Source organism: Diospyros lotus, chromosome 9 (genome assembly GCF_014633365.1).
Source record: "Diospyros lotus cultivar Yz01 chromosome 9, ASM1463336v1, whole genome shotgun sequence".
NCBI lineage: Eukaryota > Viridiplantae > Streptophyta > Magnoliopsida > Ericales > Ebenaceae > Diospyros > Diospyros lotus.
The window spans coordinates 16,187,374-16,259,462 of record NC_068346.1 but is presented as its reverse complement, the minus strand read 5'-3'; the positions used below and the strand labels follow the sequence as shown (position 1 = coordinate 16,259,462).

At 36.1% G+C, this 72,089-nt stretch overlaps 2 protein-coding genes and 1 long non-coding RNA gene across 5 annotated transcripts; 1 reads left to right on the top strand and 2 right to left on the bottom strand.

Moving 5' to 3' along the window:
• Positions 1-19,222: 19,222 nt before the first annotated feature.
• LOC127810618 (ARM REPEAT PROTEIN INTERACTING WITH ABF2) lies at positions 19,223-21,639 on the bottom strand. Its single transcript, XM_052350185.1, has one exon. It carries the CDS (start codon positions 21,386-21,388, stop codon positions 19,538-19,540), a length of 1,851 nt encoding a protein of 616 aa, XP_052206145.1. The 5' UTR covers positions 21,389-21,639; the 3' UTR covers positions 19,223-19,537.
• Positions 21,640-42,071: 20,432 nt separating this feature from the next.
• LOC127809275 (protein DETOXIFICATION 31-like) lies at positions 42,072-55,910 on the top strand. The gene is made up of 6 exons (XM_052348039.1): positions 42,072-42,152; positions 42,745-43,055; positions 54,491-54,547; positions 54,658-54,862; positions 55,625-55,711; positions 55,830-55,910. Exons 1-6 carry the CDS (start codon positions 42,072-42,074, stop codon positions 55,908-55,910), a joined length of 822 nt encoding a protein of 273 aa, XP_052203999.1.
• A 409-nt stretch (positions 55,911-56,319) lies between these two features.
• On the bottom strand, positions 56,320-57,268 carry LOC127810279 (uncharacterized). 3 transcript variants are annotated; one of them, XR_008025399.1, is made up of 3 exons: positions 57,123-57,268; positions 56,777-57,042; positions 56,320-56,419 (listed from the first exon to the last, which is right to left on the bottom strand). It is a non-coding gene; the product is annotated as an uncharacterized LOC127810279 (long non-coding RNA). The 3 variants fall into 3 exon arrangements; XR_008025401.1 differs by having other exon boundaries at positions 56,777-57,033; XR_008025400.1 differs by having other exon boundaries at positions 56,777-56,978.
• Between the last annotated feature and the right edge of the window lie 14,821 nt (positions 57,269-72,089).

The window sequence follows — 72,089 nt, the reverse complement described above, 5'->3', positions numbered from 1 at the left end:
CATCCCAATCCTCTGTAAAATATCACACTCTTTAACTCAAAAAACTTTTGATCTGCCTTCCACTGTTACTTTCAGGGGGGACATGGCATAGTCATTTACTCTTATGGTTCACTCTTCGAGTGAGTCCCACAGCCCACCATTTACACACACACACACACAGAAACGCAGAGCAGACGCCCTTATGATAGTGGGAAGGTTCTCTCATGCCCTTTTTTTTTTTTTATAGCGAATGGGGTGATGACGCACTAGAATCCTAGGCGCCTCCAGGAAAAAAACTTTCAAAAATATATATATATATATATGTAGCTATGAAAAGCAGCATACTCGTCATGGAAAACCTGCTCTTCCTAGCTAGTAGAAACTATTGAAGATCAATTTGACCAGAAAAGAGCACTTTAGATGCCCCTCCCCCACCACCCCCAAAAAGAAAAAAGAAAGAAACCTAACTGGTTGAGATTAGATGAAAACCAGATATACAAGTGTGTGAATGTTGTTAAAAGTACAGTTAGGAAGGAAGGAAGGGGGGATTGAGTAATTCAGTGAGTTTAAAAATTGAGTGATAAAAATTTAAATAGTTACCCACCCACCCACCCACCGAATTTTCTCAACCTTTTTCCTATGGGGAAGGGGACGGGACGGGGGGGGAGGCTTATCCCAAAAGCCGCTGAAGAAAGCGATAGTTTAATGGGTGGACAAGGGCTGCTGCCTACCTAATCAAAGGCCCCATTAGTTAGCCCCCAATGAAAGAAGTCATTTTTCTGGGGATCGGAGCCGTTGAAGAAGAGGCCGCCACCAAACACACACTGCAAATTCTCTCTTTCAAATGAAAACAAACACAAAAAAAAAAAGGCTGCAAATTGGGGCTTCTCTCTACTAATTAATTAATTAATTAATGTATACATACACATATCCATAGTGGGGGTGGGGTCTGGCTGGCTATACTCTCTCTCTCTCTCTCTCTCTCTCTCTCTCTCTCTATATATATATATATATATGATGCTTTTGAATAAATTAACATTAAGCTATTTTAAAAATCAAAAGTAGTTCTCAATTATTGGAGGCCACGTGAGGAAAGAAAAGGTGGGGGAATTTTTAATTTGTGCTGTGTCTGATCTGTGATATCATGCCAGTCATCTAATCCCATCCGTACAATGGTCTCCATTCTTATCCTTCACGAATTGAATAGATTGGAATATTGTGGAACAGAGAGACGCCTCAATTATTGGACCATATGCCAATTCATCCACAACACAACAACCTCTTCTTCGTTATAAAACTAAGTGGGATTATATATTATGATTGTTTGTATATATACTCCCATTCCCATAAATAAATATATACATTTCCACTGATAAATATGAGTTGCGATTGATTTCATCCATCACTCACCAAAGTGATGCTTTGTAATTGGTTCAGAACTGACAGACATGTGATTTAGTGAATTATTATTATTATTATTATTATTATTATTATTATTATAGGTGTAATTAGGCATATATAATAATAAATCTATTTATTATTAATATGATTTAATTATTATTTTAGATGTAGTTATTATTGTAGCGGAGAAACCATGGCCTGAAGCTCGTCTCTACTTCCATTTTTATTTTTATTTTTTATGTATATGTAATATGATACTTGCTATTTGTTTCCCTCCTCGTTGGCCTTCACCCCAAATAAATATTCACGATGGTAACATCAAATTAAGTTAATATATAAAACAAGTCTGATTGATTGATTGATTCTTCATCCAATGTTGTTTTATTGGACGGGCTGGTTGGTTGAACAGCAATGGTCCACTCTTTTTAAGTGACCACTGACCCCATCAAATTAGAAGATATCTATATATATATATATATATTATAATAAAATAGTCGTCAAATTTTTTTTCCTTTTTTACTTATCCAAAATAAAATTTTTATAGATCATTAATTAAGTTTAAGTTTGTGAAAAACGTGTAATTCTTGAAACTTGTAGATGATTTTTTTTATAATTGAATAGTTTTTGGAGAATGTGTAAGCATGTTGATATATAAAGAGACAAGATCTAATTCATATTATTAATTTTTAAATATTAATATAAAATTTTTATTAAAATAAATTATAAAAAATAGACATTTTTTTTTTAAATTGGAAGAAATCTTGAAATATAAGGTAATACCGCCAAATATTGACTACCAAGTAAATTTTTTTAAAAAATAAATTTAATTTTCTATTTTATTTCTTATAATTTATCTCTCATTCTCTCTCAATAAAGTCACCACTCAAAACTCTAAAACCCTTAATTAGTTTAGAACCATGTAAAAAAAATACAAATCTTATATATATTTATGTTATTACTTAATTCTGAAAAATAATTAATTTATAGATTATGTTAAATTAATTATTTAGGCAAAATTGAATTATTTTAAATAAGTCATTTAAGTTATTTTGACAACATTAATATTTTGTATAGGGTATTTATATTTATCATATGTTGTCATATTTTTTTTGAAAATTTTATTATGTTTTATATTTTTATTATTTATGTTACTAATTTATTATATGTTGTCATATTATTTATTATTTTGAATAAGCTATTTATATTTATCATATATTAAATTAGTTATTAGTTTGTAAAAAATATATAGTTTTTAAAATCTGTAGATGAAATTTATGGTTATGAGGTTGTCAATTTTAAATAAATTTAATACATATAAACTTTTGTGCATCGCATGGGAGATGAAGTAGTTACAAATAAAATGTTAGTATGTTAAATCATTTTTCATTTCTACATATGTGTCTAATCAGAAGACTTTTCTTATATATAAAACAATGTTCTTATAATTTTTCTAAGTCTCGTGTTGTTATTTGCAATATTTAAGTTTATTTTTATATTTTATATTATTATTGCTCAATTATAATAATGAATTTATAAATGAAAAATCATTTTAGGATGACTTACATATGGATTATCTGAACGATGGGTGACTATTAGAAGAGATGAATAACCATCTCGGGGTGAAGCGATAGTGATGGATAAGTCTCTCGGGGTAGAACGGTAGCAATTGATGACTTTCTCGAATGTAGCGACGACAATGGATAAGTCTCTTGAGGAAATTGAGAGCGATCGATGACCCCTCCAAGCGATGGATAACTTATCTAAAGAGAAGACCGATTATGGGGCACAAATGAGGATCCTCGCGCAAACCCTCCGATGTCTAAATTAGCATTTCGAAAGTATAAAGTAGTCGAATGCAAAGAGGAAATGCGAGTGTGAGAGATCGTTTCTGGAATAGTGACCATTCTATTTATAGCGATGAAAAAGGCTATCGGGTGTCGAGTGACTTGATTTTCTTGTTGAGCAACTCAGAGGTAGTTTTGATCGGGTTTCGTAGGGGTGATGGTGTGCGAATTGCAAGCATGTGCACATGGACGTGCCTATAACACCCTCAAGTGAGGGTTACTTGGGGGTGTGGTGTGCAGGACACCCTCAGGTGAGGGTCACCCGAGGGTGCGAGAACAGGAGTGGGTGCTAGCGTGGCTGCTCGAGGCCATGTTGGACCATGCGGGGCCATGTAAGGCTGCAAGGGGCACCCTCGGGTGAGGGTCACCTGGGGGTGTGAGCACGCTCAAACATGTTGCGGGGTTGTGCGGGGCCGCATGGGTGTGTGGGCTTGGGCACGTGCGAGGGTGCCGTAATGGCTACGTGGCAGGTCGTGGCCATGCGCTTCTGCCTGACCACGTTGTGCTGTCTTATTCTTTCAATTCTTTCGTTTATTTTCGCTAATCCACTTTATCCATTTATTTTTGCAAGGCATATCAATTGATACCTATTCTTTTGTCTATATGTCCCGAACAAAAGAGTATCTAGCCTTGTTAATCTCGTACATGCCTTCTTTTTACTTCTTTCACTTTTAGTTCTTCTCCATTGTAACACCCCACCTTGCCAGACGTGTCATTATAAAGGAATTCTCAGGAATCTTTTTTTTTCCAAGTTCATCACATGCAGTGCATCAAGAACAATCTTCACATGCACACACAAGCCAGCGCCCGTGGTGATTCCAAGAACAATCTTCACATGCACACAAGATCCCGAAAACCCCAATCTTACATGTTTAATTAACAAGATCAATAATCTTAAACTAAACGAGTCATAGTATAACACAGCGGATATAACAACATCAAAATATCGTGGCCTACCACGAGGGTCATACATAGTATTTCCATACAAAAAAAAGTATTACAACGTTACAAAATGATAACAACACTATCACGCTAAACACCTTCGGCCCTTATTGGCCACATCCTCACTGTCGCAGCAGTCCCTGAATGGAACGTTGAATGTTCCAAGGGCATAACCCAAATTAGACGATAAAATATCTAAGTGATGGTATGGTACAGTTTACTGAATGCATGAATGATTACGAGCATGGCATATACAAGACAACGACAACATGCAACACATCTAACTTGAGAAATCTCCCTGGCATTCTCAACCTCCTATAGAAAATCCATTCTACACACCATTGGGATTGACCTTGCCGCGACATACTTAATCCCCGAGTGCCCATCCACGTTACCCAATCACTTGGATTAACTTTGCCCCATTCCCAAACATATCCCATCCTGTCTCCCCACGGACATAACGACGACACGAATTCAACACCATAATGATATGAAAATCACACGCCATGCACCGACTCTTTTATAAGTAAAAACAGTTGATGCAATATACCACATGTTCAATATGCATACGGTGCCACAAGTACTTAAGTAAAACGCCTACACGATACATCCCAAATTTTGGAGGGTATAACCGCTCACTAGAACTGGTCCAAGCACATGCAATCTATGCTCGGGAGGGTAGAACTGCTCACCTGAACCCACTACGCACACACACCAAAACACTTTCAAGACAATGGGTAAGATTGGAATCGAACCGCTCACCTTAATCGAAAAGTCAATTTGTGCCTCGTAATGCGTGCTAAGCCTCGAAATGCGCGTCTAAATAATTTCATGGCTTTGGCATCCTCCTCTAGCTTCAAATTAATCCTCAGAATTTTCTGGGATTTTTTGGAAGATTGTCCATATTTTTCCTTATGTTTCCTCTATTTCTTATATTTTATTTTTTATTTCTTTTTTTCCTTTTCTTTTTCTTTTTTTTCTTTTCTTCTCTTCTCCCTCCCTTCTTCTTCTTCCTCTAGTGCATGACCTGCCCGCTGGACCTCGCGGCCACCACCAACATGCTCTGTTTCAGCCATTAATGCTTGCTGCCATTCCTTCATTTCCATTTTTTCTTCATTTTGCTTCCACTCTCCCTCTATTTATAGCCTCTGCACCACCCCATTGCCTTTAGCAAGCTTGGCCACCGCTCTTTCAGCAAGACTTGGCCACCACTCCAAGCAGTTCAGCCATGAAGCTTCTCGGCAACTTCCACCAACACACACACACACACATGTGTGTATGTACATATATATATATATGTACATCTATATATTAAACTATTAATATAAGGAAATTACATATTAAACCCCTAATTTCCATCTTAATTTCACTTTAAAAAATCTCAAATTAATTTGCATTACAATACCGAAAACACAAAATTAATAACTTAAGACTTACTTAATAAGGATGATTTCGCCCCTGCGTCCTCACTGGGCTATTGTTTAATCCCCAAAACCACATCAGGATTGGTCCTTACAAAAAATCGAAACCCCCTCAAGGTTTCTTTGATTTCTCGGAGGTTTCTTACGACAATTAAGTAATTTAGGCTGAATCAAAACTATACCGAAAATTGCCTCTATTTTGACTTTTTTGAATGTCATAAATCACGATTTGATATACTTGATGACTTCATACCCTTTCTTTTAGACATCTAAGTCTCGAGGCATTCCCTTCAATTGATTCGGTTGTTTATAACTCCAAGAAATTATACTTAAATCCCAAAACTTCTAATAATTTCATTTTCAGCACCAGATAAATTACTTTTGAACCCTTTGAAAATTTTTGGGTATTACATCCATGCACTCAACTTTTCAAATCCCTATGTCATTTGTAGTTTTGGCATTTTCATATTTCCACTTCCCATAAGTGCCAATGATGCAGTGGATGCTTTGCATGACGTGTTGAAGCTTTTACTGTCACAGTATTTGTTTAGTTCTTCATCCTCTAAAAGTGTAGACATGATTCCTTCATGTGCTCCCGGCTCTCGAAGTGGAAGGGGCTTTGAAAGATCTTCAAATCAACTCAAGAGTGATCGTGTCGTTATTGGCTCATATATGTATCTACATTTCATTGAGAGAAACATTAGCATATTGGGGATTTTCTCTAAATTCAGGGGTGTACATGATTATTAGAGTTCCTTTTCCTGGTTGTCGGATTACTTTCAGAATGACGAATATGACATCTTTTCTTGTAGGACAATGGCTATTGCATCATTTGGTGACCACGTGAAGCGGCGTAAGTCGCCTGCCAGGCCACGGCTGTTATGCTTCCTTGATGTATGGCTAATTACGGGATAATAGTCTTATACTTTCTCTTTGTCAGGTTACTTGCGGGGCAACCATTTTATTTTTCCTCTATTGCTGGGCTACATGGTGGATAATAAGCAAGGCAATTGACCTTTCTTGTTATAATGTCGTGGCTCCCTAGTTTCGCGTGTATACACTTGTTGGTATTGTGGGTGTAATGTCTATGTTTGCAATATATTTTGTTCTCATGGTTTGACGTAATGCCTACATTCACAATTAGTTTTGTTCTCATGGTTCAGTGCAATACTTATGTCAGCAATTAGAAAGAACATCCATATTTTGTTTTCACAGTTCAGCGTGACACCTACGTCCGCGATTAAAGAACATTAATATTTTTGTTTTTGGGGTTTGGCATAACACTTATATTCGCGATTAAAGAATATTAATATTTTTGTTTTTGCAGTTCAACAAAATGCCTACGTCCGTGATTAGAAAGAATATCCATTGCCGGGTTATGTGCAGAACAATGGGCTTGTTGTCTTCCTCGTTGCCGGGCAATGAGCCTTTAGCTTTCACCTCATTGCTAGGCTATGTACGAGGCAACAAGCTTTTGTTTTTACCTCGTTATAGGGTTGTTATCAGGACAATGAGTTTTTGGTTTTTTTTTCGTTGCTAGTATGCGCGGGGCAAAGGGTTTGTTGTCTTACTCATTGTCAAACTGTTAATAAGACAACGAGTCTTTGGTTTTTACCTCATTGTTGGGCTATGTGCAAGGCAATGGGCTTTTTGAAGAGATCATTTGATTGATCTTTCCTTTCATCCTGAAAAATTAAGATAGATTATAATGGACATAATAAGAGAGTACAAACATTTCTTTTTTAATGTGGTTCAACCAAATGTGCCTATGTCCACGTACGGTCGCGCTTTGGGCTCATATTATTAACAATTGTCAAGTATGCAATTCATATGAGGGGGACAATATGACTTGGGGTTTCGTCACCCGAAATGATTTGTATAGCCTAGCGTGTCGATTTATTATCCATAGGGGAATTGTGGAGCCCTCGGTCCCACCTCTAGGGTGCCATCGTAACTTATGGTTACAATTACAGCCACCTACCTAATTTGAAGGTTAGCTATGCCCCTACAAGTTAGGGCGCCCTAGGTGGGATCTAGGTTTTGGCAGCTTCGCTCGCTAAGAACTCGAGCTCCAAGAGAAAATAGTAGCGAAGGGCACTCGAAACTCGGTCGGGCTACACACTTGTGCTCTCAAAGCTTTACAGAAGCACGATGAGATCATGTGAACAAATTTACATAAAATCCATTATTTACCAATAAATAGTAAAAATTCCAGTTTCATTGCAGGATTCATTTGTTCTACACACATAAAATACAAACTGAGATAGTTTATTTATAAAACCCATAGCATAAAAAAAATCCTCTCATGACTCGTCAACTGCATCTACCGACGATGCATCCATCATTATCGCTTTCCCCTTTTTAGAAACCGGGCCATCTGTATGGTTAGTAATAAGGGGTGAGTCCAAAGATTCAGTAAAGGCAATATGTAAAATATCAAATCATAAATTCATGACAATTATAGAAAAACATGAAATAAATTATGCATGCAGACCCGTCCATCTCATCCATCTCGAATTTTTGGTGACCCCTTACGATTTTCCCTAAGCCCTAACACGAGCTCCGTTAGTGACAAATCATAACCTCATGCCCAGGCACTCCCATATCATCATATGCAAGTTATGACAAAATAATTTGTATAGAAAATATATTAAACTCTTACAGTATTAGTTTTTAATGCCTTGATAGCCTTTTTGAAATATTTCCCCAAAATGTTGAAATCAGTGACATTACTCCTCCAAATTCCTTTAACAAAAATTAAACATAATAAGATAAAAAAAAATATTACTAGAATTAACTTCCATCTAATTTAAAATGTTTTGCACTTACCTTACTCCTTAAGCTCCTATTTATTTCTTCCAATCTCTTTATCTCATGCTCAATTCCTCCGATCTCTCAATTAAAGTCTCTCTCTCCTTCTTCCAATCTCTCTCTCAAGCTTAATTTCTCCAATCTCTCCCTCATAATTTCTCTAATCTCCCAATCTTCTCTCTTTCATATGCCCAATCTTCCAATCTCTCTATTTATAGGGGATTCGATTCAAGGTGGTATAAATATAATAACCCCCCACCCAAGTTTAACTAATTTACCCACTAATTCCTCTTTAATTATCGCCCATTTAATCATTCTACTTCTTTCCTCCACTTAAGTCTTTTTTTTTGGTTATTTAATCTGCTCACTTAGTCATCTTTTCTCCATTATTTCCTCCACTTAGTTTTCTTTTTTTATTTAATCTTCCCACTTAGTCCTCCTTACTTCATCCAAGCTCTAATGGCAAACAATCTAACTTCTCTAACCATATATCTTTTCTTTATTTTCCTACTTATTTTTTTCTTTATTTCCTCCACCTATTACCTCACGCAACCTAACTTCTCTAGCCCACATGGCCATGTAGCTGCACACTGGGCCCACACCTGCACCACCAACCATACTCGTGCTTGCACTCGCGCTTACTCAACCCCTTGTGCATGGTCGCATGTTGTAATACCCTAAGTCATTATAAATAAATAGTATATTGGTTTAATTAAATTATGTTTATATGATATGTAATTAAATTATTTAATTAAGGTAAGATGATACCAGAAATAAAATAAATATGTGACCCTAAAGAAATTATAGAATGTTAAGATAAATAATTATTTTATTTAGTGGTTAAATGGGATTTTGTATGTATATATATTTAAGTATATATGTATATAGCATGTATGTATATAATTTAGTATATATGTATGTACGTATATAGCTATACATGTATGTATATAATTTAGTATGTATGTATGTATGTATGTATGAATGTATATATGTAATATATGTATGTATATATTATAAAAAAAAAATTCAAAAAATCTGGATTTTGCAGAGCAGCGCGCGGCCAGAGCATGGCTGCGCCTGCAATCGATTCTCAGGGCAAGGGGGGGTTTTAATGCTGCAAGGACGTCGGGTGTGGCTCTAGGGCACGTGGGTGCCTCGATGGGACGTCCCGCGGTGGAGTTTTGGCTATAAATAGCCAAGGCCGAACGAAGTCTCTCATCCAAAAATTTCGAGGCTTAAATCGGTCGATTGGGTGAGTGTTTGAGAGATTTGAGTGCGGGGTCTTGGTCTTCAAGTCGTGGATAACGTTTCTGTCAAGTTTGGCGACCAACGGAGCAGAGAAAGAGGCAAATCGAAGCTTTGCCGGAAATCGCGCGACTCACCGGAGCCGAGGAGTATTCGACCGATTCGAGGTAAGTTTGATCTCATTTTGTGTTAATTTTTGCTCAATTGTGTTCGAAATAGCAAGATCTAGAGGATAGGAGGAGAAAAGCCAAGCTTCGAGGTCGGATCGCCGGTTGGCGGCGAAGAGAGCCGCCGGAGAAGATGACTCGAGGGGGAGGGGGGTCGGGCACGTGGGCGTACGCGCCTGCGGTTGAGGCGAAGGCGCGTGGCCTGCACGCGCCCGCCAGAAAGAAATAAAAATAAAAGAGATAAAATTTTGCAAAAAACTTTATTAAATCTGGAATGTTGTTTATGATTTATTTTGTAAAGAATTTTCTGGAAATGCTAAATTTATTAATTATTTAAGTAGATTCTTCTATTATGAAAATAAAGAAAAATAAGATTTTAATTCAGAAAAATTTCAAGGAAATTTCAGAATGTTAGAAGTATTATTTAAGAAATATTAGTGAAGTGAAATTGAATAAAATGAAAGATTAGATAATTATTATGTAATAATTATATATTTAGCTATTAGGAAATAAGGGAAAAATAGGAATTTAAGTTGGAAAATTCCATGAAAATTTCAGAATGATAGAAATATTATATAAGGGATATTAGTGAAGATAAATTAGATTTTATGAAATACTAGATAATTTTTATGCAATTCTTGAGGAAATAAGATTTAGAAATAAAGAGAAATTATGGAAATTATGAAAAAATAGTAAAATGATATTCTAAAATTAAGTTTAATGTCTAGGAGTCTTTGAGGGCGAGAAGTAGCTGCTCGACACGATTTTCGAGACTGACACGTCTTTCGAGGCAACTTAACTGTAAGTGTACCATTTCAAACTTAGTACGGTTATAAATGTTTACCTTTGAATGCCTACATCATATTGACATGCTATGATATGTACCCCACACATAGACTACATCTATGACATGATTATGAAATGCATAAATACGCGTCGATGTCATTAATCACTCGCATATGAGGCCGTAGGGAGTACGAACTGGCATCGTTGCCTTACCAAGGGTGCACCCATACACCCCGGCTTCGATAGAGGTGGCCGCTAAAATGGTAGGTAGCCTGAGGGTGCAGTTGACACCTACGAGGTAAGATATTGCATACACACATGACATAGTATTATGTACCCTTACTTAGATGATTCATCATCTAACTTGGGTTCGCCCCTGGAACATTCAACGTTCCAGTCGGGACTTGCAGTGATGACATCGAGATTGGAGATATGTAGTGACTCGAGACGAGGGAATGTGCCATGTTATGTTCAAGAATTATGTACAATTGTTTTAATTTCAGAAGCTTATGTAATAAACTTGTAATAAATATTATGTCCAGTTATTCATGTATGTATTGCCATGAGCAGGTTCGATTAAGCTTCCGCTTTGTATTTTCTAGTGTAAACATCTCGTCTAACACTAGATAAGGTCTTAGGGAATTTCGGAGATAATATAATATATATATATACCAAATTTCTTAAGGCATAACACGCTCGAGAAGGCGGGCTGTTACACATGTCGCACCTGGCCCGAGTGCACATGCCTCCAAAATAAATAATTTTTTATGCTTCTACCAAGCTTCAAACCTGTGACCTCTTTCTTCCCTCACACGTAATCATCTGATCTATAAGCCTTTTTATTAATATATATATATGCGCAAATTAATTATATACTAATTCCAGATTTCCTTAACAAAAATTATATTCCAACATTATATTCCCAAAGTTTGAATCCATAACCTATTAGATCCCTTGAGCGCACATAACCACCGAGCTACAAGTCTTCTTATTTACATATATGCAATGATTAATTTTAAACCAACTATCAGATTACAAAATTATACTTAGATCTTGAAAATTTCCAAAAACTTTCAATCACTTCTCTATTCAAAAATACAATAAATTTAATGTCCTCCATTAAATTCCTCAAAGCCACAAATCTTAGTAAATTGTAAATAAATATTTTCAAATACAAAAATAAATCATTATTATTTTCCAAAATATTGGGATGTTACAGGAATCCCTGTCTGTAGTTGTTCCTTCTCTCTTGTTATTTCTGATTATGTCTCTTTTATCTTTCAGGTCTCTCTTCCCTTCTCGTGACTTAATGTCATTTTCCCTTTCTTCCTATGTGTATCTTCGTAGGTGTCATTCTCGAATAAACATCTCAATTTGATTTTTCAATTCTCGACATTAATTAGTGGAATGGCCATGAGTTCTATGGTGTCGACAATACTCATCATAATTATTCCCTAGAGGTTGATCCACCATTTTCAAAAGTTTAATGAAGTCGATCCTTCTATGGTTGCTAATATGGTAGATTGAGATTGGGTGAGCAGGGTGTAGTGATTGACTTAGGGCCTGACATCCTCTAGCCTTCGGGCTCTCTTTCGTTATCAATTATAGTCTTTTTCAACATCCCGCTCTTTTCTTTTTTGCTCTTTGTCCTAAGCTGTTATTGTTAGATATGTATAGTAATGTCACTAATACCCAAGAGGGAGGTGAATTGGGTTGTTTTAAAAAATTGATTGAATTTGAAAATCCTTTTGATGAAAAATGAGATTTTAGCGCAAGTGAGGATTTTTGAAATGCTTGGAACAATAAATAAAAGGAAAAACACAGGCAAAGAAGAGACACAACGATATATAGTGGTTCGGCTTAAACCAAATGTAATCCACTACCTTAGCTCCTCACTGAAGATTTTTCAACTAATTCACTAAAAACCTCCTATCTCTCTGGATAGGCCCTCTAGCATCAAGCGAGGAATTTACAACCTCTTACTTAGACAAGCAAGCCCTCTAGCATCAAACGAGGAGTTTACAACCTCTTACTTAGACAAGTAAGCTCTCTAGCACCAATCTAGGTATTTCAACCCCTTGCTTCAATAAGCAAATCCTTTAGTACAACAAGCTAGAAAAACCAAGAATAATACAAAAGGAGAGGATCTAAGAGTAGACACTCTTAGTTACAAGATCTCTCAATATAAATACAAGACTTAAACAAAATAATACAAATGATAATCAAAGCCTTTAGCGAGAAAAATGAAGAACAAATGAAATAATGAAGCACTTGAAGAATAAACACTTGTAAGCTTGTAATAATCTCTCTTGGTTAATTTGAATCACCTATTTGTCTTGTATTTATAATACCTTGAGAGCCCATTCACGAATCTTATCATTGGTAGTGAAAAAACCATTTTGGGTGAGTGGAAAAACTAGCCGTTGGGGGTTTCTGCAACGCAAACGGTCGACAGATCATTTGAGACTGTCGACAACTCCTTGTGCAACCATTCTTCCGGTCGACAAATGCATAGACATCGGTCGACAGATAGCTTGCACACTATTGAAGCACCACGAAATGGTATCCTACTGATCGACAAATGCATGATCATTGGTCGATAGATGGGCTAAAAATAAAAAGTCGGTTGACAGATGGGAGACAGTTGGTCGACATATTATATATATATGATGATACAATTCATAGCATGTATACATTACAACTTAAATCTCCATATTTTTTTTTATTTATATTTTACCTTCCATTTACTTTAATACATAAATGTAAATAAGAAAGTACCCCTTATTTGGATTCAATAAAAATATCCAAAAAATCAAAATCCATAACAATAAGAAAGTAGATTTTAGTTTTAGTACAAACTTAGCATTTCGCGATTTTACCACCTCCAAAATACATACCTTATATTTCTTGAAAAATTCATTAAAAATAATTTTATCAACAATGAACATTAGCTATCAAAATACCAGGAGATAGTTTTTCAAAATAAAAATATTTTCAAAAATATGTTCTAGTTGGTCTTTTGCCTTAGAACAATTTTAGCTTTATTTTAACCAACGATTTCAAGACTAATTTTGAAAAACACTTTAAGAGATTCTTTTAAATCTTAATACTTATTTTTGCAAATCTCTATATGTAAAAGAATGAAATTAACTTGATTTTCATTTGAACAAAATAATACTTGATATTGAAATTGATATATATTAAAAACCATAACCTTGACTCATGACTTAGGGATTAAGCCCATAGATGTTTTTCATCATCAAAACTAATATACAAAAGTGAAACAACAGTTATCACAGTCCTCATTGTTTCTGTATGGTGTATGTATTTATTCGTTCAGACAAACAAGTATGCTAGGGATTTCAAGGGGTTTAGAGATAGGAATTCTTTGAACGAAGTTAGTTGCGTCCCTTGGAACATAACGAACACTGCCATTTTAATCTACATAGAAAACATTGCCATTTCAATCAGTAGATTACCAATCTCAAGTGTGGCATTCCGAAACCTGTCCACATAATGTCGCAGGGTCTTTTGCTCCCCTACCAAATTCTAAAGAGATATGTTGCCTTTCTTCCTCTTGCTGTTAATAATGAATACTTTAATGAATTCTGCTTTTAGCTGCTAAAATGAGGAAATGGATGCTTCGGGTAAACTATTAAACCAAGCCCGAGCATATCTAACCAGGGTTAATGGGAAGGCCTTACACATTATCTCGCTCTATCCATGGAACATCATTAAAGACTCATAATTCTGCATGTCATAAGGATCGTTCTTGTCTGAGTAAGGGGTTATTTGGGGCATCTTAAACTTCATTGGCAAGGGCTTTTTCATTACATCTGCCACAAATGACAATCTTCCTAGGATTATTCTTCTGAGATCAGTAATAACTTATTTTGTTGCAACACCCGCTCAATTATTTTCTACATATCTATTGTTTCCCAGTCACTAAAGGTTGTAGGGTTGTCATCAGTCTTATCATTTCGCCTTGTTGCTGGTTTAGGAGATTTTCAACCTCCCTCTGCAAGGGTGCTGGCCACTATTTTGGAGTACCTCCCCTTTTGAGGGCTTCGCTTACTTGCCCTTCAAAGATTGACCCTTTTTAATTTCCCTATTGGGGGGAAGTTTGGGCATGAGCCTCTTGTGTAAGAAACCTTGGTGGATTATTTTGAGGAGGGACAGATTGAGAATGAGTTTCAAAACCGTTTCACGGTACCTCCTGACGGGCCCCATGACGAAGCTATTTGTGGTATAAACTTCCTCAAGGGGGCAGGCATTGAGCCACGAGGAACCAAAGCTTGTAACATTCCATCCATTTTTTGAAGGGCTTACATCCCCTCAGCATGCTACTACTGCTGGGCTTCATAGTCAGCTCAGGGAACCATAGATGCAACCTATTCACTTGAGTCGATGTGTCCAAGAAAATAGGGTCCTAGAAGGTCATGTGAGGTGTTAAAGAACGAACCTTGAAGCTTAATCTCCAATGGGTGAGGAGGCCCCGAAAAGAGTGATTGTTGGTGAGTGAATGATGGATAACCCTTATGAGGGGGTTGATGGGTGAGGGGTGGCTGACCCTCATATGAGGATTGATGGATAAGGAGAAGATGACCTCATCAGTGAAAGGCAGCTAGCCTTGATGGGTGAGGGGCAGCTAACCTTTGATAGGTGAGGGGCAGCTGACCCTCATGAGATGACAGTTGGCCCTGATAGGTAAGGCGTCATTGACCCTCACGGGATGGCAGTTGGCCCTGATGGGTAAGGGGTAGTTGATCCTTACGGGATGACCGATGTTGATCTTTCACAATAGAGAAGGTATCTCATTGGGGGTGATTGAGCACCACGAGAAAGGGTCTGACGATTGCTTCGAGATTATGCCATGTCGAGTGAATTGCTTCTTGATTTTTCGTTGGTCTCCCACAGGTAGCGCCAATTATTGTTTCTTAATTACAACAATGAATTTATAGAGAGAAAATCGCCTTAGGATGATTTATGTGTGAATTATCCGAACAATGGGTGATTATTGTGAGTGATGGATGAGTCTCTTGGGGTGAAGCGACAACGATGGATGAGTCTCTTGGGGTAGAGTGACGACGATGGATGAGTTTTTGGGGTAGAGTGACAACGATGGATGAGTCTCCTGAGGGTAACGACAACGATGGATGAGTCTCCCGAGTAGATTGAGAGTGATAGATGACCCATCCGAACGATGGATAACCCCTCTAAAAGGAATATCGATTAGGGGTGCAGGTAAGGATTATCGTGCAAGCTCTTCGATGCTTAAGTTAGTCTCTAAAAAATATAGAATAGTCAAATACAATAAAGAAATGCGAGTGTGAGAGATCGCCTCTCGAATGGGGGGAATAGGGATGACCCCTCTATTTATAATGATGGAAGAAGCTATCAAGTGTCGGGTGACTTGATTTTCTCGACGAGCAACTCAGAGGTAGTTTTGATTATGTCTTGTAGGGGTGATGGCGCGCGGATCGTAAACATGGGCACAAGGGTGCTCCTATGGCACCCTCAAGTGAGGGTTACTTGGGGGTGTGGTGTGTAGGGCACTCTTGGGTGAGGTCACTCGGGGGTGCAGGCATAGGGAACTCTCAGGTGAGTCACCCGCCATGCACGACCATAGTAGACATTTTCGAGTGAGGTCACTTAGGGGTGCCCCATGCCCTCGAGTAAAGGTCACCCAAGGTTCCACAATTGTGTGGGCTTGGGCGCGCGCGGAGGTGTTGTAGCAACTACATGGCAAGTTGTGGCCATGCGCATAGGGGCTTCTGCCTGAGCACGTGGTGCTATCTCATTCTTTCAATTATTTTGTTTATTTTCGCTAATCTAATTCGTCTATTTACTTTTGCAGGACATATCATATACAATTTAAATTAATTCTCATACGTGAATGCTTTAACAAATGCAATTTTGTTTCTATACAATTACTAAAACTTCCTATTATTAAAAACTAATATTTGTAGAATATTTGTGTAATAAGTAATTATCGGATGAGTAACTGTAAATTTTTGTAACATACACATGCTGTTACGAGGCTTTCTATTCTTAAAAAATAAATAAATACTTCATATTTTTATTTATATAATATGCCATTAATTTGACAGGAGGATAACCATAGGGAGGGGGTGTGGTAGTTATATTTAAATATCTCACAGTAAATTATTATGCATAATAATAAATACATAGCGTAGGGCTCTAACCTGCGGACAGAATTTATTTATTTTTTGGTAGCTGCTTCTCATTTGAGCCCGCCCCACCCACCCACCGACCAGATAAAATTTGTTTTAAAGGTGTATAAAAAGTTAATTATTTTTTCAATAGTTTTCTCCGAGTATTTGCGTTTCTTTCGAGAGAGCTTGTTAGTTAAAGGGCCTAAGATAAAGAATACTTTTAGACTAGTGCCCTAACTTAACTCCTTACACCTTATTTTTATTTAATGTCTTTTTACTCGAGAAGCAAACATGGGACGGCCCACCAAGTCCATTGACATATGTTATGTTGGATTAAGATAAAGCCCGTACCCGTATGGCTAAGTTGGGCAGACATACACAAGGCCCGAGCCCGTACAGAATTTCCATCCACTTTACGGATATAAATCTACCAATCATTTGTACGTACGCCCGGGATCCATGGCTTCAGATTTACATGATTTCAAGATATGTAAGCACGGACACACGGTGTGACACAGGGACACAACACGTTAATTAATAAAATGTTTTTCAAATTTTTAAAGCATAATCAAGACTATGTTAGATCTAACAAATATGTATTTCAAATGAATAATTCTGATATAATTAGTAATCAATTCAAAATCCAGTCATATTTGGGATGACTACCATTGTGAGGCTTTCATCACTTGTGCTCTCAATTTTGGTAGAAGAAATAAATTGTAAATGTGAATCTTTGTCTCACTGCGCAAGACAAGAATCGAATTCATAATTCATTAGTACGAACCCGATATATTACTTGATCAATCGCTCGACTTATGTATTGGGAGTCAAAATCCAATCATACTTCTCTAATGAATGTTTAAAGAGTTAAAAAATAGAAATATCATGAAAACTAAACAATTGTACAACCAAACCATGTAAAAGAAAATGAATTACCATGTCAGTAAAATTGAAAATTAAAATAAGATCCATACATTTTACTTTTTAGTTTTCTAGGGGTCCTAATAAAAGACATTGATATGCCAAGAGGGTCTATATATGAGACATGTGTCTCTGTTATGTCCTCTCAACAAATAATAAGAAAGTGTCAAACACATCACATGGGTGCGTTTGATAAGTGTCTGACAACCCAATAACACACGTATACCCCCTAAAAAGTATTCATGTTGATATATATACCTACCATAAAAAATGATCAGGAAAACAAACCTTCACGAGTACCAGTCTACCAGAAGTATGCAGAAAGAGACTAATCATAGGCAGAAAAAATATCTTCTCCCAGAATAAGAGACTGGTTTGCACAGGAGCCTCCTTCAAAATTCCCACCAATCACCATGCCTAAGAAAGCGTCTTCAATACACAGGACTTTCCACTTTGCGAGAGTCAAGGCCATGACTATGAAGGTGTCCAAAACATACTTATACGCATCCTTCCCCAACAACAGCCCCCTTTTCTTTTTGAAAATAGACTGTTTTTGAAACTTGAATCTATGCTGATCACAAAGTAATAACCTTACTATTGTTACCAAAGCCAGCCTCACCTCAGTCCAAGATAATTTAGCAATAATAATCGATGCATGTATATCAGGAACTACCTAGATGCAGTTGAATCCTACAAAACCTCTCATGATATCATTTGAAGCCTGTCAAACTATACCCATTTCAACCATCTAAAACAATAAGAGAACAGGTAATACATGGAATGTTTAAGCCTCTACGATACCATGAACATGACAAGGATTTATAATGGAGGACAGAAGCAACGCTAAATATAACCATAACGACAAGATCAATCACAAGCATGAATCCTACTAAGTGGGCAAACCTAAATGCAATCATAAACTAGACTATAACAAATTCTTATTCTTGGCACCAGAAAGAGAGATGGATAGTAAACATAATATCGATTTCTCAACAAAGTTCCTGTGCTATTCTTTTTCATATTTTGCTATGTTTAGTTATTTCTTTGTTCCAAATTTCAGGTTTCTTCATCATTACTTTTTCCTTCTACATAATAAAAACAGCAGTTACAACACCCCCCCCCCCCCCCCCCCCCCCAGCATCACATTTCTTAAAAAGAAAGTAACAAACTTCCATGAGAACTAACGCACTCTAAAAATACTATTATGACATCTTGTATGGGGCCTTGTTCCTTTATCAGCAACATATACTATTGTTTCTGAACTATATACTAATGCCAAAATGCCAAACAGATGGAAACCATATACCTAATGCAGTTCTATTTTCAAGTAAACAAAAAGTAAAGCATTTTAAATTTTTCAGTAATTGCATATACTCAACTGGATTCATACCTGTGCTGATCAAAGAAGCCGAAATTGCCACAAGCCTCTACATTGTCTTGTACATTACCACATATTGTCGTTCATCCAATGCTAACATGAGAAAGAATGACATATACAACAAAGGAAAAACTCTCCCAAAACGAGCAACTGTGCCATAATGAAAGCAATTCAAGTAATCAACTTGGAAAATTAGAGTTAGGGAGACATACCCCAGAGAACAGGGTAATGGCTATTTATCATTTTGTTCATAAAAATGAGCTGATCATCACAATTTGAGCAGCTAAACTTGTATGAGAGCATGCATTTCTAAATAAGGTCATCTACAAGTCCTTTGGGACAAATCTCTAATTAGACAAGCTGCTCCTTTCCTCACTGAACAACTATGTGTATTTCTATTACCTGATCTGTGTAGCTGTACTGGTTATCCATGTAACAATAGCTTGTCGGCATGTTCCAATGGTATTTATGAGGCATACGATTGTCTATGAGGATTCACACCAGCATGATAGAGATTGAGGTGGTAAATTGCCTTCATTACCATTTCTTTCAGCTCTGGATGTTGGGTGGCCACTGTTCGGTCTGCCCCCTCAAGTGCACTCAACACCCGTGCTTTCTCCAAAGCCTCACTATTTCCAGCATGAATGGCAAGGTAGCACAGGAGAATCAGTCCATGCAACTGTGTGCGTTCACCACCCCTCAACAGTCTCATCAGAGGAGGAACACCATTGAACTCGATTATCGTCCTTGAATGCTCTGTACAAAGAAAATTGTCAGGACAAGCAAAATTCCCCAGGGAAATGGCAGCTTCTGTTGCCACATCTTGGTTCTTATTGCTAAGCTGCTTAACCAGAGGACCAATAACTTGAGTCTCTCTTGCTGGAAAGGTACGAGCCAATGAACCGATAGACTTTATGGCTGGAATTTGCAGGAATGAACTGTCCAACTCTTTAATCACCCTCAGAAGTTGGTCAACAACAGCTTTTGCAGCTGGAGCATTGGTCCTAAAGGCTGCTCGTCGAAGATCAGCATTTGATTCAGCAGCTGCCGTTATCTCCATTATCGCCATCAAGCAATTGTATTGCAATTCACCGCGCTCCTTCTCAATAATCTTTGCCAGACAAAGGAGCCCTTTTGTTTCGGTTATCCTCCTACTATTCGATAGGCTGCCCCGAGCAAGCATCCACAGAGCCTGAGCACAACTAGTTTTCAAATTATGCTTCACCTCAAGACTCTCATTCTCTCTCTCTTTTCTATGCTGGCCTCCTCTACTACTAGTATCCGAGTACATTGACAACGATGAGCTAAAATGTCGTCTATGATTGGAATTCTTCTCTTTTTCCTTGTTAAATTGAACAATTGAATGAATGCTCTGCTTACCAGATTGAGGCCTTGCAACTGGATCATCCTCAAAAGTATCAAAAGACAACAATGTTACAAGCGGCCTAATTGCGTTCTCTCTGGCGAAATCCTCTTTCACAAGAGAGTCGTGCTCGGCCATTCTCGCCACCAAGTTGGCCACCATAATTTGAACTCTCATTTGTGAATCCCCAAGAACCTGAACAATAACCGGAACTCCGAGCTCGTCGGCGATTAAGCGAACTCGTTCCTGATTGTTCGCCAGGTTGAAAAGCGCCGTAGCGGCGGCGATTTGGGCGTCCGGCGACGAGCTCTCCTTCAGAAGCTTCAGCAACGGAGGAATGCCGCCTTCCTCGGCGATGATCTTCTTGTTCCGGTCGTTGTCTTGCGCGAGCGGAGCCAGCTCATTCGCGGCCTCGATTCGGTCCGCCAATTGCCCTAAATGAAGCGAAGAGATGAAAGACCACACCCAGGACAGAATCGGATCGTTGCTGGCGATTGGAGGCAAAGAGAGAACAATTCCGCCTCCTCCTGCGCCGCCGCCTGTGGTGGAGCCGTCGTAGTCGAAGACGCTCAAGAGCCACTTCAAGTCACCCACTGAAGCGTCGAGTAGGGCTAGGATTTTGCGGAAGTCGGCTTGAGTAACGATGGTAACGACGCGGTGGAAGATGCTCCGCCGCTTACACTTGCGGACTAGGGTTAGGGCACGGTCGAGATTCTTCGACACATCGGCCACGATTCGCCGGACCGGCCGGTCGTAGAGCGAGCTGCCGGTAGTAGTGGCGAACCGGACGAGGGACCGGAGCATGAGGGAGATGCGGTCGACTTGCTTGCCGACCTCGGCGCAGTCGGCCTCGAACGTGCCGGCCTCGTCGATGGCCTCTCGAATCCTCTCCGACAACAGAATCGGAAACGATAAAACCTCTTCGATTCGGTTCTCTTCCTCGCCGGTCGCCATTATCAAGCAAAAAGAAAACTGAGCGCCAAAGGCAAAGAATTCTTGGATGGATGAATCAGGTGGCGAAGATGAAGAAGAATGAAGGATCGATCAAGGTTAAGTACTCTACTTGGGGGGGGGGCGGGGAAAGAGGGGCAGCGTTTGAAGAGTCAAAGTCGGGTCGGGGTCGTCGTCTTGGGTGCATTGCAGACGTCCGTGTGATGAAATACCATGGTGGGGAAGCAGTTTGAGGCTTGAGCGTACTACTTTATACTGTGGATCGCATGTTTTTATTTTATGTTAGGTCTGGGGTTGGTTGCCTAGGAAATTGCGCTTTTGAGATTTGACAGTACGGACGGAATCCACTTTCATAATTAGAGGCCAAACGCTTCCTTCCTTCCTTCCTTCCTTCCGTTACTTCACTTCCAGTATTAGTAACAGTTTGGTTTAGTTTAGTTTAGTTTAGTAAGGGCTTCTATGTGAAACTTATGTTAAAAATGACACGTAAAATAAACCTAACCTAACCTAGCCTTAGCCTAACCATCATCATGAATTATATGATATTTCTTCTGAAATAAAAGACCCAAACAACAACAACAACTGAGACCACATTCATTGGCTATATAAAATCTCTCTTCCTATTACGTCAAAATCATCCCTCATTTCAAAATCAATGTTTCCGTCTTAAATTCATCCAATCATTTCTGAAACTATATGATACTAATGTTCTATGCCTAGGTGCTAATTTGTTAGCTTCGTTACAAACCAAGTATTTTAAATATTTCTTTTACACTAAGTTGTAAAATATTTCACTAACAAAATCTAATTTTATTTAAAAAATATTATTTGGGATGACACCCCTACATTAATTGATCACACAATAAATACAAAATATCAATACAGGAGTGTTTAAATAATATTTTTTTATTATAAAATTATAAATTCAAATCATTTGTTTGATAACTAAATAGGAAATCCTGTTATATAAGTTTATTTTTTTCATTTAAAGCTGCTTTATCCTGCTCTTTTTTTTAAAAAAAAAAAAAGAAGAAAGAATACTTTTTAGTTGCATTTTGGTAGCAAAATTGTTACTAACAAAGCACTGACTTATTAAAACTCAAAACCAAGTCTGGGAGCATTAAAAATGGTTAAAGAGTGTCGGGTTGCATTAGAACAGGTCGCAACAATGAACCTAACCCTGACAATAGAGTCCCAAGTAGGTTTGCACATCCTTCTATTAAATAATAATAAAAATTACTTTAGATTATTTTTAAATTACATAGTATAGTAATGTTATTGCAGTTATTTTTTTTTTTTTTTAATTTTGAGACAACAGATGATAAGGCTTGTGAGGTGGGAGGGGGCCGGAAAATGAAAATTCTGGAAGCATCCATATGCTCCTACCTCTGCCTGGATGGCCATTTGGGACTCGTTTGGCGACACACACACACACACACACATCTCATCTATAAAGAGTCTTAAATTATATTATATAGATGGCATGGCACGCTGATGCATCCATCCATCCATCCATCCAAATAGAAGAGAAGAAAAGAGAGCAGAAGAGAGTCAGAGACAGTTCACAATTAAACAAAGAGGCGACGGCATTCCGTGGATGGATTGATTTTGCTTCACAGAAGTGAACCCATTCATTCGTTAAAATAAAAATCATTCCTTCCCAATTATCCGCTGCTTCTCATGGATCATCCTCCAACAACCAACCAACCAACCAACCAACATCCAATCCAAGTGCAAAAGAAATTGTTGATTACAATGTCTGAAAGAACGTCGCCGTTTGAGCAGCTTTATATATACACGAATCGCGATGAATGCTGCCAGACCCAGACGAGAAAACAAATCCAACATTGGACATTATCACCTTACCACTGAGCATCTTTTTACAAAGTGTTTCAGATTTCTTTTCAGAAGGCTCCAGAGATTTTGGACCATTCTAACTCCTCCTCCTAAATTTCAATAACAGATGTTCTACGGTTATTATAATTTTAAGAAATAAATAAATAAACATACCCATACACAACACAATGGGAGGGAATGGGGGGGGGGGGGGGGGGGGGAGGCCTCATTTGGCACCCTCTAAAAAGCTTCTCTGGCTCTGGCTGAGTTAATTATATATACATTCTATTCTGATCTCTCTTCTCTAGCATTATTATTTATTACAAAAGCAGCCTCCTTTTCACAAAGCTTCTCATGTAATGTAATGTCTTTGCATTGTTTTTCCTAAGGTTGAAGGTGTTTGGAGCTAGCTAGAAGCATCACTAATCACAAGTTTAATTAAGCAGGGGTAGACCTTGACCTTGGGTTGGGTATATATCAATATTCAATACCATCATCTATCTCTTTGAACTTGTATAAAATATTTTGTATGATGTATCATCCTAAAACTCCAACACTACTCTAATCACCACAATCAATCAATTTCTCATCACTTTCCATCTTCCATCGTTTCCACAGATAAAAAGGACAAACCACCCCCAATTCAACAACATTTATTCTAAACAAAATAAAACAAAACAAAATTGACATTTTATAGATACTGAGAGGTGAATTTATCGAAATTTATAAATTTTATTGTATCGGGATGTCATTTTTTTACTTACTTAAATAAATATTAAAAATTAAATGTTACTTATTAATTATGACATATTAAAATTCAACTAAAATGTATTAAACCTAATTAAGTTTTTTTTTTTCCATTTTGTCAGCAATACTAAAAAGAAAAAGATTTAAAAAGTCTCCTAGGATTATTTTGAATCCTGAGAAATCGTGTAATCAGGGGTGGAGCTAGGATACATAAGTTGGAGGGGGGAAGGGGGCAAACAATGATGATAAAAAATATAAAACTTAAAGTTATACAACAATTATTCATATTGATAAAAAAATATTATACTTACATTTAGGTCTTCACAAGATACTCTCGTCGAGTCTTCATATTCTGAAATCGCTACATGATTTTTTCATTATTAATTGTATCAAATATTTCTTTTTCAATATAAGTAACCAAACAATCATTCATCCATTGTCAATTCTTTAGTTTTTTCATTTAATTTTATTGGAATGGAGAAGAAAGAGTTTAGTCGGAGACAATTAAAGTGAATATAACATTTAATTTAGTTGGGTGGGTGGTTTTTCTAGATTTGGTGAGGGTGAGAGTCGGGGGAGGGGGGATATATATTTAAAGTAAATATAATATATATTCTCAATTTTTTTTTGAGATTGAGGGGCAGTCACCCTCTTACCCATACTGTAAATCCGCCCTTGCATGTGATTCTTGTAAAATAAAGGTGGCATTTGGTGCCTCATAAACTTTTTTTTTCTTTTTCTTAGGAATGTGTTTTGCGGGAATGCCCTTCTCATGAATTATATTCATAGAAAAGTAAGATTCTTAAGTTTCATATGCATAGGAAATTATGAATTAAAATATTAAAAAAATTAATAATGTTATTTTAAAAATGTTATCTAGAGTATAAGTTAATAAGATCAATTATAGTAGTGTATTTGAGAGTCATTGAATATTTTAGATAGAAATTATAACCCAAACTGTAATTAATGATAATTGGGAGGGGGTTAAATTATAAATATTTTAAAGTCTTCATTAGGATATCCGCCCAACTCTATAAATAAAGGGCAAAGGGGTAGATTTTCTCATTCTATTGTACTGAGTAGACATTCATTTAGAGAGAGAGGCTAGTGAGCAAGACAAATTTGTAATCTTGGAGAATGAATGTTAGATGTACTCGAGAATAAGATAAATTACTTAAGCTGTTGTACTTATCATTCTTGGTAATAAAGAAGGCTCCTCTTGGTGAGTGTTTAAAGGCTGGATGTAGGTTTGCCAAAGTCATTCCAAAATAGGATAATTTGATCGTTCTTCTTGTTGGTTTGCATTTCTGTCCTATTTCTTAAATTTCGTTTTTATTGTTTCTGTTTCATATAATTTTCTGTTGTGATTGACAAATAAATCCGAGAGGGATTGTAGAGGCGTGATAGGATTGTTCTTGCCTAAATATTCTCATCTAAGTGTGTCTTGATTGATTCTCTTGTGGGATCTAGTGACTGCCAGTGTCTCTAGGTATAACAGTTACACTCAAACACGAAGTAACCTTATGACTTTAAATGAAAATTTATATTCCTAAAAGATGTTTATTAAGTCCTAATAATCCAAAATAAGGTACATATAATATATATATTTTATTTTTGTAATATATAATATATCACACATAATATGAAAATATATATTTACTATTATAAATATATTATATAGTGAGGATGTGGGGAGAATCACCAAGTATAGGAATTGTCCAAACTTTTGTAAGGGTGGGGCTTTTATCTCCAAATATAACATCCAATGATTAAGTTAGTACTTAAGAATGAGTTAGGGTGAATGTTAGAGAACTACGAAGATAAATGCCAAAGAGACCTTACTTGTTGGGGTTTTATCCTTTATATAGGTCGAACTCTTAATGGTTAAACATGATTCTCGAAAATATCCTCTTCCAAGATTTTTGAACTTTGGAGTACAATATCTTAGGCATAGACTACTTCCTCATGTAATAAAAGAGTAGAGGAACGGCTAGGCCATATGTCACATTTTGGTAGACAAGACATGTGGCATGCTATGACACGTGGCGTGCAGTGACTTGTTCTTTCTTAGAAAGGGTATTAAGAGTGAATTTATAAATAAACATAGTATTAAGTCCTCCTCGTCACTTGCCCGCCATTTCTCATGCTAGACTCACCAAAGATAAGTGGTGGGGTACTATAGGTATGAGTTCTCCCCATCTCTTCTCTTTTCTCTAACTCAAGTCACTTCTTATGGGAGATATTGAGATAAACGCCTAAGATTACGCCACATCATTAGTCTTGGAAACAACATGCAAGATGGGATGTGATGTGAACCCGCGATGGGACAAGACCAAAGGAACCCACAAAAGATTGAAACGAACCCCAAAAAAGTCAAAATCGGGTAGAAGACAAAGAATTCCCGACCCGTTGATTCACGAACCAAGAACCTAGACTATATTAAAATCTAGACTCGTTGATTATACGGAAGCAAGAACCAAGAATTGTTGAACGCCACAAAGACTGCCCAGATCTTTGATAAGTTCGGGTTTTGAACGCCACAAAGGAATCACTCCATTGATAAGTTCGAAGTTTTGTTCATTGAAGAACAAGATAAAAGAGATAAATCTCTCAAATTCAAAAAATCATAATAATTTCTGTCTAATGTTTACAATGGAAAAGTCTTTAAATAGACGAATAATTAAATCCTAATTCTACAAGAAAATTAATAAAAATCCTAAATTACATAGAAAATAAATAAATAACTAGATCTAGTTAATCAATCAATCATTCCTTTTATATTCCCAGATCTTTTCAATCAATCAATCAGGTAATCAATCAATCATCCATTCCTTTTTATGCTCTCAAATCTTGTCAATCAATTAACTAATCAATCAATCAATCATGCGCCCAAATCTTGCAATCAACCAATCAATCAATAACCATTCCTTTTTATGCGCAAATCTTGTCAATCATCCAATTCCGATATGGTTGATGAGGTTGACTTGTCCGATTGCATCATTGTTAGTCGGCCCTCCATGATTCTCATCAGGATGTTGGTTGGTTTTTCTCCTTGGTTTAAAAATCGTTGTTCCCCATTCCTTCCTTCATTTCCTTCAATTGTAGATCTATTGTTAGAGATAAAAAGATAGATAGATAGACAAATATATATATATATATAGAGAGAGAGAGAGAGAAAGAAAGAAAGAGCTTGATTTTGATGCGTTCTCCTTAATAGGTAGTGTTTGGTCCCCTATGCTTGGTAATTTGCCATCCATTCAACTAGTCTCTCATCCCCCTTGATATATGTATGTCTTCTTCTAGTGACTCCCAAAATTGAGAGTTTAGTATAGATATAAGCTTAGAAGAAATCTGAGCACTTGAGAGTACAAGCTTAGGAAGTAGCTCTATTTCACGACTATGGAAATTGTGCCTTTATCATGCAGCCCTAGCTTTCAATTACTAGCCTGGTGATGTCTAAGTCAGCTTAGAACCGCACACCACAAGAACCAACAAAATAACAAAAGAGAACACAAGAACTATTGGAGAGGAAAACTTAGAACTCTTATATTGAGAAAAATGAGAATCAATGGAATGAATTATAACTAAGGGAGGCATGCCTATTTATAACCTTCAAACTTATGTACAAAAGATAATAATGACCTACAAGCCTATGATTACAAATTCAACTTGTTTTATCCTTATCTATAAGCAATAGAATAACCAATAAGATAACTCTGAATCGTTTGGAATTTGTGCTCCATCCTTTCACATAGTGCCCACTAATCACATCTTTTCACATGGCCTTATCTTAAGGGATCCTATGGGATCGTGCCATGCCATTTGCCAGTCACCTACAGGTGTCCAAAAATATTCGAAAATCGGTGAACCAGACCGAACCGTGCCTTTTGGATTGGTTCAATGGTTAGGTTCTGGTTCTAAAAAATTAAAAACTGGTATATTTTGTTTGGTTACTGATTTTTTTTTTCAAACTATGGTTCGAACCGAACCGGAACCGATATTATACTTATATATATTATAATTTTTTGGGTATATATATACACACATACGCATAAATAATATTACTTCCTAGGAAACTAGCGAGATTCATGAACTCTTTTATTTCTAGACTTTTATGCGCTATTGCTATACTAAATGGTCGATATAATCTTATTTGATGAGGTAGTCTATGAATTATTTTGTTCTACTTTTACTTCAAGACTTGGAGCATTAATGAAGTTATGGGTTTATTTTAATTAACAAATTTGTTTGTAATTTCATATTTTGCGACAATATTTAGAAACTAAATGTTAATTGGATAGAACCGAAACCGGTCCGATGTGACGGATTAGTCATGATTTGGTTTTATATATGTAATGGTTCGGTTGTGGTTCTTATTTTTTCAAAACCGTTAAAAATGGTTCGGTTACTAGATTCTTATAGAACCGGACCAATCCGAACCGTTGACACCCCTACAGTCACCTCCACTTGCCCTATAACCTACATCCACACAACATGTTCAATCATGCCCTTATTGGTCTTAGTTAGTTGGATCATTTGTAGAAGTCCCTATCATCGCCACATATTGCTTGAATAGTGCCTACGTGGTGGAGCCTCTGTTACTTAACAAAAATGGTAGGGTCTCATTACATTGGTCTTCATTATGGTAGAGCAGAACACCCTACCTGTAATGATCCGTTTATTTATGGATTAATGTAAATTTGTGTGTAAGGAATTAAGTGGGAAAAAAATTAAAATTTATGTATTTTTTATCAGGGGAGTTTTACCAATTATTTGAAAATATTGGGGTTTAAGTGTAATTTTGAAAACTGGTGGTTGAATCAACTTAAATATAAAATGTGTGCAATATTAATTGAGGGACGAGGTAGACCAGACGACATGCATGTGGGAAGAGGCTAGGGGCAGTTGCGGGGTCGAGGCTAGATAGGTGTTGTTGAGGGGAAGAAATGCTCATTCCTTCAGCAAAAAATAACCCCAAAACGATGTTGTTTTGGGGCGAGAGCCGTGCACACGCCAGGCACGTGGCCATGACCGGCCTTGTAACGCCACGCAGGGCCCTGCCGCGCATTATGTGGTTGCTAGCCACTTCCACCTATTACACTTGCCATGCCACTTGTCCCAAAGCCCATTTTCCCTCAGAACTTGATAATCCCTTGTCACCGCATTGCTTCTACAGTGTTTCTTCTCCAAGTGCAATGACCTATATATATGGGGTGGATGTTTGAGTGAAATGAGAAGATTTTGGAAAGAAATTAGGAGAAATTTTGATGGCATGGGCTGGAGTTGTGACGTTAGCGACCCTGGTATGTTGTAGAGATTAAAATATCTAAGGCAAGTTTTTTTCTCATTTTGCAAGTTATTTTCCTTTCTTGTAAATTATTTCATGGTTCTCATTTATACCTACTGAGTCTCAAATAGGGTTTTGTATCTCCCTATCTTCATTTGGGAATGATGCTTTATTGAAGACATGCAAGGGTTTGATGTTGTCTTGTATGGGTTCTGTTCTCTCATGTATGTTGTCTCGGGTAATCATATGTTAGTTATATATGATAAGTCATTATAATATGCATAATGTGATGATGCATAGAGCATGTACACGAAAATAGTTTTAAAATGTGTAAAGACTTCATAATGTGCGCATCAGACGAGTTCTGCAGGATATATTCATAGAAAAAGCTTTAGCTCAGAGACGGACTTCGGTCCCATGGTTATGATATGGACTTCGGTCCCATGGCAACGATTTTTAAGAGATTGCATAAAAGTACGAATGCATTCTTCATCATGTTATCACGAAGAGTAGTGAAAAGAGGTGTGGCGAGAGTGCTTTAAATGTCATTCATGATTCTATTTGTCTTTCGATACCCATGATTCTTATGCTCACCTTCTTTCAATTATATTTGCTAGGCCTTGTGATTCATATTTGCTTTCATCATTCCAGGTAAGGGTAAAGCGAAACAAGTAAGCGAGTTAAGTGAAGTTGGAGCCGTGGAGTAGAAGTGTGTACAGAACTGTCTCAACTGGAAGGTCCTTAGGTAGTGTTTTGAGTTGTGTGATATTAAGTTATCTTTTGTTTATGTTCTAGGTTATACCCATGAGGGGATATGGTGGGTATGTTAACCCTAATATGTGTGTCTATGAATAATGATGTATGAGTATGGCTTCTGTTGTTGATAGCAAGGAATATACCTGACGCTTCTTATTGGCTTTTATATATATGCCACATTTTCTGACAGACCCTTCTCAGATTCCTTGAATGCGGGGTCTTCGGTGATAAGGACGTTATAATTATCAGAGCTTGTCTTAATGAGAAATTGAGAGAAATTAGGAATGTTGCAATTGGTGGTATCAGAGAAAGGTTTGGGATGAGTCTTTGTACACATAGGAATGTCGAGTAGAGTTAAGGGTACTTCTAGCAAATAGATGTGAGAATTCAAATCTAAATATATTAGTTATGCAGGAAAATAAGTGCTCGTCGAGGAAGGTCACCGACCTAGAGTCAAGGTCGTGGCCAATATGTACCCACACCTGCACCTGTGCTCGAGACTTCGGGAGAGTCCATTGGAGGGTTGCGACAAGAGATTGATGAGGTGAAGGAAGCTTTAGCAAGGATATGGAGGACGGTTGATATGCTTGTTGTCAACCAATTGAGGCATGATCAGGAGCAGGATCAGGTAGAACGGGAGGCTGATAATAATAATGGTCAAGTCTTCAACCTAGTGGTTCAAGGGATGGAAGGCAATGTAGAAGGCCAATTGTTAAAGAATTTTATGACGTTTCGACCTCCTGAATACTATGGAGGCGTAGATGTTTTAGTCATGAAAAATTAGGTGTTGTCCGTGGAAAAGCATCTTTGAACTATGAGTTGTAGTGATACACAGAAAGTGCAATTTGCCACATTTCTTTTGAGAGGGGATACTAAAAGATGGTGGGAAATAACTTGTCAGAGGTATACTAGTAGGGAACCATTATGGGTAAAATTTCAAGAAGCGTTCAATGAGCAATTCTTTCTTGAGTGGGTTCGAGAGCAGAAGACATATGAGTTTATTAAGCTAGTGCAAAGAAGTAAGTCAGTGGCTCAGTATGAAACTGAGTTCATTTCTTTAGCTATATTTGCTCCAGAGTTGGTGTCAATTGGAGAAAAAAAGTGACAAAATTCTAGAGAGGTCCACGAGCTGGCATCTGACATGCACTAGCTGGAGAAAGAATTTTGAATTATTCAACTGTGGTACAGAGAGCTTACGCCATTAAGCGAGACAAGACTGAATTAGGAAATGGACAAGGGGTGCAAAGAGAAATGGGTAATAAGAAGAGAAAATGGGAAGCACGTCCGATAAGTGGGATGATAAGAATTCCGCCATGTGGTAATTGTGGTAAGAGACATAAGGAACCCTATCGTTTTGGTAGTGGAGTTTGCTATTTATGCAGACAAGCGGGGCATGTGCGAAGGGAATGTCCTCGTACTCAAGATGGGGCAATGACTAACGTAGAGGTGAAGTGCTTTCGATGTGATTAGAAGGGGCACCAAGCAAATAGTTGTTTGCAACTAGCCCAGTCTCAGTATGAAGGGAAGAGATTCAAAGGACAAGGACCCCAACTTAACTAGAGGCCAACAACACCTAGGGAACAAGGAGTAGTCCCATAGCTGACGATGCTGCAACACCCTGCTATTACAGACAAACCCCATGTGCAGGGAAAGGTGTTCGCCTTAACGACAACAAATGCAGAGGAAGGGAACGAGATCATTTAAGGTATTATTTCCTTATACAGTGTCGATGTGCATGTACTTTTTGATACCGATTCTACTCATTCTTTTATTGCACCGCATGTTATGTGTTATGTTCCCCTCCTTAGAACTATATTGCTATATTACCTGGTTGTGTCTACACCTGGGGATGCGGTGTTAATGGGTAGTGAGGTACTCCAGAATTGTGAAATTAAGGTGCATGACAAGGAATGTCCTGGCGACTTAGTGGTGCTAGGTATCAGGGACTTTCATCTTATCCTACGTATGGATTGGTTATCCCAACACTATGCTAAGAATGATTATCGGAGAAAGGTGATTCATTTTGAGTTACCCCAACAACCAGTTATTGTGTATAGGGGTATTAAGTCGATGAGTTCAATCCCAATGGTCTCGATAATAAAGACAGAGAGGTTGGTACAGCACGGTTGTGAGGCTTACCTTGCCTTTGCGACTACTGATGGGAATAATAAGGCAAAATTATCAGAGCTTTCGGTAGTTTGTGAGTTTCCTGACATGTTCTCAAATGAATTACCAAGATTATCACCTCAAAGAGGGGTTGAATTTTCTATTAACTTAGTGCCAGGCACCCAACTCATTTTGAAAACTACTTATACAATGGCCTCGAATGAATTGAAAGAGTTAAAAACTCAGTTGCAAGAGTTGATTGATAAAGGGTTCATTCGTCCTAGTACGTCGCCATGGGGTGCTCTAGTATTGTTTGTATGAAAAAAGGATGGATCGATGAGATTATGTATCGATTATTATCAATTGAATCAAGTGACAGTAAAGAATAAATACCCACTATCGCGTGTGGATGATTTACTAGATCAACTTCGAGGGGCATTGATATTTTCAAAAATTGATTTAAAGTCTGGTTATCATCAAGTGCGCGTTAAAGAGGAAGATATGTAGAAAACAGCTTTTCGAAATTGCTATGGGCATTATGAGTTCGTAGGAATGCCATTTGGATTAACTAATGCTCCGACAGTTTTCATGGATTTAATAAATTGGGTCTTTAAGGAGTATTTAGACTACTTTGTAATTGTCTTCATCAATGATATTTTGATTTACTCACCAAATCTAGAGGAGCATGAGGTCTATCTCAGACTAGTTTTGCAAAGATTTAGGGAAAGACAATTATATGCCAAACTCAGTAAGTGTGACTTTTGGTAGCGACGAGTGGGATTTTTGGGTCATGTAGTCTCTGGTGAGGTTATTTCAGTTAACCTTGAGAAAGTAAAGGCAGTGGTTGATTGGCCAAGGCCTACGATAGTGAATGGGATTCGTAGTTTTCTTAATTTGGCTGGCTATTACCAAAGATTTATAGTGGGTTTTGCTCGTTTATCTGCTCCTATGACTAAATTGACGCGGAAGGGGGTGAAGTTCGAGTGGGACGAGACGTGTGAAACCAGCTTCCAAGAATTGAAACAAAGACTAACTACCATCTTGGTATCAGCTATTCCTAAGAGTGGGGAGAAATATACCATATATAGTAATACTTTTCATACAAGAATGAGATGTGTGTTGATGCAAGAAGATCACGTAAATGTCTATCCCTTGCGGCAATTGAAAAAACATGAAATGAAACCCAACACATGATTTGTAATTGGTTGTTGTGGTGTTTGCACTGAAAATTTGGAGACATTACCTATGTGGTGAGAACGTAAAGGTTTACACGGACCATGAAAGATTAAATTACCTTTTCTCCTAGAAGAATTGAATATGAGGTAGCGTTGATGGGTAGAGTTATTTAAGGACTATGATTGTGACATTCTATATCACCCAGAGAAATCCAATGTGGTGGCTAATGCTTTGAGTCGATGGGGAGCATCCATTGCAACTATGATGGTGCAGGAATGGTTAATGTTGGAGCAATTGAATGGCTTCTCTATCTCTCTGTCTAAGGAAAATCCAATTGTGTTTTGTGATTATATGAAGGCGCAATCGAAACTAATTGAACGAATTTGAGTCCAACAGTCTAGTGATGAGAAGCTAGCGAAAGTTTTAGCCAACATGGAGAAATTTGAGGCTGTAGGATACAGCCAAAGAGGCGACAGATTATTACTTTTTCAAGGGTGGATTTGTGTGCTAGAGAACAAAGAATTGAGACAAGAAATTCTGAGTGAAACTCATAAAGTTTGTTATACCATCCATCCAGACATGACAAAAATGTATTAGGATCTACGACGACATTTTTGGTGGGATGGAATAAAAAGAAACGTGGCCAAGTTTGTCTCACAATGCCTAGTGTGCCAGCAAGTGAAAGCAGAGCATCAGAAGCCCGCCGATTTGTTGCACTCATTGTTGATCCCAAAATGGAAGTGGGATCACATTGTTATGAATTTTATCACAGGGTTGCTTAGAACTTCAAAGGGGCGTGATGCAATATAGGCAATAGTAGATCGACTAACAAAGTCAGCCCACTTCTTGTCGATCAAGAAGACATTTCCTTAAATCATTTAGCTAAGTTGTATATTGAGGAAGTAGTAAGATTACATGGAATTGCAACCAGTATTATATCGACTGTGACCCCAGATTTACTTCTTAGTTCTGGGGAGCCTTACATGAAGTTTTAGGAACTCAATTAAAATTTAGTACTACATTCCATCTACGGACAGACAGGCAGATAGAATGGATTATTTGGACCTTAGAGGATATATTAAGAGCTTGTGTGCTAGATTTCTACGGTAGCTAGGATGATCATTTGCCATTGGTGGAATTTGCCTATAATAATAACTTACATTCTAGTATTGGGATGCCACCATATGAGGCACTCTACGGTAGGCCATGTAGATCACCCATTTGTTGGGAAGAAGCAGGAGACATGACTTTACTCGGTCTAGAAATAATTGAGTAGATCTCTGAGAAGATCTGACTCATCAGGGCCCAAATGAAGGCGACCCAAGATAGGCAGAAAAGTTATGCTGATAGACGACGACGTGACCTCGAGTTTGCTATTAGGGATCATGCATGGATGAAGGTAATGCCTGTGAAGGGTGTGTGGAGATTCGGGATCTCAAGAAAACTCAGTCCTTGATATGTAAGGCCATTCGAGATATTGGAACGGGTAGGATCCTTAACCTACCAGCTAGCCTTACCTTCGCTATTAGCCAATGTTCATAATGTATTTTATGTGTCCATGGTTCAAAAGTACGTGCTAGACCCTCAGCATATTATTAATTACCAAACTCTTGGGGTCAAGGAATATGCGTCATATGATGAGTCACCAGTAGCTATTTTGGAACAAAAAGAAAGAGTGTTGAGGCATCGATCTATTCCTTATGTAAAGGTCCAATGGTAATATCATGGTCCAGAAGAAGCCACACGGGAGTTAAAAGAAGAAATGAAGCATTCATTTCCTCAGTTGTTTGAATAACTAGGTACGAATTTGGATGAACAAATTCTTTTAAGGGGGGAGGATTTGTAATGACCCTTTTATTTATGGATTAATGTAAATTTGTGTATAAAGAATTAAGTGGGAAAAAATTAAAATCTATGTATTTTTTATTAGGGGAGTTTTAGTAATTATTCAAAAATATTAAGGTTTAAGTGTAATTTCGAAAACTGGTGGTTGAATCAACTTAAATATAAAATGTGTGCAATATTAATTGAGGGATGAGGTAGATCAGATGGCACGCTCGTGGGAAGAGGCTAGGGGTGGTTGTGAGTTTGAGGCTGGGTAAGCGCGGTTGAGAGGAAAACATGCTAATTTTTTAGCAAAAAAAAAAAAACCCCAAAACGATGTTGTTTTGGGGCGGGGGCCATGCGCGGCCTTGCCCCGCCACGCAGGGCCCTGCATGGACCTGTCGCACGCCATGCGGCTTCCAATCGCTACCACTTGTTGCACTCGCCATGCCACTTGTCCCAAACCCCTTTTACCCCCAGAACCTGATAATCTCTTGCTCCTATAGTGTTTCGTCTCCAAGTGTAATGGCCTATATATATGGGGTGGATGTTTGAGTGAAATGGGAGGATTTTGGGAAGAAATTATGCGAAATTTTGGTGGCGGGGGCTGGAGTTGTGACGTCAGCGACCCTAGTACGTTGCAAGGGTTCAGGGAAAATATCTAAGGTGAGTTATTTTCTTATTTTGCAAGTTATTTCTCTTTTCTAGTAAATTATTTTATGGTTCTCATTTATACCTACTAAGTCTCAAATAGGGTTTTGTATCACTCTATCTTCCTTTAGGAATAATGATTTATTGAGGACATGCAAGGGTTTGATGTTGTCATGCATGGGTTTTGTTCTCTCATTTATATTACCTTGGGTAATCGTATATCAGTTATATATGATAAGTCAATATAATATGCATAGTGTGATGATGCATGGAGCATGTACACGAAAATAGTTTTAAAATGTGTAAAGGCTTCATGATGCGCGCAGCGAATGGGTTTCGTAGGATATATCCGTAGAGAAAGTTTTGGCTCAAAGACGGACTTCAGTCTCATGGTTATGATATGGACTTCGGTCCCATGGCAATGATTTTTAAAAGATTGCATAAAAGCACGAATGCATTTTTCATCATGTTATCATGAAGAGTGGTGAAAAGAGGTATGACGTGAGTACCTTAAATGTCATTCATGATTCTATTTGCCTCTTGATACCCATGATTCTTATGTTCACCTTCTTTCAGTTATACTTGCTAGGCCTTGTGACTCGTATTTGCTTGCATCATTCCAAGTAAAGGTAAGGCTAAAGAGGTGGGCGAGTCAAGTGAAGTTGGAGCCGTGGAGTATAACTGTGTACAGATCTGTCTCAACCGAAAGGTCCTTGGGTGGTGTTTTGAGTTGTGTAATATTAAGTTACATTTTGTTTATGTTCTAGATTGTACCCCTTAGGGGATATGGTGGGTATGTTGACCCTAATATGTGTATGTCTATGAGTAATGATGTATGAGTATGGATTTCGTTGTCAATAGTAAGGAATATGCATGACACTTCTAATTGGGTTTTGTGTATATGCCACTTTTTTTGACGGACCCTTCTCAGATTCCTCGAATGCAGGGTCTTCGATGATGAGGATGCTATAATTATCAAAGCTTGTCATAATGAGAAATTGAGAGAAATTAAGGCGTTACACTACCCCACCTAATGGTAGCTGATACTCACGAATCAACTTTGTAAAATGCCATAGACCTTCCTCAACTTCCTAGCTAACCTTCGTCTAAGGCAGTCCCTTTCATCTTCTTATAAACTTTATTTTTCATGGCACTCAACTTCATTGCAACACTTGATTTGCAGAATTACTTTTACCCCTCGATCTAAGGATGTGGTTACTGTTAGAGGGGCTCGTTGTGAGATTGACCTCTCGATGTCTCCTTTGTCATCACGATAGGGTTTCAACAAATTCATGTGGAACATCGAATGGATCCTCAAAGAATGATGCATGACTAATCAATAAGAAACCTTGCCTATCTTTACCGACATAAGGTATGATCATTCGTATTTTCAGATTAGTCTTTTATTCAACTTCCTAAATGATTTAAATTGTAAAGAAAGTACCTTGACCATCACTAGGTGGATGAGCTAAAATGTCACCTCTCGTCGTTTTTGAGCCACAAACTTCATCTTCGTAGCAACTTTGAAAGGTAAGATAACGTCTCATCCATCTTTTTTCTACCAAGAAGTCGCCATGTTGTGTAGGCCTAGACTTCCCCTCTTATATCTCACCTCCATCGTGGCTAAAGTTAAGTGTTGTTGACTTGTAGCAATCTCAAAAGGACTCTTTGTCGTAGATTTAATTCTCTCTCCATATCCAACAGGGTTACCCTATTCTGCAAGATGTTAATATCCTATATAAGAAAGCAAGAAATTCTTTTTTTCCAATACCCATAGTTAGTTCCATCAAAGAAAGGGGGTCGGGATGTGCTTTGGCCTTTAGCTTGTTGTGAGCCAAAAAAATGTGCCATTTAAGGATTTTCCTTAGGTGATTCAACCTGAAAATTAAGGAAATCTACTCTAATATCAATTGTTGGATTAGCACAAGTATGTCACCACACATCCAAGACATAGGTGATTTGGGTGTTTTAAAAATTAGATCAAGTTTTACAATTTTTTTGATAGAAAATTGGTTTTTTGCGTAAGGAAGCAATGAGTATGAATCAATATTTGTAGAGTATGAAAAAATCAAAGTAAAGAATGAAATAGACATGAGATTTATAGTGGTTCGACTTATCCTCGCTTAGTCCATTACCTTAACTTCTCATTAAGGGGGCGTTTGGTACAGAAGAAATTCTAAAATTCTTGGGAATGTTAGATTGAGAATCTGTATTTCCATGTTTAGTACAATTTTTTTATAAAAAGAATCCTAGAAAATAAGATTTCCAAGAATAATTTTTAAACAACTTTCCCACAAAAAGATTTCCAAGGGGGTTGGGAATCCAAGTTTCCTATGAAATTGGGAATGTTTTTAACAAAGAAAAAGACTAGAACACCCTCTTACCCTTTATAACCCCATACAAACATATTATATATATAATATATTTATATATATTATATATATAAATATATTATATAAATATATACATATATATGTATATATATGTATATACATATACATATATTATATATACATATATTTATATTTATATAAATATATTATATATACATATATATGTATATATATTTACATATTATATATTAAACATAAAAATATATATTATAATATATTTATATTATTTATTATAAAATATTATATATATATATATTAAAGTAGATATTCATACAAACATATATATTATGTATATATATATTATATATATATACATGCATATATATACATAATGTGTAAAAAATGATATTTTTTTGACTTTCTAAAAATGTTGTGGGTCCCAATATTTTATATAGTAAAAGGAATTTATCATTTTTAAATAAAAATTAAATAAGAGTAATTTTGAAAAAAGAATATGAATTCTCGAGAATGTTACATTTAAACCAAACATAGGAATATAAGATTTTCGAAAAAAAATACTCAACATTCCTGAGAATGTTTAAACCTAACCAAACATAGAATTGCATAAATCCTGAAAATCAAATATTTTTAAGAGCATTTCCAAGAATCATGAATTCCAAGAATTTAAAACCTTCTCCCGTACTAAACGCCCCCTAAGGATTTCAAAATACACTAAAACCTCTTACTTGAAATCAAGTAGACCCTCTAGCAACCGGATAGGTAAATACAACCTCTTACTTGCACCCAAGTAAGCCTTCTAGGAAAACTGTTAGGAAATACACAAAGATTACAATTGAGAATATATGAGAGTTGAATCTCTCAGTTACAATGTCTCTTTAAAATATACAATAAGACTTTAATAAAGTATAACAAATGAATTACAACCTTGGTTGAGAGAAAGATTGAAAATTTGAGCACTTGAATAAATGATGAGATCACTTGAAGCTTATATATGCTTGGTAACCTTCTTTAGTGCATCATTGGGCTGGTATTTATAGGTTTCTCTTGTGTTTTGAATTAATTATCCATTTCAAGAGCTATTAGAAGCATTTATTACCTGCAAAAACTAGTTATTTGTGAAGAAACTGTCAACAGCTTTTCAAACTGGTCGACTGTTTCCATTGAGAATTTGAAACCTCTTACAGCTTAAGGCAAACTTTTGATATCTTTAGAAAAATGGTTAACTTCTTTAAAAAATTAAGTCAACAAATTTTGCAACTTGTCGATAGTATCATGCAAACAGTCAACTATTTTATCAAACAAGTCGATAGTTTTGAAAAACTTTCAACATGTCACAGTGAAGGTCGACATTTTTTGAACTTACACAAAAATTATAGAGTGCGAAATCATGTTGTAGGGGCACATCGGGAATAAGGACATTTAACACCATTATGGATTCCCTAGGCATAGTTTTGACAATGATCGACATCTAGATGAGGTTATGTTCTGCCACCTCCCCATTAAACCCAATTAGGGTGGTTTGGACTGGCTGAAGGTCACCTAACCTTTAGTTCATCTACAAGTAAAGGATTTCAAATGAACTCCTTATACTGACTAATATGCACTAAACCATGCAACTGACTACCTTGGTAGAAATGACAAGGGGGTTATCATGATTCGACTTGTCGAGTAAATCATTGTCACTAAATAGAATCACCTCGTCATAACAAGGCCTCTTAGACGCCAACTTAGTCATTTGGTCGCTAGGGTGAGCACTAACTACTAAGGTATGGATGATAAGATGTTGTTTTAGCTCTTTAGGAAGTTGTTTCCCTTCCTATCTTGGGAGAGTTAGGAAACGATTTTGTTAGTCAGGTTGCCTTTATCTATTGTGTGATTGAGATTAACTTCATCCCTTGGCATGCTCAGGCCTTCATAGGGACAGTCGTTTTTCTAAGTAATGTAGTTACTAAGGAAGCCTTTGTTTATGAGATCTTGAATAAAATCTTTTAACTACAAGCACTCGTCCCTATCATGGCCACGATCACGATTGAACCAACAATACTTATCTTAATTCATTGTACTTAGCAATGCTTGCATTTTCCCTAGCTAGGGGAGAATATCCCTATGTTAGATATGCATCAGTATGGCAGAATAAGGATAGTTGAGAGAGGTGTATTGAAATGAACTCCTCCAAGTGTTGAGTAGCTTGCATTTTTCATCAAGCTGGTACTAAGGAACCAATTTCACTTTCTTTTCTTTCTTTTTAAGCTACTTACCCTTTCTTTTCAATGCTCAAGAACCAGGCATCTATGCTCCATTTAAGATTTTTGAGTAAAACTGAGAAGGTTTCTTAGATAAAGAGTAAGAGAAAGGTGTCATGACCCAAGTAGTAATTCAAGGGCAATATAGTAATAGTATTATAATAATAGTTAGGAGATATTTTAGAAGCACATGGGGTGAATGTGCTAGGCTGCTATTGAGCTTGTAATGCCTATATAAGGCTACTGCTATTGGTTTGTTAGGGGATGCTGAAAAATTGATATTGAATCTCTATTTTCCTCTCTACATTTCTCTCCAATTCTCCCTCTCGTTTCTCTCTATTACTCTCTCCCTTTCTACTGATTTCTCCCCCATTTCCCCCTCCTACAATTCTGATTTCATTCCCCAATTCCTCTTCTAACCCATCACGAACCCTAGGTTCGTGACAAATGGTATCAGAGCATGTTCCTCGGCTGTGAGTTCTGAAATTCGGTGGTTGTCCTTGTCCGATCTGGTTATGAAGTAATCAAGCCAATTCGAAGCAGAGCAATGCGATCCTCTGCGGTGATTCTGGAAAAATCGTTGTAGTTCGGTTTGGAATTTTGAAGGCAAACTCAGAGGTGAGCTGATCAATTCTCAGTTGTGATTTCGAAAATTTTAGCAGCTAATTAAGGCGGAACAGAGAGGCTGGATCTCACCTACTGGTTGCGATTAAGGCGATCCAGAGCTGAAGCACATCCAGAGCCAACTAATCCAAAAGGCGAGTTCCTTCGATCAAATAGAGACTCGGAATTGAAGGCGCAACGGAAGCGTGGTAGGAATTTTGGTGATCGTTGATCATCAACGATAGCTGTGTCTTGGCGAATTCTATCAGGTGAGCTTCGCTGTAATTCCGAGAATATTACAACAAAGCCAATGGTCCTCCGACCATTGGACGGTGAGCGGGTGAGCCGAAGCGTTGCGAACAAACAACTCTCGCGATTGGTGAGTGAGTCCATCAAATGCATTCTCGAAAGCTCGTGGCCTGCAGTTGCGCATCATCTGACGAATTCAAGTAGTAGTGTCGGAGACGAGTCAGGTTGCTGAAGGCGAGGACAAGACTCACTTTAGAGGCGACTTGAAGGACTGGAAATGGAGATCGACGGTTCTCTTTGTTAACCAAGGCCAATTCTGAGTGATCGTTTTCCGCTGGAACTCGGGCGGCCTTCGGCAATTGACGCAAATTAGGAAGTTGATGACGAGAAGCAACTACCTATGTCGCTGTTGAACATCAGTGAGTTGCTGGTCATATGCGGTTCTAGCAAATCAGAGTGGAGGCGATTCCAACCCAAACTAACGGTGATTGGGTGAAGCGAGCACGAGTAAGCAAGTCTAATCCAAATGGTGAGAAGCGATTCTGGGTGAGGTGAGTGTGAATTCAATCAGGTGCATTGCTGATGCTGCCGATTTGATCAGTTGGGGATTCCCACCCAGACGGTGAATTGTAGTGGATGTTTCGTGAGGTGAATCTGGAGGCCGAATCAATTCAATTAAGTTCCGGAAGTATTTGCATAGCAGAAACATTGAGATTTGAACTCGGGAGTGGGTGTAGCTATTTAACCAGAAGTGAGTTTTGGTGATTTTGGAATCAGAGGTGATCGCAAGTGGTCTGGGAACCTTGGGCAATGATTGGGTTGAGAAGAACTACCATTAATTTTGTTAGACGCAGATGGCTAGGGGGATAGACAGCGGTCGTAGTGTTCAGGATTGGAGTTCGAGAGGCAGCGGACTTCGTCGGCAAGCTGTCCAGGTGAATTCTGATTCCTTTAGGCTATTTCCAACCAATCTGATTAATTTCCCAGCAATAGAGCAATCCCTGGTTCGGGCATGTGAATTTGGGAGGTGAAGCAAGGTGGAAGGAGTTCCAGTTTCTTGGCCTATGGCTGATTTCGCCCATAAAAGTTACGCCAAGGCAAACGGGACATATGTGAGGCCATGGGAGACTCAATTGCAGCAAAAGAATGCTTCCTTTTCAGCTGGAATGAAGCCTCAAGGGCAACCAAATGGGGTTGCATTTTCAGTTGGTAGCAACAAAGAACATAAGAAGGGGATCAGCCAATTGAACAATGGAACTAGCAGTGGGTTTGATGAAGAGTGCAAGGAATTCGGTCGAATGTTTCGCGAGAAGTTGCAAGAATTTGCAATGATACTATTTAAGAAATATCATTACAATTTTCCAGCGAAATACTTCGATGATTATCACGGAAGTTTTAACAAGGAGGAAGAAAAAATAATACCCCAAGAGGCATCTGTTGAAAGGCTGCAAGGAAATAATAGGGGCGGAAGGGTTTGGGACTGCTCCAAATCAGAAGTTTGTGGAAAATGGGACAACATTGGATCAGACAAATCAGATTAAAGGACCATCCATCAATGTGGAGGATGTTGCTGGAAGTTTTGCAGTAGAATATGGCAGTGGGATGGATGGAAATGAAATTACAGCAATAAAGAATACATGCTTACCTTACTTATTGGTATGGGATGGGGATGAACTATCAAAGGAAGTCAAGGACACAGTTAATTCTTCCTTTAGACTCAAGTTTCAACTGTTAACCATGTCAAGTTGGGTGTGGCTGATCATGTTCTTCAATGGAAGGCCGAAATTGATTGGACAGCTATACGGAGAGGTGGTTGTATGGGGCTTGGATCCGATAAAGTTTCTCCTATGGAAGTGGGGCAACTTAGGCTTGGAGTTGATCTTGGACACTTCAGAACGAGGAAGAAGAAGCGGCCTAGAAAGGGAATGATAAAAGAAAGAACAATCAAGCTAAAGAGAGTTGGTATTGGTTGAGGAGCAATGACTAAATTGTTGTAAGTTCTTGGGGACAAAAACTCTCTCAAGAAGGGGGGAATTGTCATGACCCAAGTAGTAATTCAAGGGCAATATAGTAATAGTATTATAATAATAGTTAGGAGATATTTTAGAAGCACATGGGGTGCATGTGCTAGGCTGCTATTGAGCTTGTAATGCCTATATAAGGCTACTGCTATTGGTTTGTTAGGGGATGCTGAAAAATTGATATTGAATCTCTATTTTCCTCTCTACATTTCTCTCCAATTCTCCCTCTCGTTTCTCTCTATTACTCTCTCCCTTTCTACTGATTTCTCCCCCATTTCCCCCTCCTACAATTCTGATTTCATTCCCCAATTCCTCTTCTAACCCATCACGAACCCTAGGTTCGTGACAAAAGGGCACAACTTTAGGCCATGCTAAAAGGTCGCCATAGTCACCCCTTGATCTAAGTCTTGGATACTAGAGACCTCTTCACTAAAATAAGCAAGGTACTCTTTAAGCAAGTCACTTGGATTTTGCTTGACATTTACCAAGGTCATAAAGGTCTTGAAATGTCACCAACATGATGCAAAATGGGTTAGGAATTGGGTCTTGAGCTACTCAAAACTCATGATAAAGTCACAGGACAAACTTGGGTATGAAATTAGAGCATTGTCTTCTAGTGTAGCAAAGAATGACACCATATGCCATTTGAAGTCGTTTAGACGAGCATGTGGGATGAGAATAAATCCATGTGAACATCAAGATTTGTTAAGCCATTGTATGGCTTGATGAATGGTATCATGAATTTCTTTGAAGGGATCCTAGCCATAATTAAGTAACTAAGGGGTTAGTTTGATCTTCGCTTTGAAGAGGCCTCCTACCTTTTCTTCTGGAATTGGTTTCTCATTCTTAGAAGTTATATTCTCTACTATTACTCAACTTGATCGTTATGGGGCGATTGTGAACCGAGGAGGCAGAGGCCTTGGGCCTGGTCTTTATTCCTCAGGCCTCGAGGACTGTTCTTTTGTTACTCTCAATGCATGGATCACTTCTATTCATGTTGCTATTCTACTCTTGCTCTTGCACTTGCTGCTAAGAGTTATCGATCGAAGGGTTATGGTGTTGTTGCTATTACTGCTTTTATTAGTCCTTAATGAATCCATTAAGCATTTGCGTCTACAACTAAACCTGTAACTTGAGATTAGAAATGCATTCAATAGTAACCTACTTTAGAGGAGGAGGAGGAAGAGGAGCTCTGTTGACATTTGAGGAAGTTTAGTGCTACCTACTTTGGTGGATCCAAGGTGAGGGTGCATGATAAGGAGGTATAGTAAGGGAGTGCTTGGGGGTCTAATTACGTAGATTACTAAATGATAGGAACCCTTGATGGACTCCACTTGATGATGTTGGGGAGGTCACCAGGTACACCAAGCATCTAGAGTCCTACAAAGGTGAGGCTATACCCTGGCCTCCCATCCCAGGGTATAGCCTCCAACGATCAAGTTAGTATTCGAGATGGAGTTAGGGTGAATACTAGATAACCATGAAGATAGATGTTAAAGAGACTTCACATGTTAAGACCTTACCCTTTCTATAAGTCGAACTCCCAACAATTGAGCAAGCATAATTCTAGACAAGATCCTTCCCCAAGATTCTCAAAGTCTAGAGTAGGACATCTCGAGCGTGAATGGCTTCCTCAGGCAATAGAATGAGCTAGTAAGGCACATCACATTTTAGCAAACAAAAGACATGATATGCTATGACACGTGGGGTAGCAAAATGATTTACACTTCCTTGAAAAGGGTATTGGGGGTGAATTTATAAATAAGCATAGTGTCGAATCCTCTCACCATCATATATAGAATAAAAATATATATAAATTTATACAATTATAAGATGATAATTTAAATTTATATTATTGTTTACTTATAAATGAAATAAAAAGGATAATTGGTTTATTACTTACATATAGCCCAAGAAATGTCTTATGAGTATATTACTTACAAAAAATATATGGTTAAGACAAGATCATTGGTTTGTTAGTTCTCCTATTATTTATATGATAGTTTTCTTAATGTTAAAACTATGTTGTGTCCTTTACATCTGAGTCATTCTCTTATATAACAAAATATCATAATTAAATTGCATAATATTTGAAATCCAAAAACTAATTTTAACTTTCAATTCGCTTCCACTTCTCTTTATGGTACAAAAGCCATGATCTTGTTCATATTGATTGCATCTTGTTATCATACTTTATATGTTTCTATATTAGCAAAAGCTTCATCATAGTAGTAGGTCTTCTAAAACATAAAGAAGGCATTGTTTTTACCATAACATTTTAATTAAAATATGTGATAATTGTGATCCAAAATTCAAATTTGAATGAGATTGGGACACATCTACAATTGAAGATTTATTTTTTTCGTGACTCATCTTCTGATTAGAATATAGTTTACATAAATACCCTTTTATATACATCTATAGATGAGTAGTATATCTATAAAAAACAACACAATACTTTAGAATTATTGCAGTAATATCATCATAATGATATTTTGTTCTTTTTCCCTGTGATTTTTTCCAACTTGGGTTTTTCACATAAAATTTTTATGTTTGTTTGTGTGTTTGATGGTTTGATCGTGTTTTGTTTTCAATCCTAAATTCTTTCAAATTAGTACTAAAGGCGTTGGATTAAACTATCAGTATATTTTAATATCAGCCATTAGATCTGCAACCCTTCACCTTCTTTTTCACCCAGGGTTTCTAGTCGCCATCAACCGCTTATCCTCCGCCGCAATTGACGATAGTCAGTCTCTTCGCCAATCGTCGTCAACCACAGGCGACCATTCGATTGCTTGTTCTTGTGCCTCCTCTAGTTGATGCATCTTCTTCAATCATCCATTTCATCTTCGCCTCCACTAATGATTGACTATTTCTAGTTGTCATCATTTGTTTCTAATTGTAGTGATCGTTTGTCTTCTCCGAGTGCTTGATCGTCTTCCCCAACCGATGACCCCATTCGTTTGGCTTCATCCTTCTCTAATCTCTTTTTTTGTCTTTACTCAAATTTGTTGCTTATTCAAATTTTTCCATTATTGCTGACAACTTTGTCCGTCGTTGGCCCCTGAGATTTCACCATCGCCGTCGATGACAGCCTCTAAGCTTTCGCCATTGTCGTTGCTTATCCCTATCTCATATTTGATCATCAATGTGTTGCCATATCTATTAGCTTTTGTGTTTTTTCAATATATCGATGACTAGACTGCACTATCATCGACGATCCTTGTTGCCTTTCACCATTGCCATCGCTGACAATCCCTGTGTCGTTTGAAGTTGAAGTCAATGACGACTTTTGAGTTTTCTACCATGACCATGAACCGATCAAAGTTTTGCTGGCATAGATTTTCCCAGATCTGGAAGATCTATGGCAAATCTATCTAAATATAACCCTTCATCTGTCCAACCCAGATCGATCTCTTTTAGATTTGTAGTCCAAATCTGCTATCCTAGTCTATTTTCTGTTGGGCCTTTCTTTATTTATCTTTTAACACTATTTGGGATTATTTGATATTGGCAAAGACAACCTTGAAATATGATATCACATTGTTGGACTGTAATATTAGATTTTTATTGTGCTATGTGAAGATACGAGTAATTTTAACACAAATGGATTTAGATTATGCACTCTTGAGATTTGATAAAATGTTATACTTTGTGGTTTGTCTCTAAAAGAATCTAATCCTACAAGTCAACAGATCTCTGATATTCAGGTGGAGCTTGAAATTGATTCTATACTTTAATATAGTAAGGTGTCTCATGTATGCTATGGTATGTACACGCCCAGATTTGGCTCATTCAATGAGTGCGGTTAGTAGATACATGGTTAACCCTGGTAAAGAACATTAGAAGAAAATCTAATGGATTTTGGCGATATTTGCGTGGGAATGCTAATGCATGTTCACAATTTGGAAAGACTAGAGATGGTGTCATATGTTTTATTGATTCTAATCTTGCAGGAGATCTTGACAAAAGAAGATTAGTTACTAGTATGTTTTCACCATCAATGGTTGTGTTATTAGTTAAAATGCTACCTTAAAGTCCACTATTGCTTTGTCTAATACTAAAGTTGAATATATGACAATTATTGAGGCTGTTGAAAAGTTATTTGGCTAAAAATGTTGTTTCGTGAAATAAGTGATAATTTCCAAGACAGTTCAGTTTATTGTGATAGTTAAAGTGTCATTTTTCTTACTAAAAATCAAATGTTTCATGAGAGAACAAAGCGTATTGATGTGAGATATCATTTTATTCAATATATTATTATTTGTGGTGAAATTACTATGAAAAAAAATAAGCACTTATGATAATCCTGCAGATATGTTAACCAAGTCACTATCTACTACCAAGTTTGAGCACAATGTGGATTTGGTTGGTATTCATCAGGAATATTAGTTCTCCATAATTTTGTTGAAAGAAAGAATTATGAATAATTTTATATTTGAATTTCGTGTCAAGGTAGAGTTTGTGATAATTGTGACTCGAAATTCAAATTTGATTGTGATTGGATACAATTTCGATTGAAGATTTATCTTCTTTGTGGCTTATCTTCTGATCAGAATATAAACTTATATAAATCCCATTTTATAAACATTTATAGATGAGTGGTAGATCTATAAATATGTACCTAATACACTAAAATTATTATAGCAATATCATCATAATAATATTTTGTTCTTTCTGTCCATAGTTTTTCCCAATTCTGGTTTTCCACGTAAAACTTTTATGTTCGTTTATGTGTTTGATAATTTGATCGTGGTTCATTTTCAATTCTAAATTCTTTCAAATTGGTATCAAAGCTATTGGATTAAACCATCAACATCTTTTAATCTCAGCCATCATATCTGCAACCCTTCACCTTCTTTATCACCTAAGGTTTCTAGTTGTCGTCGCCATTAGCTGCTTGTGTTCCGTCACCCTCGACCACCGTTAATCTCTTCGCCATTCGCCGTTGACCATAGGCGATCGTCCGATCGCCTATTCCTATGCCTCATCTGGTTAACGCATCTTTTTCGATCACTATCTTTATTTTCACATTTGCTAGCAACTAATCGTTTCCAATTGTCGTTGTTTGTTTCCAGTTGTGGCAACTATTTGTCTTCTCTGGAAGCTTGTTCGTCTTCCTCGATCAATGACTCTAACCATGCACCCTCAACCTTCTTTGATCACATTTTTCATCTTCACTCAAATCTGTCGCCTATTCACCTTTCGCTGTTATCGTTGATGATTTTGTCCGTCGTTGGCTCCTGAGATTTCACGGCCTTTGTATTTTTTCATCACCATCAACAACTAGAATCCACTATCATTATTGGTCCTTGTCACCTTTTGCCATTGTCATCGACAACAATCCTTGTCTCATTTGTCGTTGTCATCAACAACAGCTTCTAAGCTTTCTGTCACGGCTATCGACCAATCTGAGCTTTATCAACCTAGATCTGCCTAGATCATGCAGATCTAGTCCAGATGGCCAATCAAACCAAATTTGACTAGATCTTATCCATTTAGACCAAATCCAACATGTAAGTCTATCCAACACAGATTTAACAAATACAAATATGTCTTGTCTAGATTTGTGGTCCAAATCTGCTATCCTGATCTGTTTTCTATTAGTCTTTTTTTATCAATCTTTTGACACTATTTAGGGTTATTTGATATTAGCAACAACAATCTTGAAATATGATATTCCATTGTTGGACATAAATATTAGATTTTCATTATGGCAAGTGAAGATGTGAGCAATTTTGGCACAAATAGATTTAGATGATACATTATTGGAATTTGATAAAATGCCATGCTTCATGCTTTGTCTTCAAAAGAATCTAAACCTACAGTTCAACAGAGCTTTGGCATTCAGGTGGACTTTGAAATTGATTCTATACTCTAGTGTAATGGGGTGTCTCATATATGCTAAGGTATGCTATTGTATGGTTAACACTAGTAAAGAACATTAAAGGCCAATCCAATTGATTTTGCGATATTTACGTGGTGCTGCTGATGCATGATTTGTTTATAGTTTGGAAAGACTGGAGATGGAGTCATATGTTTTGTTGATTTTAATTTTGTAAGAGATCTTAACAAAAGAAAATTACTTGCTGGGTATGTTTTCACCATTTGATGTGCCCAAAATACAAAAGAAATACTAGCACCCCTTATTTGATAAGAAAGTTCGCCACAAATAAGAAAATACTAGTTTCGATTCGCCACACTCTAAGATAGAAGAAGGAAGAGTGATAAGAATCAAGTAAATTCGCCACAAAACAAATGAATTGCTTAGATAAGAATTAGGATAAAAATGATCTCTGCACTTTCTTCATAAAAATACTAGTCTTAAAGACAAACCTAATAATTAAAGACATATAACATCATTGCCTCTTTTAACAAAAGATGACTAATGATGATAAAAGACAAACCAAAAGCATAAAGTAAAATATTATCATGCCACTTTTGACAAAGAAAATCACGAATGCCTCTTTTTGACAAAATATGGCTAATGATAATAAAAGACAAACAAAAAGTATAAAGAAAAACAACCACTTTTGACAAATGAAGTCATGATGATAAAATACAATGATACAAACAAGACAAAACACTCTCAAACATAAAGGACAAATGAAGGGTGATATCATTCATGCCATCAATTATGAGACTTGGGCTTGTTGGAAAGACTTGAGCCTGGCAGATGGGCTGATTACTTGGGCTTGATCATGGAGTGCATAGATTGTATTCTGGTCCTGAGCTTTCGAGTAAACAAGCAATATGATTAATTTGGGCTTTAACTTCTTCACTTTGAATTCTAACTCTTCCAAATGGGTTGGAGTCTTCCCAATAAATAACTCAAGTTTCTTTTTAAATTCTTTAGCCCTTGAACAAGTAATTGGCCCAAGACTTACATGCTCTTGGACAACCCTTGCCTTTACTTCTTTACCGTTCACATCACCATTAGTGGTTGCGCTATCAATTGGAAGCCTACCTTTCATTCCACTATTACTTTGTTTTGATACTAAAGCTAAATATATGGCAACTATTGAGTATGTTAAGAGTTATTTCGCTAAAAGAGTTGTTTGGTGAAATCAGTGAGAATCTTTAAGATAGTTCAATTTATTGTGATAGTTAAAGTGTCATTTTTCTTACTAAAGATAAGATGTTTTACAAGAGAACAAAACACATTGATGTAAGATATTATCTTATTTGAGATATTATTGCTTGTGGTGAAGTTACTATGAGAATTATGCCTTTCAGCTTCTGATTTTGTAACAATCACACACCTCTTGGTCAATTCAGCATAACACGTGAATTCACCCGCGATTGAGGAGCATGCAATAACTAAAAATTTCATTAGCATCCATCATATTCTTCTTCCTCCTTCCTTGTGCCCCGACCTCTCGTATTCCCTCCTGCCGACTATCCTCTCGCCTTTTTTACCGCCAACTGACCCTGTTTGAGGTTAAATCAACGATGACAGCTACTCAATCTAGTTTATGTTTGTGAATTGACGGCAACACTAAGCAGATTTGAGATTAAATCGATTCGTGTTGCATGGAAATGTCGGCATCGAGCACAAAAATGTCGACTCATGTTTGTGAATTGATGGCTACTTAGCCTAGTTTATGTTTGTGAATCGACGGTGGCACCAAGCAAACGAAGTTATGAATTAACAGCACTGAGTACCACTGAGGGTCTTTACCTTCGTCCCTATTTTCACCTTCCTCTTCTACGAGGCTAGGGTCACCAGCTCCAACCTTCGCCGCATCCTTTACTACCAACCCCACATTCTCTCTTGTAGAGTTGAGACCCAATTCCATCGTGCAATAATCCTTCTGTCACGTCACACATGGTGCCCTCTCATTGGCTCAGTCAATGAATGGGTCCATGTCAGACCACGTGTACGCGTGTGCAACATATTATTAGATGAGGTATGTGATTATTCCAAAATTAAAAATTTAGGGGCACAATAAGTTCATTTTAACGTTGGAGGGCCAAATGGCTAAAAAACCAAAGTTGGGGGACATTTTTATGTCTTTTGTCAAAAAAAAAATTTTATAAAAGTAGAATACAAAGTTTGAAATGTCATTTTATATGGCTACTTCCAAGGATTCAGAATAAGAGAGAATAAGAATCTAAACTTTATATAGAGATTAATCAACTATGATCAAACGTAGATTTCACAATAAATTTAATAAAAAAAATATTATGGGAAACCTTAATAATTACGATAAACAAAGCACAGTCCCCACATTTGGGCCGGAGCAAAAGTCTAACCACGTGTTGGAATTACAATCTAAAGCCACAGGCCCACAACAGACACGCTTGTGGTTTATCTTTCCTTTGGATTTCTCTACGACAAGGAATCCATGGGAAGAAAAGTCTCAACGACGTGTTAGCATTTTATTTGTTTTTTTGATCCACAATTGACAGCCACAGACATGATTTATGTCCCTTCATTCATATTCTACGCTTTTTCTCTTTCTAAGTAAAAAAATTATTACTTAAATCACTTTTTTCAGTAAATCACATCACAAATAGGTGGGTAGTAGTATGGGTCCCCACTTTCTTTACCATTGTGATGTCTCAATTATGTTATTTCTCTAGAATCCTTTTAAGTAAACAATTACTCCGATACACGAGAGAATTTAATTTAAAAATAAAAAAATAAATTTATTATTTTAAATAATTCTAACAAAATTAATTTTATAATTTTTTTAATAACTGATTTTATCAAAATTTAAATTTAATTAATTATTCAATATTCAATATGCTAATTGAGAACACTCTTAATTCAATGTATTATAATTCAATGTACTAAAGAATAATTAACACATTAAGTAGGTTATTTGACAAAATACTCGTAAATTTATTTATTTATTTATTTATTTATTTATTATATTTATTTATAAATAAATATTATAAAATTTATAATATATTTCACTGTTTGTTATTTTCTATATATTATATTATAAATATAAATTAAAAATCTTAAATACTAGTAAAAATAAGTTTTTTAATAATAACAAAACTTTAAAAATATGAATTTTAATTTCTTCCATAGTTTAAAAAATGTGATACCTTAAATATTAATTAGCATTAAAAGACCCAACCATTTGACAATCTTAAATAATTTTTTATAAATTTGTTAAGATATTACATTTTCAAGATTATAATATAATTATTAAAGTAAAATTAATAATTAATTAATTACTACCTTCCATTTAATACAAGTTTTTGAGAGAAAAAAAATTCACCATTGATTTACACTTGACAAAATATTTTGCCTGACTATTCTATTTTAATATTCTATATATATATATATATATATATATATAGAATAAAGATATAGATATAAGATTTTAAATAAATGGACAATTTTCTATAACTTAATTAATAGTTTAAATTATTTATTAATATTTTTTAGAAAACTCATGCAAATTTAATATAAATTTTAGAGGCAAAAAATAGCTTGACAAATTTTTTAAGGGAAAAAAATTTACAAACTATTATACTTTAATATAATATATTATATATTAATATATCATATAAAGATAAGAATTTACCATTTTGAGGTCTTAAATATGTTATTTCTCTAGAATCCTTTTAAGTAAACAATTATTGCTTTGAATGTAAGTTGTATTGGTTTGAATGAATTTTATTGCAACCACACAGAACTATTTATAAGAAAACTATACAGAAGAGGTATGTATTTAGCCTATAGAAAAGATAAAGCATATTATCAAGAGATAGAACTTAAATTTCTAACTCAAATTGATCGGTCTTAACTTAACTTCTCTCTCCATAATCTGATTGATCCGATCCTAGCTCGATTGACCATAACCTGTAACACATTTTAATTATTTAGTCCAATGTTTCAGGTAAAGTGTAATATCTTAAAAGTTCAGAGAATGATAGTATATATTGAAGATAAGTAAGGAAGGAAATAACACCAGCTAGATACATTTTGAACTGAATGTAGGTAAAGAACTCCCGAGTTAAACGTGTTTGAGTTAGGAAAGCTTAAGGAATGGTGATCTTCTGGGAAATTCGCGTAGGTCCATTAGGGTAAATTGTTCCGATCATTCCGATCGCTCGATGCGGGATGTTACATGTGGTATCAGAAACGACCGTTGGTGAAGGCAGTCCGATGAGGGCGGGGAATGGCATCGGGGCGCGAGGGCCTAAACAAGGAGCGGCTTCTGGCAAGCTTCTAGGATGGCAGCCTCTAAAAGGAAGAAGATCTGGGACCAATTATAAAATCGCATGACAAGGACGTCATATGCTCAAAATTGGGAGAATGTAATACCCCAAAAGCCCAGAGAATGGTAGTATATTTTCAGGATAAGTAAGAAAGAAAACAATACCAGCTAGATACCTTTTGGATTGAATATAGGTAAAGAACTATCGGCTTAAGCATGTTTGAGCTGGTGAAGATTAAGGATGGGTGACCTCTTGGGAAGTTCGCGTAAGTCCATCAAGGTAAGTTGTTCATGTCCTTCCTATCACTTGATGCGGGATATTACAAAAATGTAATATCCCAAGAGTCTAGAGAAGGGTAGTATATATCGAGAATAAGTAAGAAAGAAAACAATACTAGCTAGATACCTTTTGGGTTGAATGTAGGCAAAGAACTTTCAGGTTAAGCGTGCTTGAATTAGGGAAGTTCAAGAATGGGTGACCCTCTAGATAGTTCGCATAGGCCCATCAGGGTAAGTTGTTTCGGTCCTTTTTATCACTCGATGTGGCATGTTACATGTGGTATTAGAACCGACCCTTGGTGAAGGCGTTCCGATGAGGGCAGGGAGTGGTACTAGGACGCGAGGGCCTGAACAAAGAGCGACTCTTGATAGACATCTAAGATAGAAACCTCCAAAGGGAAGAAGATCTGGAATAAGTTGTAAGGTTGCATGACGAGAATGTCATGTGCTCAAGGGGAGGGGGGAGAATGTAATACTCCAAGAGCCTAAAGAATGGTAGTATATATCGAGGATATGTAAGGAAAAAAATAACACCAGCTAGATACATTTTAGGCTGAATATAGGCAAAGAACACGCGGGTTAAGAGTATTTGAGCTGGCAAAGTTCAAGAATGAGTGACTCCTAGGAAGTTCGCGTATGTTCATTAAGATAAATTATTCTGATCTTTTTTATCACTCAATGAGAAATGTTACACAAAGTTTGCCAGTTAAATATAATTTTAGCCTGTCTTAATGACAATATATGAAACTATCAAAGCAAATGATTGCATACCCTTACTGGTTCTATTTGCAGCATCAACATATTAGTTTGGGCCATGATGGTGGCTATTGGGTGCAATGCAGCCATAAGGTATAGCTTACTACTACAACTCCAGTTTCCTACTTCCAGATCATCCTGTAAAGTTGGCAGCCAGCTCTAGAGAAGCTTACTGCTACTGAGTTTTTTGTGGTGCCGTGCAGTGTAAGGGTGTCCAATGAGCTGGGCGCCGGCCACCCAAGAACAGCCAAGTTCTCGGTGGTGGTGGTGGTGGTGGTGTTATCTTCAATGGTGATCGGCATTGTAATCTCTCTCATTCTCATCATCTTTAGAAAACAGTACCTGGCATTGTTCGCAGACAGTGCGGAGGTGAAGGAGCTTGTATATGAGCTCGCTCCAACATTGGCAGTTTGCATTGTTATTAACAATGTCCAACCTGTTCTCTAAGGTCCCTCTTCTTCTTCTTCTCCAATCTCGTGCTCTTCACTGTTTCAGCTTTCAATTAATCAACGCCCACTCTTAGTTGTTCCAAATTATGGGTTGTTGCAGGGGTGGCCATTAGAGCAGGGTGGCAAGCAATTGTTGCCTATGTGAATATTGCGTGCTACTACTTGCTTGGCATTCCTTTGGGCATCTTCTTGGGTTACTATTTTGACATGGGAGTAAAGGTAATCAAGCAATATGCATACATACACAACAGTATCTCAAGTGCTACTTAGGAAAGATGTATGGCTTATAAATAATGGGTCACTCCATTTTCTCACAAAGACTCTTCTTAGGATTAAAATGTGTAGACTACGCCCATGCAGCTTTAGCCAAAGCATATAATACCCTTGTGTGCAATACAACCAAAATTTAATTGCATCATGTGGCACCGTGTGTGGGAAATCTATACCGGATCTCTTGTACACTTATAGTTCACCCTCAACTAATGCCCATGTTACGAAAAGACAATTTCACATTAATGTAAGTTTGGAAATAGCAGGGGGTCATTTCAAGATAAAATTGTACAAGATACACCCATACACCTTAGACCAAAGTAGACAATACTGTAATGCAGAATGGAGCCAAAACCTAATTGCAAAACGGTTAATAGTCCTTTATGAGCATATGGACTTCAATAACTTATTCTAATAGATCATCTAGTAAAATGCGTTTTTATTTGCTCAGGGAATTTGGTATGGCATGATGTCGGGTACATTGGCACAAACTTGTGTCCTATATTGGATCATTCCTCGAACTAACTGGAACAAAGAGGTATCTACTTGATTGTTTCAGTCCTATCACATCATCAATGTGAAGTTTTATCAAAGAATATACAACAGTTACCCACTTGAATATCTTATTGCAGCCTCATGTTGGAATAATTTTGCAGGCTTCTATTGCCGGAAACAGAATAAAACAATGGGGTGGAGAACCAGAAGCCACTGAGAACGATGTACCGAGATCAATTTGAACCTAGGTAAGAATTATTATGTCAAATATTATTAACATAAGTCAATAATTTTGGCAAAATTAATTGCACAATTCGTAAATAGAGCTTTGTAACTATAAGTGTACCACAAGGATCCTCAACCAAAATTGCAAGTTGGATGTAATTGTTGGCTTCGTAGAACCAATTAATATATCTAAGAGCTTCCTAATACTCTACTAAGGTGGGATTTGGTCATACCAATCATAGCATTCATGGTTTTATTTATTTATTTTTTTTACTATTCCCTGACTAGAATTCATGGCAGTGTTAATATTTTCGGCAAAAAATTTTGAGATATTATGCAAAAAAAATTCGTCTTTTGAATGCATAATTCAATTCATCTCCCACATCAAGATCATAAGGAAATTAATCAAATGTAACTGCATGCTTGCCTTGGAGAGGGGTATATGCGCGATCAAGAAGGCTCATTGCCGAGCCTGGCGGGCTCCATTCCACGCAGGAGGGTCCTCTGTCGGCCGAAACGATTGAGTCTGCACCACAATTTGTGCTTAATAGGTTTAATCATAGGTTGCAACATATTCAGATCATGAATATATAACAATTGATAAAATTAAAATTTTTTAATTTTAAATTTATATAATACCCCAAGTATCTTTTTACTCACAATTTTAATACATGATGAAATATAATTAAATTAAAATATCACATCAGTACTATAATATATGCACGATAATAATATAATATGATAATTAGGGGCCACAATTCGCACAGTCCATGCCCCAAATATTACGCATTCCGTTCTTTTTGAAGTACAGACTAGATAGAGATAAGCTAACAGAGGAATTTCATCGAATATCTGACATGCATGCAATGCAAAGCAATCAAACCTGACATAAAGGTGAAAGAAGACGTTGACAGACTGCGGCAACTAAACAGTGCCCTACCATCACACGATCCAATTCCTCAGTAGCCCTCCCTTTCATTCCCTCTCGAAATACAGGAAAGTCCTTTACAAAATTGCAATGGCTTCACATTCAGCTCCCTTCAACGCTTAAAGAGGAGTGAAAAACTTCAACAAACTCCAGCCAACTGCACGAAGTAATCCATGCGTTTAAACTCCTGTAATTGGATCTTGCTTGCATATCTGAATCATCTAAAGAGAACTGAGAATGAAAACAGTAAAAATGAAAAGCATAGATATACAGGGATATATTATACATTGTGTATACAGACCTCATTATTTTGAAGACGTTGGATTTGTAGAAGATAGAGCCAGGGAATAACGGAGGCTCTATTGCGTAGGATTTGACCGGCGGCGGAAGCAATCCAGTCCGGCAAGACGGCATTGCGGGCATGGGAAAGAAGAATTTTGGAGGAGAGGCGTGGGGTTCTCTGAAATTGTCCCCGAGCTCACTGTAGCGGACAACATAGCGGCCTGGCCCAAGAACTGGCCAGGCTTCGGCCCAACATTTTCAGGCCCGACTTGTACACTTGATTATTTATTCTTTTTACATATATCTGGAGTTTTCATTAGGATATATATATTTTCCTCTATTTTGTTTTGTAAGAAAAAAAATAAAGATAAAACTGAACATATTATACTATTAGAAGTTAATTTTTAATTGATTATTTATACCTTTATCATCTTCACACAATTGAAAGCATGTTTTTATGGGCAAGTGTTATTTTTTTTTTTTTTTAAGGTTCATCCAATTAGTTCTGAAAGAGAGTTGTCTTTCTTTTTGATTCATCTTTTGAATAAATTTAGATGTGACCATAATTTATATACATTCGGAGTGAACTTCACACTCGAAGTGAATTTTCAGGAAACAGCTCCTTTTTATATCGTGTGGACGGAACCCACAAAATGATGACGGAGCACACTTAGACCCTATTTTCACAATAATTCAAACATCTAATATTGTTGTTATTCTTTTAGTGTTTTATGTCTCTGCCATGCGCATAGGGGTTGGCAAGGGTTATTTTCATACTAGCATGTACGGTTATAGAAAATTGAGGGAAATGATGGATTGAGTGGGTTGGCTACTAATATCAACAAAATATAAACAGTGTTCTTTTATGTGCTGTTTTCTGGTCATTATAGCGTGAGGGCTTGCTAGCAGCTGAAAGTTTTGTCCCACAAAAGATTTTGTCACCAATAATTGTTCGTACGATATTATGGTGTGGCCCAAAATAATTTTTAGAAATATTTAAGATTTTAAAAACTACCAAGTGTATTGGAAAATGACTTATTAAGGTTGAACAAAAGTCAGACAGTTATGGGGCTTTTTGGCTCAGAATAAATACAGTAGGACACAGCAGCGTCATAGTCAAATGCCAGAACCTTAAAAGAGGAACCTGTGGCTACTAAATAGAGATGGAGATGGAAATGGAAACCTCATATTCCTTTCCTTCTAGGATTTTTCAAAACTCAAAAGCTTTTACTGCATTGTCTTTATTATTTTTAAGTTATTTTTAATTTTTTAAAATAAAAGAAAACTCGTTCTCTTTATTATTTTTAAAAATATATTTTTAAAAATAAAAAAAAATTATAAAAAAACTCAAAACAACAAAAAATTATTTTGGGTGTATTCATCCAAAACAAACTCAAAACTCAAAACACATTTATTTATTTGTATTTTATTATTATAATAGGAAAAAAATATTATAAAATTCATTAACTTCAAAATGTATATATTTTTTAATAATATATTAATATTGAATATTTTTAATTTACTGAATAATCAAATTTATTGAATAAAATATTATTAAAAAATTATTTTCAAAAGATTAAAGAGAACGCGTTTTCTAATTTTCTATTTTGAGAAATAGTTTTTCAAAATAATAAAAAGAACGTATTTTCAATTTTTTAAAAATAGACTATCAAAATAAAAAACTGAAGATGAATTCAAAACACAAAATTAAAAATTAAAAAACAAAGAGAACACAACCTTCATTATCATCATCTCAGATGCAGTCATGGTATTTATATATTATTTATGTACACTTTGAGTTATATAATGCACATAAATAATATAAATATTTTTTGTCTTATCTCATCTCACCGTTTTGGGTAAAGATATTTTAGACATTAATACATCATTATATAATCTAAAATATACATAATAATATATTAATAGTATTTTTCAATAAAAAATGATATAAACATGTCATTTGTTACCGACAAGACTCGAAAGTATAAAGAGATGGATTGAATGAATGAGCGGGCAAGGTGGGATGAAAATTATTATTAATGGGCAATTTCAATTTGTTATGGCCGGACAATTCACAGTCACTATGTTTTTATGCATGCGGATAGGATGAGTGATTAAAGACTTCAAATCTCAACGAGTGATTAAAGACATGAGTGATTAATTCGATGCCACTTAACCTCATGAGATTAACACCCTGTTATCCAACACTATAACTTGCTAGATATTCAAAAAAAAAAAAAAAAACTCCTTATAAAAATAAAGTCATGTTCTGTACCAATGCGAGTTAGCAAGGGGAGATTTGTGTGTGGAGGTGGGTGGGGCCAAGAGCCGACTCAACTTATTTAGGGGCTTTAGGCAAAAAAATTTGTTAAGACATTTTTAATAGTATTATTTTTTTTTTGTAAAAAAATAAATAATATACATTTTTACAAGAAAATTCTATTATTTCATTAAACTAAAAAAAAAATAAAGTTTAATTAACTACAAAATACGATAAACTCTTAACGATAATAATATTTTAATTAAAACAGAGATGTGTTGTTGCAAAGTATTGAAGTGAGAGAATGAGAAAGGTAAAGGTAAAGTGAGAGTTTGAAAGAGAAATAGAGGGAAGTAAAAAGTAAGTTTAATGGGTGGGTTTAATGAGATTATGAGAATTGAGAACTGTGAATATATTACAAAATTGGGCAGAACACAAAATTGGGCAAAGAGCATGGGGAAGGGGATATAAATTAGTGTTTTGTACTTCATTTTTTAATAAAGTATTTATTATTAAAAAATATATACAAATTATAAATTTTTGAATTTAGAGCCCTCCAAAATTGAGGGCTTAGCAGCCACCTATTTGGTCTTATAGCTGGGCTGGCTTTGGTGGGCTATGTCTGTCTTCTTATATTTATCTACGTCAGACAAATATTATGTTATATAACCTGAACAACATAATATTTTTCTATAAAGATAACCCAAGTACTCGACACGAGCTAACATGGAGGGGGTTGTGTGTGGAGCGGAGTGGGGCTCATGCCACCTTCTCACATTTGTTTGCATTAGGTAAATATTATGTTACACTCTCATATTTATTTGCATCAAATAAATATTATGTTACACGACGCGAATAATATAATATTTTTTTATAAAGACAACCCAAGTAACCAATTGGGATACACAATTTAAATTTGTGAGTTGAAATCTCAGCCTGAGATATGTCTGGCATGTAAATACAAACTAAACAACTATTAACCTTTCAATGCACATGAAATATAATCACACATCCAGCTAAATCCAAATTCAATACAACTATACAAAGGCTCGTTTGGTTTGTCCTGGTAGCGCCAGCGGCCGCACATGAATCTGTGTCTGTTCACAGTGAGTGGTCACCCCTTCACTTCTTTCCAGGGACTACCAGCCAAACAACATGTAGCAACATTACTTTACAAATATTTTACCTTTGCATGGGGATTCTTTCTTTCTTTCTTTCTTGCCAAACATTATTTAATTGCAGTTTATTTTCCGAAAAACATGAAACATTTCAAGTCACCCAACTCGTCAAATCCTGATTTGACCACGGTGTTTGTGCAGCTGAGCTGATTGGACCTAGAGCCGACAATTTTGAACACGACCCGATTACATAACACGACACGATACGACACGGAGTTAAGCAGATTAGGGTTGGGGTTAATCGGGTTCGGATCATAAATGGGTCAACCCATTTATGACACGATTATTTTCATGTCTTAGGCGTGTCAACCCGTCTAACACGTTTAGACACGAAATGACACGTTTAATTAAACGTGTTAATGGGTTGACCCGAACATGTTAACACGATTATATACGAAATGACACGTTTAATTAAAAGGGTTAGTGGGTTGATCTGAATACGTTAATACGATTATACATAAAATAACATGTTTAAAACTAAATAACACGTTTAACAGGTGACACAACACGACCCATTTAAATTAAACGGGTTAAACAGGTTAACAGGTGACACGACACGATACGACACGTTTAGTTAAACGGGTTAAACGGGTCGTGTCGTGTTACACGTTTAATAAACATGTCGTGTTCGGGTTTAAAGAATTTGACACCATTATTAAACGGGTCATGTTCGGATTAGCCTGACACGTGTTATACGTGTGTCTCGACACGACACGATTACGACTCGCCAATACGAATTGCCATCCCTAACTGGACCCATGATGTCAATGCAGACGTGTAACTTTTCTCATGTAACGTTCAATGATTCAAATTTAAAATTAATACATTTAATTAAATTTTAATTTTAATGTTTAATAATTAATATTAATTAAAAGATAACAAGAAGTAACCATCACCTCACCTCACTAAATAATTTATTTATGAATTTAATATAATAGGTGCACCTGTGGACTGGGATGTATGAAAATATATAAGATATCACGTTTAGAGATATTGTGGAACAATTAATAATGAAAGGGAAAGGGAAAGGGAGAGGGAGAGGGAACCATACAATAGATGCATGCATATTGCTTTTGGTTTTTGTCTCTTGCTCTGGGGGTGGTGTTGTCACATGCATTTACATCAGTTCACGGCCATCAACCTTCATAGTTTATTAATTAATTTATATAAAATATAACACAAGTGGGGTGAAATTATGCACCAACCAATTGCAGCATCAGCAATCAACCCATATTTTTTTATTTTAAAATTAATTTCTCGTGTCCTGCCACCATATTTCAATTTTGTTGTCGTTTTAAACATTATTATTATATTTTCAAGTTCTCCCTTCAAATTTTTATATATAATCGGTCTGTCTCAATTCAGGACATTACTTTAGCTAATTAGCAATTAACATAAAATTTATCAGATTAAATTATATAAATTTTAGATAAATATATATGAATTAATTAAACAAAAATCGCCGATAAGTTAGAATTATGTAATCAACTAACATACTGTGATAAAAACTTAATTTATTAAAACACTTGAGAATCTCTTCATCATGTGAAGCACAGTTTTAGTTAGTTAGTTAGTTACAAGAGGGAGTTAGTTTGTTCACTAAAAAACAAAGGGGGAGGGGGTTAGAAATGAATAAAGTCCGTCTCTAAAATCAAGAAGATTCGTTTCTAATATTTTAGAGACGGAAGTAAAGATGGATTTTGGTCCATCTTTAATTGGCTCGTCACCAAAAAATTAATGACAAATATTTTTGTTTCGTTAGTATTAGAGACAGAAAAAATTTCGTCTTTAATTTTAGAGACGGATTTTTCTCCATCTCAAAAAAAAAAAATTATCTCTAATTTGGATGTGTAATTGGTCTAAAAAAATAATCAAATTTTACATTTATAGAGAATTTTTTTCGTCTCTAATGTTAGATTTAAAAAAAAAAATTAGAAGTCACCAACCACCACTCAAGACAGATTCTGACGATCGAAACTAATCATAGAAATCACCTTGGTCTGGTGTGTTATTTTGTCTTTGATGATGTTTTGATGATAAAAAACTTTATACATTTAACATTTAAAAATAAATTATATTTTATCTTTAAAGGAAAAACAATCAACCATATTAGTGAATTTGTCGGTTGTTTTATACCTTTGAAATTTGGGCTGTAGAATCAAGGCAAAAATGTTAATCGAGTTGTTAAAATTGTCGATAGTTTTTAATCTTTCAACAAAAACAGTGTACCATTCTTTTAAACTATTGACAGGGTAAATTTCAACTCTCAATTATTTTTGTGTGAGTTCAAAATAAGGCAATTGTTCCTGTATAATGTTGACTTGTTGACAAAATAGTCAATCGTTTTTCTAAAGAAGTTGACCATTTGCCCAAACTCGTGAGTATTTCAAATTTCTCGAAAAAAATTGTTGACACGTTTGGTAAACTATCGACCGCTTCTTCACTAACATATTTAAACAACTAGTTTTTGCAGGCATTAAAAGCTCCCAATGGCTCTTGCAATGATTTTAATTCAATGCATAGAAGCCTATAAATACCAACCTAAAGATGCACTAGAGAGGTTGATAAAGTGATATTATTCTTCTCACTAATGCTTATACTTTCAATATTTCTCTCAACCAAGGTGGTTTATCTTTTGTAATATCTTGTTAAAATACTTTGTTGCATATTTTAGAGAGATCTTTATAACTAAAAATGTTAACTTTCAGATTATTCTCTGTGTAAATTGTGTTGTATTTCTTAGCAATTATACTAAAGGGTGTACTTAGGTATAAATAAGAGGTCATAAATTGCTAACGATTTTGCTAGAGACCCTAGTTGGTTAAGTAGGAGGTTATGGGGAGCTAGAGTAATGGAGTAGGTTGGGTTCAAGTAAACCACTCTAAATCTTTTATGCTTTTTTCTTACCTTGATTTATATTCTCTTGCTTCTAATTTATTGTTTTAATATTTTTATTTAAAACCTCTTCAAATTTTTAAAATTTATAAACACCAAATTTATAGCGCCTCTTGGGTGTGAGATGCCATTAGATTACACAAAGCTATCACGGTGACCAACATACACAAAAACCAAAACGATCCAATGGTCGAATCTTAATAAATTTGAAAATTAATTTTTTGAAAAAATGATGCTCATTTCTAGAATGGCATCGCCAACCACTGTCCATGGTAAATTTTGATAATCGAAATCGAACATCAGAATGGCCTTTGTCTGTGTTGAAATAGTCATATGGTAGTTGTTGTACCCCCAAGATCGGAAAGAAAAGTAACAATAGTAATAAAAGAGGAAGATATAATAATGGTAAAAAAAAAGATACTTTTGGAAAGGCATCCTTTCTAATATGAAGGATTCGAAATCCACACATGTTCTCCGAATTCATTGACATGTGTTCCCACAATGATTCTTGATATTCGAGCCCTATAAAGGCCAAGCTACAGTACTCAGAGGGAGGCTCAGATCATTAGTAAACCCTATTACTTTGAATATTCCAAGTTCTTTCAAAATTCTAGCCCACATTTCTTTTCGTAACACCTTTTTCTTTCCGTAACTGACTTAAGTATCGGAGGGTCTTTACACTTGAAAATCCCCCAGAAGCCTTCTGACCCTTTGTTGGTTGTTTGCAGTTCTTTCCGAAAGGCCCTCATCCTTCCCTAAAGGATCCTAGCCATCTCCGAAGTCTCATAAGGTTGATATATATAAAAGCAGATGTAGAGAAGAACAAAACAAAGAAGAACCAACCAAGAGGAAGAAGACAACCTTTGTTAATTTCCTCTCATTTTCCTCGATTTCTGCCTCTAGTGAAGCCTTAAGCTGCCTCCATATGTCACCCAAAGGATAGCCACTAAAGCGACATGTGTAACCCAATAACTTGAGCTGATGCAGCAAAAATCGTTGACTAGTTCATTTAAACTATCAACTGTTTCCCAACTTTTTGGAAAAACAGTCAATCGTCTCTTTAAACCATCGATTGTTTCTCCTTATAGGGAAAATCAGTCGACCATTTATTAGAAACAATTGACAGTTTTGACCTGCATGCTGCATGGTCCCACATATAATTACAACCAGTTTATTAACATTTAATGAACCATGTCATTAACCCTTAATGACATATTCTAATCCATTATTAACTATTAATGATGCCGAGAACATAACAGATGCATAATACTAATACAAGAAACCATGCTATATGGTATGTGACTTTCTAGGTTCACCACCTAATAGTAATCAGATAACGTCAAATTCTTTTGACGCTAGTTGAATACTTCAACACATCTCAAGAATCTCTTCATATTCTCTAGTTGTTCTAAAAGGCCTAAGGTAGTGCCTAGCAACGGTCTAGAACAATATAAGAGCCATTGAAGTCTAATTTCAAGTGGGCCTATTACAGTTAATGATTACCATGTAATACAATTCTTCCATCACCTAACGTTCTGACTAAGAATGAGTCATGGTATGATAAACTCACAAACTCAGTAACTATATGTCTGATCTCATCAGCGTGACCAGATGACACTTCAGTAAACTCTTTCCTAATTAATCATATTGCCTCAACCAAGTACTTTTTCAGTCACACTAACAGTAGACCACATATGATATTCACCCCAACTTAATAAGGGTGAAGGATTCTACTCATGAGGACCTGTCTCTTACTCATAAGGGTGACAGATTCTACTCATGAGCACATGTCTCCATGATTCTACTCATGGGAAGGCCAAAGCTAATGACATGCAAATGCTAATAGTATTCTAATGAATTCTAATCTAGCTACAGAGGCATAGGAAGTCGACTACTGCATTAAGAAGGCCATAAACCAGTCTTAGCTATTAAGCTAGAAAAATAAAAAATAACACCTACTCTGATACCACTTGTGAGAAATGATAAACACCCAAGATGGGGGTGAATTGGGTTTTAAAAACTTTTCTTAATTTTAAGGATTCCTTGGATAAAGCAATTTGGACTTTTCAAATTATAAAGACTGAAGCTTTAAATAAAACCGTGATAGAAAATTATATGTAATCAATTCAATACAAATGATTAATTCTTTTAAAGATTCATAAAGCTGTTATTGTGAATTTTAAAACTGATACCAAGGATGCTGAAAAATGACTCTTACTTAAATAAGGATGAAAGTGCTTAAATGAAATGAAAAAATGTAAATAATGTAGCATACACAGATTTATAATAGTTTGGCTCAACCAATCTAATCCACTCATTTGGCTCCTTACCAAGGATTTTAACAATCCACTATAGCTTTTGTAGGCTTAACTATAATCTCAGTTTTTCACAAGTGCAGCTATAACCTCTGCTTTTCATTGGCTCAGCAGTAACCAATTACAAAACTTTATAATAGTTTTTCAAGGTTCAACCAAAACCACTACCTTTTAAAGGATGAGGCGTAACCACTGTCTTTTCAAAGGATCAGGCGTAACCTTTTGCCTTTTAGGGATCAAGCAGAACCATAATAAGATAGATAAAGATTACAATTAAAACACTTGAGAATCTCTTACAAAATAGAGAACAAATAATAAGATTAGCTTCTCACAAAGAAAAGAAAGATATAATGAATATAAACACTCCTTTCTTTTTCTAATTGAAGATGAAAACTTGAAGAATATCTTTGGCTCAAAATAGTAGGAAGTATTCAAGAACAATAACATTGTTCTTCATCTTCTTCTCCTTTTATACTTATTGTCACTAGAATGAAATCTGCAAATACAACCTTCTTTTTTTCATAAAATAATTGTTAGAATATTCAAAAATTAAGATAAATGAATGAGATAAAATTTATAGACTTTTTTGAAGCCTTAACGGTCCAAACTGTGCATTAAAAGTAGATGCAGCGGCTAGTTCAATGGCTTTATTTTGTAACTTCAGCACAAAATTAATCAACTAATATAGGTTCTTACTTGAGTAAATAGCTTATTAGTTGACTATCAGATTTCATTAGTTGACTAACTTTTAATTGCACTTGATTATACTCAACATCTACTCGATTGAACTAAGACATGAATTAAATACTCGACTATCACTAACATCACTTTTACTCGATTGCTCATGAAAAATACTTGATTGAAAATAGATAAAACCTCATAATCATTGTTTACCCCCCCCCCCACCCCCCAAATTGATTTCTTATTAAATTCTACAACTTTTGTTGAGGCCACGGGAAGGACAATCATGGGAAAGCGAAAGTTATTTCAGGGTCTCAAAAGCCCATAAACAAGCTCATATTCCCAAAAGTGCTCTTAAAAGAGGAGAAAATGAGTGCCACAGAGGTATAATGATTTCGAGGACATCATCAGAAAAGATATTTGCTTAAGTGTCATCAATATATGAGACACTCGATTATGCTTATCTCTTAGTCAATTAAAAAGATATAACAATCGATTATAACTTTGGTCACTCAATTACTTTTGATATAGATGAAACTTGTAATAAATACTCAATTTATTCTTATGCTTTACTCGACTATCATTCAAAAAACATATATTGTTTTGAATATCATTATTCAAAACAATTTCTTCGCCAACATAAGCATCTAAATAATATAAATCTTAAGCTCAAATATAAAACACAAGTGTTGTTTGTGAAAATTGGTTAAAACTAACCTTTGAAATACATTTTCTTGGATACCTAGAAAGCCGTAAAAGATAAATGAGATATTCTTAAGGCACGTGATTTTGATAACAAGTTGAGAATAATATATGTTATTTAACTAAAACCTTCCTTTTTGATAAAAAAAAAAGAGAGAGATTATTTTGCTAAGTACTCAATATGACATACTCCATAAAAGTACCATTACCCAAATAACTATTCATTCACATAACAAATATATACACATGAAACACACATAAGCAAATAATTTACTTTTTCTTGACTGAACTGAAATATATCGAACAATGAAAATATGTTGAGCACAAAATATGTTACTCAACAATAAACCACAACATATAACACAAAGAAGCATTGGCTTGAATCATCATGATGACTCATTTCTCACAACAAGAACACATATAAGCTTAACAAAGTATATATGACTTATATCCTATAAGTTCTAAGTCATCATACACATATACTACTAACACATATTTTGAGTAATTCTTGAAAGACAGAAACTTTAGAATTCTATTACTCAAATGCATTGAATCCTAAACACGAGCAACACTAGGAAGTATTGCTTGGAACACATACAACATTTAAATTCTCTCAATAACTGGAATGATTTTGCTTAACATGCAACATACATTCAACTTAATAAGTACTTCAAAAAATTATTTTTAAATTATAGGACTTGAGAACCTTAGAAACATACATTGCATTCTCTTTGCAGTTTTCAAGCCATTTTGAGTTTTCAATTTTTTAAAACACTGAAAATACGTTTACTTTGTTATTTTTAAAAATGCATTTTCAAAAACAAGAAATTTTTTTGTAAAGGAAACCCAAAGTTTTAGCCAAAACACAAAAACACATAGCACCCCATTCACCCTAATCTCTTCTCTCTCTCTCTCTCTCTCCTCTCTTCCCTTCCTTCTCAAGCCTTGGCCTTCGATTGCATCAGCCATCTCTGTCAACGCCACGAGTCGCCATTGACCACCCATCGTCGTTCGATCTTACTGGTTTTCTCTCATCTCTCATCTCTTTTCTTCTTTCTCATGTTGATTTATGGATATGTTGGTTGATGGGCCATTGGGTATTCGATGGTTTCCTCTAATCGCAGGAAACCACCTGCCACGATGGCCAGTGGCGACTGGCAGTGCGTATATAGGTAGGTGGGTCAAACTTTTAAGTTTAGATCTAAGGAGATTTGGCCATTAAATCTTGCTGGGTTTTGGTTATGTTAGTCGATGGGCCTTTGGGTGTTAGGTGGTTGCCTTTGATCATCGGAAACCATCGGCCACGGTGGTCGGTGGCGCCTAACTGTGTTTTTCACTTGTGGCCAAAAATTAAAAATTAGACTTACAAAAATCCAATTGTTAAATGTGACTCATTTTTGTGTATGTTAACCCCCTTGTCTTGAAGTTTCTAATGGTAGACTCTAATCGTGTGAATCGCTGGCCAACGGTGGTCGCTGGTGACGGAGAAGATGCAAGGTGTTGAAGAGAAAGAAAAAAGAAAAAAAAAAAAAAGAAAAGGAAAAAAAAGAAAAGAACAAAAAAAAAGAAGAAAAATTTATTATTAAATTTTAAAAATAAAATTATATATTTGTTTAAAATTTTAAAAATTTACTATATCTATATTATATTTAAAAATATAAGATAACATATAGTATATTATTAAGTGTATAATTTCATATAAATTATTGTTAATATGTATGTCAGTAATTTATTAATCAAATTTATTATTTTATTTTAGTAGTAGAATTTTATTAAAAAGAGTTAATTTTATTATTTAATAATTAAATTCATTGAATAAAATATCATAAAATATTTTTTTTTTTAAATTTCAAAGGAAACACGTTTTCTATTTTAAAAAATATTTTTTTAAAATAACAAAAAGAACGCATTTTCAAAAAGTTTAAAACAAACACTTAAAACACAAAACTGAAAATGATTTTAAAATTCAAAACTTAAAACTGAAACACATAAAGAACACCACCTTAGGCTCTATGAAATAAAACTTATGATCACTTACCTAAGCGTGAACACATTTATTCAATAGCATAGATGATAGATACTTAAAACATATGTAATCACTCGAATTTAGTTATTTAATGTTGTGTCATGTCTCGAGGTTGTGTGGGTTTGTCATGAGGTGCAATAAGTTATTTTTAACGATTATTAATTAAATGTTGGGTCTAAGTTGGAATATTCGAATGAATATGAAGTTATATTTAAATTTGAGTTTAGATATTCAGATGGATAGTTAGGTATTCGGATATGAGGATGAGACATTCGGATGCTACAGTGATCAATTTGAGTTGGGAGTGAGTTATTCAAATGGGAGATCTTGTCATTCAGATGGTTTGAGGCTAATTCGGGTGAGTTTTATGAGTAGGATTCGAATGGTACAGTAAGTGATTTGAATGAAGGCTAATTCGGATGAGTTTTTGTGAGTTATGTGAGTGTTATTCGAATGCTACAGTAGCTCATTCGAATGGCTTGAGGGTGATTCAAATGGGGAGTGCATGATTCGAATGAAACTAAGGTTTTGGATTTCCAATGTGTGGTCTTCACCTTGCGACCCAATTTTAACCTTAATGTAGCTCGAATCTCTCAAAACCCAAAACATGAAAGTTGTAGATCTTTCTCTTGTCTTTCCATATCATCTTGAATCACCTCAATAGGAGTTCAAGCGATGAAAGAGTTATGCTCGAAATTCAAAAGGGTGTTGAATCTGTCTAGGATGTTCGATTTCATTTAATTCATCTCATTCAAATTATCCACTATAGCATTGAATGGGTCTTTTTGAGAGAGAATTCCCAAGCCATTTTCTCTATCCACCCCGGCTTTTCAGAAGGCATGTCAAGGAATTTATCCTCCCATCTTGCCACGCGTCCTTACCTATAAACTTTTATCCCTTATGTATATATATGTGTGTGTGCGTGCTCACCAGATGCTTCTGTTCATCATCTAGGAGCATTTTCGCAAAGCAAAGAGTAGTAAATAAGAAGAAGAAGAAGAAAAAGAAGAAGAAGAAGAGGAAGGAAGTTAATGTGTTCTTCTCAGTGAAGGCAAGTATTCTACCTCTTTTACCCTTCTTTATCATTGCAAGCTCTTATACCTTTCTACCTCCATAACCTCCGATCTTTAGTTGTGAGAAATTCTACTATGTTCTTGTTGGATGTATTTCCTTGCTGTGTGTTGATTTGGAGGCTAAAATTGGAGTTTTTAGATAAGCTTGTTAAATGAGAATTTATTGAAGATCTCATTGTAATCTTAAAGATTTGTTTGAGGATAATAGTTACAAATAGATTTTTATTTGAGGATTTTCTTATTGTGATGTTGATTTGTAGTTTGTTATTCGAATGAGAGGGAATGCTTCTGGATATGTGGGTTTGTTGCACGCAAGTTTATATATATATATATACATATATGAATATGCATGGCCGAGAAGCAGATGTATGCTTGAGTTAAGTGGCCAAAAGTTGAGTCATGCGTATATGTGGCGGAGACTCGAATGGTGAGACTCTCTGCTATGCAGGTTTATTCATATATATATGGCTGAGAAGCATATGTATGCTTTGGGTTAAGTGGCTAAAGGTTGGGAGTTATACATACATACATATATATATAAGTGGTTGAGATTATAGTAACAGGGTGAGTCATGAGTATATATATATTTATATATTTATTTTGAGAAATGGGTTTGCGTTAAAAGAAAGTTAATTAGAGAGAGATAAACTCGAGGGTAGTGGTCGATCCATGGCTCCTCAATTCGGTGATTGTCAGTTTGGGGTTGATTTAGTTGGGTCAGTGGAGACTTACACGTGACTTTGGGAGATTTCCTCTTGGATGACTCTTATGTCTTTTGAGGGTTAATCTAGATGATGTATTAAGTCTTCGAAATGGCTCGGGAGAGTTTGTTCACTCTCCATTTCCTTCATGGAATGAAGCTAGGCCATCCTTGGGTAATGCCCAGTTTAGGTTTGTTGTGGCCAAAAGCAATTACTTATGTTTTCTTTTATTTCCAGTACATCATCAGTTCATATGCATGTAGGGGCTTGGGATATGCATTTGGAGGATTCATGTGACTGGTGTGCTTGGTCACGGACATATTGCATCATATGTGATTTCCTATATGGGCGAGCAGGGCTTGATACATAGCTTATAGGGGCTATGTATCATTGTTTATGCTCATTATGCCTCTGCATCATACTTAGACACGACCACTACATTGTTTGTGATTTCCTATATGGGCAAACAGGTCTTGATGCATGGTATTATAGGGGGCTATGTATCAATGTTTATGCTCATATGCCATTGCATTATATCCGTGCATTGCATGGTTACTGGCGCTGTGTGGGTGTGTTGTGATGGGTTTACAGACGCAACTGGCGTGCCAGATTTTATGATCAGTTTTCTTGTGATGTGATTACAGATGTGTTAGTGTGCCGCTTTGGGTTCCAATCGCGCCAGCCCGAGAGAACTTTGGCCCAGTGAGTTATTTATTCTACCTTTCAAGGAAGTGACAGGTTTGTGATAGGGACTTGGGTGTCGTGTGTCTTATGTGGGCCCCAAGGACCAGTATGTGCATATTTTATTATGCGACGTATTTATATATTTGTCATGAGGTTTATGGACATGTGATGTATGGTTGTTTGTCATGCTTTGCATGAGTTTTGCACTTGGGTGCGAGTTATCTTTGACTTCCATACTCTTACCAGCCTTTCCTTTCTTATATGCTTGTTGAGTCTTGTGACTCACTCTTGCTTCTCTTCATTCCAGCTAAGGGCAAGACTAAGTGTGGAGGTGAGGCTAGCAGTCTTTATGCTATCCCGATAGGTGGTGTATAGGGCAGTCATAGTAGATCTTGGTTTAGTGTATATCTTGTGATTTTGTGCCATGAATGTTTAGCTTTTGAGTACTTGGCACGATTTTGTATGTGTATA

Bases quoted from the DNA above. Each gene is read 5' to 3' on its own strand.
- LOC127810618 (XM_052350185.1), bottom strand. From the start codon at position 21,388: ATGGCGACCGGCGAGGAAGAGAACCGAATCGAAGAGGTTTTATCGTTT.
- LOC127809275 (XM_052348039.1), top strand. From the start codon at position 42,072: ATGGCTAGGGGGATAGACAGCGGTCGTAGTGTTCAGGATTGGAGTTCG. The intron at 54,548-54,657 runs GTATAGCTTACT...GGTGCCGTGCAG, and splicing joins GGGTGCAATGCAGCCATAAG to TGTAAGGGTGTCCAATGAGC. The intron at 54,863-55,624 runs GTTTGCATTGTT...TTATTTGCTCAG, and splicing joins AGCTCGCTCCAACATTGGCA to GGAATTTGGTATGGCATGAT.